We start from the raw sequence: 72,089 nt of genomic DNA on the forward strand, positions 1-72,089 counted from the left end.
TCCCCCGCACCCTGCCCCCGATGGGTGCAGCTCCCGGCTTCACGCGAGTAATCGCGCAGAGCCAGGAAAAGCCACAGAAATGGGCTTCACGCTCGCGGTCTCAGGCTCAGCCTGAGACCGCGGGGAAAGGAGGGGCCAAAGGCTAGGGCTATATCCCGGGGCCAGGGAGGGTTGATCCCTGCCTGAGCCCGGGATCCCCTGTGCGTCATCTGGACACACAGGGACGATCCCGGGTATCACCCTGGGATATAGCCTGGTCTAGCAAAGGCTAAGTGTGACTAAATATGGATTCAATGCAGATTCTTTTAGACTGACTGGCAGGAACATTCCAGGGTTTCTTGACAGAGGTCATTCCTAGCCCTATCTGGAGATGCTAGTAATTGAACCTGAAACCTTCAGCTTGCAAATCTTGTGCCCTGAGCTATACCCTTTCTTTCATAAGCTTTGGTTTAGTTGCAGTAGTTTTTGTTTGTTTATTTGTTTTTTGCAACCCACAAATAGGGGGAAAAAAGAGTTGTACCCACTTGGAAAAGCTCCTTTGTCATGCAGCTGGCTTCTTCCTGTATTTGGGTCTACGTTAGTGCACATAATTTGCTGATAAATAAAACAGAATTTAGCATCCTATCCCACTGACACCAGGAGCTGGCAGTAAGCTATGAAAGTGTCTTTTCTACTTGGGGCACATGTCATAAATCGATGGGCTGCAGGAGAGTGGTAGCTTCTATATTTAGAAGAAGGAAATGATTATTGGCAAAATACAGTGCAACGAGAGGTTCTTCCAACACAGACTAGAGCAGTGGACTTTAAGTAGTCTCCTGGGATCTGATGCAACTAACACACACACATTCTGGGATAAGTTCCAGTATATAAGGAACAGTGTGGTGTAGTGGTTAGAGTGTTGGATCAGGGCGTGGGAGATCTGGGTTCTAGTCCCAGGCCATGAAGCTCACTTGGTGACTTTGGGCCAGTCACTGACTCTCAGCCTAGCTTACTTCACAGGGCTCTTGTGAGGATAAAATGGAGAAGACGAGGACCGTGTCAGCTGCTTTGGATTCCTTGCAAGAGGAAAAAAAGGTGGGGTATAAATTCAATAAGGTGGGAAGGGAGGGGTGAGTGGGAGGGGAGTCCTATGGATTCCCAATCAGCTGGGAAATCATAACAACAAATCAAAGGCCAGATCTACACCAAGCAGGATATAACACTTTGAAAACAGTATATATAATGTGTCCTGGGCAAGAACAGTTGTCAAATCCATTATAAACTGTTATAAAGCAGTAGTATAGATCTTGTCTTAGTCAAATCAGTGCGGATTTAAAAGTTCCGAATCAGTCTCAGAGGCGAATTGGGCTATGAGTGCACAGCCCTACTAATAGCAACATGCTATCTTTCAAAACTGGCTCTCTTAGATGAATCTTGCAGCAAAATGCCATCCAGAGCTTAACTCAGCAGTGACCCCGCCCCTGTGATTATAAGCAGGGATGCCCCAGTAGGCAGAAGTACTGCCACCCTCTGTAGTAGGCCCCTGCACATGGCCTGCCATCTTGATATTCTTCCTAGGGTTCACTGTAGCATAACACCGGAGCTAGGGTGACCATATGAAAAGGAGGACAGGGCTCCTGTATCTTTAACAGTTGCATAGAAAAGGGAATTTCAGCAGGTGTCATTTGTATATATGGGGAACCTGGAGAAATTTCCTCTTCACCACAACAGTTAAAGCTGCAGGAGCTATACTAGAGTGACCAGATTTAAAAGAGGGCAGCTTTAACTGTTGTGATGAAGAGGGAATTTCACCAGGTTCTCCATATATACAAAAGACACCTGATGAAATTTCCTTTTCAATACAACTGTTAAAGATACAGGAGCCTTGTCCTCCTTTTCATATGGTCACCCTAACCGGATCATTGTGGGAAAGTCAAAATGGCAGCTTCTTAGCTGCTCTTTGGTAATCCTGAGCCAGAGAAGATGGGTGGGTGGAGAGACCTATTCAAGCACTGCTACTCTCCACTGGGGTGGGAGATTCATCCCTCAGCAGCTGTTGCTGGCCCTGCTGGGGTCATAATAATCCCTCTTTTACATATGTCTGTTTGTAACTTCCTTTGCATTACCAACGTCTAATATTTCACAAAGCAAGGCTTGAGAAGCACAAGTCAGCAGGACTGGGGGTGGGGGGGGGATGGAGGAGCTTCTCATATAAATAGCAGCTTCCTTTTATGAATCCAATCCATTGTTGAAAGAGTCTTCCAACTGCTAGTAGATAAATATTTTCCTGGAGTCAAGAACAGAGGGGGACGCTTGTGCAGCTTCAATTACCAGTGTACACATTTACATGTAAATAAGCAGTGTCTTTGCTCTATAATTCAACAAACCTTATAATTATGATCTTATTACGATATTTTCATAGCACTCGCAACAACATATGGTACATCAAGAAGCAAACAAGGGAAGACATAAAATTAAGGAGTTTCTGTGATGTTGGGGTTTCTTCCCCGCCTCCTCCTCCTTCTTTCGTGTGTTTGCGGCTACATCATAACCTCTTTTTGTGTGTGTGCGCTTTAAATAGCCCGTTTCTTAATTTGCCAGTTGATATAATTGGAACGAATCTGCATAGTTGAGGACTTCATACCCAGTGGCAAATATTTTTGTATTTATATTACCTCTGTGTAAAGGTTGGTTTTAATTTGGTGTGGTTTTCCAGCCCCCACCCACCCACTCCCGCCTTGTAGTGTGCAGTGAAAAGAAAAGGGGAAAAAACAGTGGTTTTTTTTTTTTACCAAAGTTAAACTCCCACTGAGGTCTCTGAGGGTCATATATTGCAAAATTACATTTTAGCTCCTCCACCACCACAGGAGCCAGTTATGTGGATTAGGATGGTTATGTGGTTTTGGACCTTTTATTTTTATTTTATTTTTTTGCTGATGCCATAAAATATGAACTTACTTTTTGGAGATAGCTTTAAAACCATGACTGCTAACTATAAATTCAATTCATTGGGGCAGCGAAGCCCTAAGGGGTTTGATGTCCCAACAGTGGAACACTTTTCTGGTCTGAAGTTAATGAATGTCCACAGTTAAATGCCAATGCTCCAGTTGTCTTTATTTACCAGGGACAGCCACATTTTCTGTTACTTCTCCATGGTAAATCTTCATCCTTCCCTCTAATAGCGAACTCAGGTGGTGAGTGCCAACAGAAATAGAGCCAAATGTGGCCACTGAGAAACCAGAGGAGATATAATTGTGCTCAGGGAACCTTGAGGTTTGGAAGACTACCAGAAAAATTGTGGCTGTACCTCACAAATAAGGACAACTTTAGTTGAACATATATATTATCTTCAAACTAGCAGAGTCTGGGGGATTGTGTCCCCTATTGCTGGGTCTATCAGCCTCTGCTGACCAGGAGTCAGCAAGGCGTTGTAACCAATCTCTGTGGGGGGAAATGCAGAGATACAATGGGGCTGTTCATACAATATGCTAACCTAAGCTCAGTGGTTGACTATGGGTTGTTGAACCATGGGTTGTTTGTTGAACCATGGGTTAGCATGTTGTCTGAACCCAGGTCATTTCCCACAGGATCACTTGTTAACTATGCAGTGTGGCTTGTTAGCCACCCTGAACAATCCAACAACAAACCATGGGTTTTCAAGGTGGCTTGTTTGAGACAGAATAAGCCATGCTTCATGGTTAGCAAGCATGTAGAAAATGTCTTGGGTTCAGATGAGACACTAACCCATGGTTCAACAAACAACCCATGGTTCAACAACAACCCACACTCAACCGCTGCATTTTGTCCGGATCCAGTCATAGCATCTCCCCAGGATCCATATGATATATGAGGTTTCCCAAGAATAACAGCTGTGGCGTATGCGATTGCACCCATTTGTGGTAGCTCCCTTCATGGTAGCTGTCCTTCACATCAAAGCATTTGTTCTACACAACATATAAAGTCCATCATTTCAACTACTGTGGCCGTTGCTAGACGAGGAGTTAGCCCGGTGTGAGGCCCAGGCTCCCTGCTGTGCATCCAGATGATGCACAGGGGATCCCGGGCTTAGGCCGGGCTAAGTCCTCCCTTGACCCGGGATAACCGGATCCGCTTATGGCCTGGCTTTTCCGCAGCCCTGGGCTGAGGCCGGGGCTGCGGAAGGTCTAGCTACTTCCATGGCTTTTCCGTGGCTTTTCCCAGGAGAAGCCACGCACTGGGCACAGCATTCCATAGGAGCGCTGTGCCTATCGGGCCAGGGGCAGGAAATCACGGGGGGGGGAGATGGGGGCTGGGGGAAAGAGCGGACCCGGCAGGAGAGGTGTGGGGGAAGAGCGGAGCCAGGGTGGGGAGATCACAGACGGGGGGGGGGGGGCGTAGAGGGGGCATCGGACATGGCAGGCGGGTGAACAGGTGGGCATGGCGAGTGGGCTGGCGAGCGAGCAGGGGGGGCATAGACATGGCGGACGGGGGGGGGAAGAAGAATGGAGCCAGGGCATGGCAAGCGGGGATGGGCATAGTGAGCAGGGGACCGGCATGGCAAGCGGGGGGGAGGACGGGCGACCAAGTGGGCAGGGGGGGCATCAGACATTGTGGGGGGAAAATCAGGGGCAGGGGGAGCGGGGAACACTTTATTTTTTAAAAAAAAAAACTTGCTTTTTCGTTGGTGCGCTCTTGCGCACATGGCCCTTTAAGTAAAAAAAAAATGGAGGACACGACAGGGCTTTCCCTTACCCCGTCATGTGTTACATGTAGAAAAGGGTGACAGTCTGCACTAGCTGTAGTGTGGCATCGCCCCTACTCCCCACCGGATTATCAGGTAGGTCTAGCAAGGCCCTGTGGCTAGATAGAGCTCTAACTGACAGCCCCAGTCCACCTTCATGCTACCAACTGCCAACTACTAAGGCCATCACAGAAAAAGGAACAAACAATCCTTCCATTGTGTTTAGTTCCAACTCCCTGCAGAACTTTGCAACTAAGAATGTAGTGTCTGAATTTTCATTTCCTTCCTATTTTTTCCCCCCTTTTGTGTCATGTCTCTTACATTTTGGGCCGGCAGACATCTTCGTAAGCCATTCTTGGAGGCTTTTGGCCAAAGAACTGGGGGGGGGGGATGTATGCTTTGAATAAATAAATGGATAAATAAATAAGCTAGCTCTTGAAGATAAAGAGCGCACTTTGCAAATCATAACAAGTTTCAATCCCCCATGGAAAGCATTGCATTGATGTGCTCACTGGTTAAACAGACTAATTTTGTTTCTCAACTGGAGTTGAACTAAATGCATCCATGTTCAGGAGAGAATGGGATAGTGAAAGAATGCAAATTGGTGAATGTTATTGTCTGCAGCTGTTTCAGATTTCATGCTGATGAGAGGTCCAATCAGTATGGGTTGCAGGAGAGAAAATGGGATGGATGACCCTATTGTGAGGAGCTAACCCTATTGTAAGAAAGCTTACCAGTGGTTCTGCATTCTTATGGTATTTAACAAGAATCTGTAGCTTGTTAATTTTCGCAGTCTGTTGATGTTAACCTAATTTGAAACTCACTTCTCAAAAGGCGCAAAGCCACATTCTTAGCTGATATAGACAGGAGAGAGTGTTCTCCTGTTGCCAACCATTGTGGTCAGCCAATTGCTTCTGGAGGAAGTGGTGGGACTGACATTGTATCAAAAAAAGTAGTAGCATGAGCCAGTCATAGTCTGCTAAGTTGGACACCCTAAGTGCATTTGTAGAAAATATCCATGCAGTCGAAAGTGTGTTTAAGTTTCATTGAGCTCAGTGGGGTTTACTTCTGAGTAGACATGTATATGATCACACTTTTAGGGTGCAATGCAGAAAGAAGGCCTACAGCTTCCAGTATTCCCTAGCCACCATGGGCTTTTCTTCTTTCTGTCTAAGCGTGCAAAGAATTGTGTCCTTTTTTTAAAAAAAAAAAATTAAAATAATATCACTTAACATAACATACAAACTAAAACAAATACAACCAAATACATAACAATTACTTGAATATAAAAATGTTTACTTGTTATCCATAAACAATCAACATAATACTAGTGCCGCCCTTCCCTTCGGGATCACTCCTGTTTCCAGAATCTTAACACCTCTTCTGGTGGTGTGTTTCCACTTCCCTTAGAAAACACAAAATTTAGGAACTGTTCCCATATCACATCAGATTCATTCGTCTTTGCTATACCTCTTCTTACCTTAATATTACATGTCAATTTATCATTAATAGCAATATCCCAAACTTCTTTATACCATTCTTCGATATGATAATCCCCTTGAATCTTCCAGTTCCTAGATATAATTAACCTAGCAGCAGTCAGCAAATTTGTTATCAGCTCCTTAATTTCTTTTTTACACTTTAAATTTTCAAATAGTGAGAGTAATGCCACTCTTGGTGTCGCTTCAATCTTCATTCCAACTATTTCTTCAATCTCATTGGACACCATCTTCCACAACTTCTGCACAAATTTACATTCCCACCACATATGCAAATACGTTCCCTTTCCCCCCACAACCTCTCCAACAATTTGCTGAGTGCTGGTTACTCATCTTGTTTAATCTAACCGGAGTTAAATACCACCTCCAGATAATTTTATAATAATTCTCTTTTATTCTCACTGACATATTTTTCAAAAGAATTGTGCCCCTAGTCCTGTGATGTCCAATGGGATTTAATTCTGAATAAACATGCATAGGACTGTGCTTTACATTAAGTTCCAATGGTACACGCCCCTCAGTTCAGGACCCCAATACACCCCCTTGGGGATCCCATGGCAGACTCATTTGAAGATGTTGACATATGTCTCCTAAGGCATAATTACTGGCAGTAAAAGCTTTAAGCAAAAATATGCTGGCACTCTGGCTCCTCCCATTTTGCTTGGCCCCACCCACCACTGGAAGTCCAACACCCCTTCACGACTGCTTGTGTTTCTGATTGGGTGATTTGTATCTTAATTAGCAGCTCCTGAATAATCTCTCTTGCAGTGTCCTTTTGCTCTCATGTGCAAACTTCCCTACATGCAGCATTTTTAAAAAAAGATCTTGGATCAGAATCAATATATACATTAAATCTTGATTCCCCCTCTCAAAAAAGGCCCTGTACTGCAACCTTATCATGTTTACTCAGAAACAAGTCCCAAATGTATTCAGTGGGGGCTTACTCCCAAGGAAGCACATTTAGGATTACAGCCTTAGGCATACAATTGCCCAGATGATTCCGGTATATGTTCATAGAGCGTATAAGTAAGGCAAATTTACCATTGAAACCATCAATAAAACATAGCTGTATTTCTGTCTGTTAAATTAGTAATTGATGGTGGAGGAAGGGAAAATATAAAAGTTCTGTGCAAGCGCGCGCGCATGCACACACACACACACACACAGTTACTTTTAAAACCTTGCCTTGGGTTGAAAGGTATCCTCTAAAGCTGATCTGTATTTAAGCATCTTGGAAGAACCCTAGGGCCTCATTGCCAGAGTGAACTATCAAGGGAGACCTAAACCAAAATCTAATAATGGTTAAGATAAATGCCTTCTAGTACCATTTGGGGCTTGCTCAATCAGGGAGTCTCTTCTAGGGGGGTATGTTTTATGAATAAACCACTGGGAAAGGTGTGTGTGTGTGTGTGTGTGTGTGTGTGTGTGTGTGTAAGGAGGTGTTGTTAATTCACATGTTTGCTGTCAGTTTTATTGAGTACAGAACCCTTGGCTGGCTCTGCAGTCAAAGCAGACTTACCTTTTGGAATCCCATTTTGATTCAACGTGGCATGGCATTCTGTGGCATCCACCCAGCACTCCCCAATGCCAGCACGCAGACATCGCCAGAGGTGCAGGTTGGATTTGGGTTGAGCTCTGGGTACCCAAGGCAACAGAGCTGGGGAAGAAAGGCAGAACAAGGTAATGTACAGCAGCACACCAGAACCACAATGTTCTGAGCAGTGTGTGTGTGTGGTATTCTTAAAGGAGGTCCAGGGGCATATTGGTCATGACCCCATTATAGACTGGTTACTCTGATTTTGATGGGGCTGTGAATCCATTCTGGGTTTCAGCTAGAACTCCAAAGGAGCTTTCCAAGGTGCTGAACCTAAATTGGGGAGGTAGCACCTTGGATAGATCCTTTAGAGTTCTGATTGGTCCTGACTAAAACCCAGAATGGATTCATAACCCCATTGGAATCGGAGCCACCAGCCTCCATTCCTGTAAGGACAGTGGGGCCATGATCATCATCCTAAAGAAGGTGAGTGGTGATGCTGAGCCTGTGTGGGGCAAAAGCAAAAATGCATTCCTAGTTCTCACAAGCTGCAGATATGGGGTAGCTGGATTTGCTGATCTGGTGGAAGTAACCTTCCCTACTCTCCTCCTCCTCCTCCTCCTCATCATCATCATCATCACATCAGACCCTCCAGACCCCTGAAAATGCCACATAGAGAGTCAGGAGACCTGATGAATGGTGTGTGGGGAGGGGGAATCCCCCAAAATTGGATGGATGGACCTTCCTGAAAAGGAACCCTTCTTCTTGCAGAAGGCAGATCCAGGATGCAACCCAAGGTAGGGAACCTGTTTCTGCTCTATACCACTACATACTGTGGTATGTACACTACATCACCATGGCCAGATGCTTCCCTGTTCAAAAGGATCCCATGCCTATGGAAAACCAGCACAGCGAGGAGAAAGCTAGGAAATAGACCCTTTCTACCTGACAATCCATTTTTCTAGGTGCAGTGGTATGTATTGATGTGGAGAACAAGCAGTCCAAAGTGGTACAGCCCAAACACAAGTTGACCTCCTCACCTGCTGTTTGTGGGAAAGAAGGCCTCATACGAACTAGGGTGTTTGGGGGCTCAGCAGCCTCTGTTTATATTGGCCAATCTACCCCGCCCAGGCTGGAGATCAAGGGATCAGCACTTAATTTTCATTCCTTGATATATATCCACATGGAAATAACAGAACATGAAAGGTTAAACCAATATGGAGTTTTACATTGCTGAAAGGGCATTTGCATTGCAGCTGCCGTGAATGCAATTCGCTTGTTTAATGAATTTTTTATGCTTATTTAATGAATTTCGCAAAGGTTTGGCATGATTTTTTCCCCCTTCTTCTTCATCATCTTCATAAAACGCATAAGGGCTTTCCAGGTTTTTTTTTTTAATATTATTATTATGAAATAATAAAAAAATGGAACCAAAGTTATGAAATGAACAATCTCATTAGTTTGGCAGGATACAGTCAGATGAAAGTGGTCCTGTTTCTCAATTATTACGGGTGATCCATTGCTGAAATTGTAAACTTCTCATAATAGTATTGCAAATACATCTTTAGTTAAGACATCAAGGAAGACCTGATGAAAAGAAAATGCTTTTTAAATAATAATAATAATGTGATAATATAATTAATATTTACTGTATGATGTGTGATTACAGGATATAGATAGATAGATAGGTGTGTGTGTGTGTGTGTGTGTGTGTGCAAACTGGGATTTGCACAGCAGATTTTCAAAGAAATAAGAGATGCATTCATTCCCCACCCCCTCACACCCAGTCTCTAACATTCCACGTCCATTTTGGAAAAGCTCCAAAAGTGTCTTGGTGATAGGAATATGGCCCTCTTCAGAAGACACGCTAAACCACAGCTTTAACAATGGTGAATAAGGCAAAAAGGCATATTCACTGTGGTCAAAGCCATGGTTTAAGCTTAAAAGGGCCTGTGATTAGCAGTATCTCCTCCTACAGTGTTATCATCTTAGTAAAGTGTGTGTGTGTCACATTAATAAAGCTTAAGTCTTCAGAGAAGTGGGAAACAGAAAAGGTATTATTTCACCTTGTCTCCTTTTGCAACCTCCCCACCCCTGAAAGCCCTGAAAAGGCCCTGTCAAGCTGGTTGGTACAGTGAAGCAGGTACCTCAGGATACCTAGTAAATAATAAAATAATAGTACCACTTATTTATATAGCACTTTATTAGAAAGTGCTGCAGATAAAACTGCACATAAAACAGCGCAATACAAAAAATCCACAACAGAAATCCGCTTGGGGGTGAAGTTTGACAAGCTTTCCTGGGTTCAGCCCCTGGACTTCTTTGGTGTCTGCTGTGACACTCAACTTCGTCTGCAATGTGTCAAGATACTTTGTGGATTTTTGGGGCATTTTAAGCTTTTTTGTTCACCGGCAAGTTTTGTGTTTTGTGCCAATTCAGCCTTAAATTTCTGAGCATTCTGCAGAAATTTCTGAGCAGTTTTCAGAAATTGCAGAACCTGCGAGGGTAGCGGAGAATGCACAAAAAAATCCTGGAGTTTGGGGAAAAGCCAGCAGCTCAGCTCACAAATACAAACTCCAGGCAAAATAACCAGATTGCATTGCGTCATTGATATTAGAATAATAGAATCATAGAATAGCAGAGTTGGAAGGGCCCCCTCCACCCAAGGGACCCCTCCACCCTAGGGATATAGAATCATAGAATAGCAGAGTTGGAAGGGGCCTACAAGGCCATCGAGTCCAACCCCCTGCTCAATGCAGGAATCCACCCTAAAGCATCCCCGATAGATGCTTGTCCAGCTGCCTCTTGAAGGCCTCTAGTGTGGGAGAGCCCACAACCTCCCTAGGTAGGTTGTGGGCTCTCCCACAACCTCCCTAGGTAGGATATGAGTCCATCTGCTGAAGTTTGGGGTGAGGCTTTTATGCTGCCATACTGAAACTTGCCTCTAGCCCTGTTCAGGTGTTCAGTATAGTTCTGAATACATGAAGGGATTTGCGGGGATGCACAAAGCTGTCTCCATCGCCCTTGATCCAGATTCATGCATTGGCCATTCCCTCTGGCTGAGGCATGGTCACCATCTATCTGAAGGATTACTGTCCTCGTAGAGCAAGTGTGTTGAACCTGAGGCCATGAACCAAATCCATCCCTCCTGGTTGGGGGTCCCAGTCTGGCTCTGCAGGACTTTCCAGATCTATCTTGCCCCGTTCTCCTGACTGTTGATCCTTTGGCGTTCTTGTGGCTTTTGCACATTTATTCTAACAGGCTGAAATGCCTCCTTAAGGCTTAGTTGCTGGCAGTAAGCTAAAAGATGGTTACATTTTTGGTATTTTGCCCCCACCCAATTACATTTGGACCAACCCTCTTTCCTTTGAACCCACCCGCCCACCAGTGGAATGTGGGCTGTGAGTGTGTCTATGAAATTGAATTTGGCCATTGGGCTCAACAAGGTCTGACACCCCTGCTGTAGAAGAAACCATAAGCATGTAAAAGTGATTGACGCCATGCATGGCTGGGATGTGTGGCTGACACGTGCATCAGTGCAGAGGAGATGGGGCTAGACCTCCACATTCTCACTGCCCCCTTTCACGTGTCTGGTGCCACCATGTGCAAACTGTCGCATAGGGCTTTGTAACAGGAATATTCTAAATACCCCAACATACTGAGCCTGTGGTTTGACGATCAGTGTGTGCTGTGCCAAAGCAGTGGGTGATGCTACTTCAGCAATGAAAGATAAAGTGAGACTTTCAAAATTAATGATCTTGCCTCATTAAAGATCCACCGTGCTGGACTCTCCTAACTAATCTTGTTAAGTATACACATTAAAGACACAACAAGGCATGGAGGATGGCAGCATAATGGGCCATTGTCAATGGTTATTAGTGGGAAAGGACAGCTGAAGGCTTTTTATTTCTACCTAGGAAATGTCTTTCTCCCCCCTCCCCCCCCCAACTCCTCGGCAGGCATCAAGGCTTCCTCTGCAGTGATGTCATTGCTCAAATAAAATCTGTCCGTTTTGAAACAACCAGACTTGCAAATGCATTTCTTTTGTTATTAGTTCAGTCTCTATCATGTCCTTGTATCAGTGTTATTTTATTTTTATTTTTTGGTGGTGCTGGTGGTGGTGGTGAATCGACCTAGCTATGGTGCAGTTAGGTTATTTTAGACTCTGCACTTAATGAGCATAAGAAGAGCTTATGCTCATTAATGTCCAACATTCTTTTCACACCATGGCCAACCAGATGTCAACAGGAAACCTTCAAGCAGGACATGAGCGCAAGAGCACTCTCCCATCCGTTATCTCCAGAGACTAGTGTACAGAGTTGCTGGGGAACATGGGTGGGAGGGTGCTGTTGCACCATGTCCTGCTTGTTCATCCCTGAACCTTCCTTCACACATTCCAATAATATATTTAGGGGGCTGTAAGGGCCCCTGCTGGCCACTAGTTCAGTGAGTGTGACAAGGGACCATATACATCCCTGGCCGATGGTTGGTTGGCCACTGTGTGAGCAGAGTGCTAGACTAGATGGACCCTTGGTCTGATCCAGCATCAGGGGACTTCTTACGTTCTTATGTTCTTATTGCCTCTGATACTGGGGTTTTTTTTGGGGGGGGGGGGGCTTTTGGAGGGAAATGGATGGGGTGAAGGTTTAATAGATGGGATGAATTGTGGAACCAGTTACTTAGGGAGGTTGTGGCCTCTCCCACACTAGAGGCATTCAAGAGGCAGCTGGACAAGCATCTGTCAGGGATGCTTTAGGGTGGATTCCTGCATTGAACAGGGGATTGGACTTGATGGCCTTGTAGGCCCCTTCCAGCTCTGCTATTCTATGATTCTATGATCAGCCTTTTGCAAGCCTCCTCCCATCATCGTTCCCCTATAAATCTCCTAGGGATCAGTTACCTAGGGAGGTTGTGGGCTCTCCCACACTAGAGGCCTTCAAGAGGCAGCTTGACAACCATCTGTCAGGGATGCTTTAGGGTGGATTCCTGCATTGAGCAGGGGTTTGGACTTGATGACCTTGTAGGCCCCTTCCAACTCTGCTATGCTATGATTATATGACAAAACACAATCCACTACTGCACAACTAGCATATCTCAGGGGTAGGCAGTGTAGAGCCCACAGACCCCCAAGTGCCCCTGGACAACTTTCTGGGAACTTACCAAGGTTATGCACACACACACACACACACACACACACACACACACACACACACACACTCATTTATTTATTACTGGCAGCCAGGATTGCTGTGAAATAGTTTTCTGCTGGTGTTGAAAACTTTGATTTCAATGGAGTTATTTGGTGCTGGGGTTCAGACCTCCATTCTGCCTTGTACTCAGTCTTTGGGGGAGGTTAATTCTCCTTTGCCCCACCTCTCACGGCAGCCATTTTGTGCTAGTGCCCAGGGCACCTTCTCAAATAGCTAAATGTGCCCATGGCCCCCAAAGGTTTGAGGGCCATGGCATGACATGTCGTTTGGCTCTTAGGTTCAGTTCAAGAATTTGAAAGACCTGCGTCTCAAAATTTGTGGAAGCGCAAATTTCAAAGGCTAATTGTTTTTTGGTTATAATACAGGTTCCAAAGTGTGAACTTAGTTCATGTTAAATGCAGCATGGACAAATTTCTCCCCCTTCCCTAGATCTCACTAGTCTAGACTTGTTAACCGATTTGATATAGCTGTTAAATGCCCAAACGTGTTTGCCTAACATACCAGGGTTTCAAATTGCAGCATGGAGTAAATGCCTTTACTGACCTAATGTAAATATTTATCTGATAGTACATGTGGAAGGTGGGGATTATTTAGCCTCCTTTGAATTTCTGGCCACAAAGAGAAGTTTTCGAGGACTGAAGTGAATTTCTGAGACTCGCAATTGCCCTTTTCAACACTGAGGCTAGTTTGAAGGCAAACGCCCTCTCCTTTTCCCGACTGACTGCTCTTGACAGCACTGCTCTGCTCCAGGTGAGTGCTGGGAAAATGGCGAGTCATTAAAACAAAACACGAAGAACATAAAATGAAAAGCACTGGAAAGAAAAACAGTGAAAGTAGGAAATTAGAACCGTTAACTCATTGAGGTTAATGAGTGCATGGAAAGAAAACAGCTCTTAGGTTTGCTTAGTTGGGGTGTTACTGAAGGAAGCAACACTTTTCTCTCTCCACCCCATTTTACAAGGAAATAAGTTATAACCTTGACACATGGGACATATTTAGTTTCCAAACGTCTCTGGAGAGTCCAGTGTTTTTTGCTTCTTCTTCCACCATGCCACAATCTGTTGAGTTTTCCTTTCAAGTGCACTTTTGCTCTGCAACAGCAACATATATATTGAATCATTATGGATTTGTGAAGACTGTTTTCAGAAAGTGCCAACCGGAGGGGCTTCTCCATCAAATGTCTGCCAGTAGCTCCTTCCCTTCCTTCTCCCCCCAAGCCCTGGAACTACCTCCATCAATGTTCAGCAGTCATTGCACCTGGCTGCATCACACAGAGAAGCCAGTGAGACAGCTTGGTCCTCTTCAATGGCCTGACTTGGACTTCTTAGTTCTCTCCTCCCTGAACTGTCTTCACTAACAGCCATCCTACCCAGTCACAGCAGCTCAGGGGTGAGGAACCTCTTTTAGCTTAGGGACCAAATGCAAATTTGGATAATTTCTTGGGCCCCACATCCTTGTGGTGGGTGGAACCAAAAGCCAAACTGGTGGGGCCAAAATAGAACAGATACCAGGGTATGGTAATGTAAAGTGCCTACTCCCAGGAGGCCTTAGGAGAGAAAATCCTACTCAATGCAGGAAACATGTGGCTACAGCATCTCTGACAAATGGCCCTCCAGTTTCTGCTCCAGCTCCTACAGAGAAGGAAAGCCCCACCACATCTCAAGGTAGCTAGTTCCATTGTCAAACAACTCTTAACATTAGAAATCCTTGCCTAAAGTTTAGCCAAAATCTGTTTCCCTGAAATTTCTACCTGCTGGTTCTGGTCTTGCCCTCTGGACCAACAGAAAACAAGTCTGCTCCATCTTCACATGACATCCCATCATCTATTTTGAAACAGCCACCATGTCCCTCCTTAATCTTCTCTTCCCCAGATTAAACATTCCCAACTCTATCAATGGGTTTTGATTCTTCTCCTTCTGATTTTTACCAAATGATTTTTCATTTGGGATTTATTTGTAGTATTCGAAGAGTTTTTATGTTTAGGATCGGTTTAGCATAAGCCAACTTGAGGCTCCACCTGGATGGAAAGGTAGGGTGAAAATACTGAATTAATAAGAGATTGTGAAGTGTTAGGCTTCTTAACTATGGATGTACGCTATTCATACAAATGGCCTTATTTCCCTCTTGAAAGAGAAGAAAAATGCTCTTCTTTATCATCCAATGGAAAGGGCCGTCCCACCTCCTCATGCAAATGCACCTTCATTGTGGTTTTATGAGCTAAAGGGAAAGGAACATGATGCCAGATCATCATGGTGGATTTGTACAAAATGACTAGGCAAGGGAGAGTGTAAATCCCTAGACAAGTTTTAAGTCTAGCTTATTCAAGATACAATAACCATGTGTTTCTCTCTGTGTATGTGTGTGTGTATTTAAGACAGACTCCTCCTTTTTGCTAGGCACAGTGGAAATCTCATATTTTATCGGAAACTTTGATTTATGTTTAATAGATCTGCTACCTACTAAAAAAGACCTTGTATTAGCAAATGGGTACAGATCCAGTCCATTACCTTAGGACAACTGAAAAACTCAAGGGTTTTGTGAACTAATGCAATAAAACATCATTAAACACCAGAGCGTGACAAGGGAGACAGAAGGTTTGAGTTCAGAGCCAGGAGAAGTGTTTGGAATGGAGCAAAACGGTCCATCGATAGGCAGGGATAACATCTGGCTTCCATTTGGAGGAGGTCGTCAGAGGACCTCGATGTCTGTGATGTAAATGAAGAACAGAGCCCTCAACAATTTAACTGTCATCAGCGTGAATGCTTTAACTGGCATTGTAAAAGCAAAGCTGTGGGCCCCTTTGGAAATCTCCGTAAGCTCCTGGTCTGAATTATAAGCAAGGCTGTATTACCTGAAGATGAAAGCGGGCAGGTCAATTCACTTAAAACCAGAGAATTACCACTGCTAAGAAATGATGAGTAGCAATTGTATGGCGTTTTCTCCCTCCCTCTTCCTCTCCCTCTCCCTCTCTTTTAAGGGTATAGTTGCATGATCTAAAGTCAAGAAAGGAACAACTTTGGAAGACACGGCCATTTGCAATCCAGAACGATTTCCTTTCTATAAAGAATATTGAAAAGAATGTGGCATGTTTTGGAGGGGTGGGGATAATGATGATTTTAACCCCTCTTCTTGAAACCCCTCTTCTTGAAACTTGGGGGTGCTTCAAGAACTCGGTCTTTGCCAATTCAGATGCAAACCAACCTGATCGAAACTCCTGGACAAGTGTGCAGATCAGAATGTAGTTATTCTTCCGATTGCACACTTCTCCAAATTTCACAACGCAGCTCAAAAAAGAGCAACAAAACTCTCTCTCTCTCTCTCTCTAGATATAGATATAGATATAGATATAGATATAGATATAGATATAGATATAGATGTAGGCTAAAAATATATTTCGAAGTGCAGACTGCAAGAGAAACTACATTTATACATGCAAATTTTGGGATAAAAGGCATTCAGAAATGTGCACATGTACAAACAAATGCACAAACTCGTGTGTGTGTGTGTGTGTGTGTGTGTGTGTGTGTGTGTGTGTGTAAGGCAGCCACCTCCCCTTGGCCTGAACCCTGGAGCTCCTCCTGGTCTGTCCAGAATGGGGGCCCCTCCCTGATAACCCTAAAACAGTGCCACTGGTCTCTGGCACCATGGATGAATGAATTAAATCCTCACTGCAGGTGAAGACTTCTTCTTCTTTTTTAAGGATAAACGCTCAAACTTTTTTGAGTTTTGTTGATCTGTTTTATTTTTGGATGCTGCTCATACATTGTTTCCCCTTTTAGCTTTCATTTCATTTCATTTCATTTCGGTTTAATTTGGGTTTGTTTCATGGCTACTTTGAATACTGTACTCTAGCATGATAATGTATCTCAGAGAGGGGATGTTACTTAAATTAAGTAATAAATACATAAATAAAGTGGTTGATTAACTAAAATGATTGGTTCACAGATCTGCCATTTTCTAAAAAAAATAATCTTCAAAAACATATCACCATGGTGGTGTGTGTATATGTCTCTGTGTGTGTGTGCGTTACAGCACACATCATATTTCTATTCCCTTCTGTCTTCCACACAGCTGCCCCCCCCTCAAGTAATCCCAAAAATTCGTTGTGAAGCTTTCAAAACAATTTATGCAAACAAACATTGAGCGTAGCTATTTGTATTGGCAGCACATTCAACTTAACAACCTACAACAAGGAACAGATGGTCTGGCTCTGGAACCAGCTACAAAGAAAACAGTAGGCGCGAGCCCATCACAAGGGTTCCCCCCTCCACCCACCCATCCAATTTTGTGAAGATTACAGCAACACTCTTGTTTATTTCTTTGATTAAGCTGTTATTTTACATACTCATGGATCTTTACTTTCCCATTTCACAGAACAAATTCACTCAAAGTTAACATCCTCCGACTGAGTATGGTTTACAGAAGCACCGTTTCATGAGCTGTGCTCCCTGTGTCTCGCTGATCCAGCTTTCTGAATGCAAGCAAGGGAAGGGGGGGGGAACCCCGAGAATACAGATGTCGTACAAGGGATTGAACAAAATTAAAGACAAACGCTTCCTCAACTCACAACATCCCTAATCCCTGTTAAGAACCGCATTGGTCTTGGAGCATCGGTTCATACAGCCCGATTAGAGGTCAAAATATGAACACTCAAAGCCCAATTAGATTAACACAGAAACAGGACATGGCCAGGCGGTGACTGGTCTTGATGAAAACATCAACCCAGTGTCCAGCTGCTGAGAAAATGGCAGACACCTTGTTAGGGATCTTTAGGAAAGGAATCCTAAATAAATAAATAAATAAATAAATAAGGCCAATATCATAATGGCCCTGTATTGATCTATGGTGGGACCCCACAGTTGGAATACTGTGTATGGTTCTGGTCACCACACCTCAAAAAGGATATTGAAGACCTGGAAGAAAATGGAAACCAAAATGATGAAGGGGCTGAAGCAACTCCCCTATGAGAAAGGGGCTCTTGATCTTAGAAGAAAAGAGAGTAAAGGGGGCATTATAGAGGTGTATACAATTATGCAGGGTGTGGAGGAACTGGATAGGAAGACGTTTCCTTCTCTTGTCATGACATTAGAAGCTTGGGTCATCCCATGAAGGAGAGATAAAAGGAAGTGTATAGTTAAACACAGCACATAGTGTTAAACTATAGAAATTACTACCTCAAGATGTAGTGATGGCTTTAAAAATGGATTAGACATCTGCATGAAGGGTAAGGCTATCTACACGAAGCAGGATATCCAACTATGAAAGTGGTATGAAAGAGGTATATAAAAGGCAGGAGCCACACGACTGCTTTATAGCGGTATTGAAGTGCACTGACAACTGTTGGGGCCCATTGACACATACTCATACCGCTTTCATGGTGCAATATCCTACTTGGTGTAGATGTGTCATGGGCCCCAACAGTTGTCAATGTACTTCAGTACCACTATAAAGCAGTAGATCCTGCAGTGCACTTCAATACCGTTATAAAGCTTCTGCCTTTTATATACCACTTTCATACCACTTTCATAGAGGAATATCCTGCTTGGTGTAGATGAGCCCAGTGGCTGCCCCTGGATACTAGGTGCTGGGGAACACTAGTGGAACAGTGTTATGCCATTCCTATTTTGCTTGTCCGCTTTCTCTAGAAATCTGTTTGGCCACTGTGGGAACAGAATACTGGACTAGATAGGTGTATTGCCAATCCAGCATGGCTCGCTTATGCTTGAATGCTTTATGGAAGGGACCATCACTCAATGGTGGAGCACATGCTTTGCATCCAGAAGTTCATAGGTCTAATCCCTGGCATCAGATGTGTGTGTGTCCAAAAATGGAAGAGTCAGGTATGAGGTGGTCTGAACGATGATCTCCACTTGAAATATAGAAGAGATACTGGTTTTATGACAAGACGTTACTGGGCCAGAATGATGACTATGCTGAACTAGAGTAAGGGAGCTTCCTGCCTCGGCTGTATAGCCTCATTTTGGGAGCTGTTCCTCGGTTACTGTAAAGCAGAGATGGTGACTGTGTGGCTCTCCAGACTGAATAGATGGTGGCTTGATAAGATGAGATTTTAGAAAAAAAAAGAGTAGATCATGGACATTTTATTACAATGCGTTTTGTTGTTGCAGATGCTTGCAGGGTTTTGGACTGCAATGCCATTTATTCCTCAGCTTTGGCTATGTTGACTAGGGCTGCTGGGAATTGAAACCTGATGTCATTGGGAGGGCCACTCATTCCCCATCCCTACTCTAAAGTGTGTGTGAGAGATGTGTGTGTGGAGAGAGAGAGAGAGAGAGAGAGAGAGAGAGATGGCCTTTATTTATTACATTCCTATGGAACTCAAAGCAGCATCTATAGCAGGGTTGGGGAGCCACTTTCAGCCCAAGGGACAAATTCCATTTCAGATAATCTCTCGGGGGCTGCATTCCAGTGGTGGGAGGGGCCAAAGGCAAAATGGGTGGGACCCAAATACCAGGATACATTATCTGAAAGCTCTTACTACCAGTAATGAAGCCTTAGGAGAGGCATTTTCACCTTTCAGAATGGAGGGGGAGAAACTGCACAAATGTTAGGAAGTCACCAAAGGGTTGGAGGAAAGGAGCATGGCCATCTGGGGAATGCTGGAGGGCCAGATTGGGACCCTGAGAGGGCTAGATTGGGACCCTGTGTCTAAGGCTCTCTACCCCTGATCTACAGAGGCCTTAGCTAGACCTACCTGAAGTCCGGGGGAGAGGAGGGGAGACCTTGCATTGTGAATAACTCTTGATCTCACCCCCGTTTACACGTTAAGGTGCGATGACCACAGGAAGAGAGGCATCGCACCTGCCATTTTTTATTTTTAAAGAGACAGGAGTGCTCGAGCGACTAACAGTGAGTGTTGTTGTTGTTGTTGTTGTTGTTGTTTAAAAAAATGATTTCTCCTGCTCCCTGCACCCTACCCCTGATGGGCACAGCGCTCCTGAAAAGCGCTGTGCCCCATGCAAATAATCGCACGGGAGCCAGGTAAATCCGCAGAAACGGGCCACACGCTCCACTGTCGTATCTCTCAGGCACTTGTGCTTTCAATGGGAGACAAATGATGAGGCTTGCTAAGTAATCCATAAAGCTTTTATTAAGCAACAAATGTCTCTTCTACCTCTTGGAAACGTCCCCCGAGGCAAAACTATGCAAACTAAGCAAGACAATTGTCCATTCAAGAAGAGAGAGAAGTTACTTCTCAAATGCCCGTAACTTCAGAGTGCCTGTTGCGGTTGTAGGTTCTGGCCTATTCTCTCTGACTTTCTCAAGGCTTCTTTACGCGCCCTGCGTTTCAGCTTCTGGCGGATCCTAGTTAGTGTTTCGGAACACTCGCCCCCAGAAGAAACTTCACTTCCCAGTGAGTGTGTAGGATTTGGCTTTGAGGAGATAAGCTCTGGAAGGGGCTGACTCCCAGCTGGAGAATCGCCCGTGAGAGCTTCCTCCCCCACTGGTACAGGCTGGCTGGTGTCCGGCGCTGCATCTTCTAGTTCTGAATCTGATTCTGATTGATTACCTGAAACACCTTCTCCTGAAACAGGGGCAGTAGGGTTAAACATGACACTCGCGGTCTCAGGCTCAGCCCAAGAGCATGGAAAAAGCAGGGCCAAAGGGTAGGGCTGCATCCCAGGACAAGGGAGGGATGATCCCTTCCTGATCCTGGGATCCCCTGTGCATCATGTGGACGCACAGGAATGATCCCAGGATGTAGCTAAGGCCAGAGTTCCTAGGTAGTCTCCCATTTAGGATGGGAGGATAACACCTGCTTAGAATCATAGAATCATAGAATCTTAGAATAGCAGAGTTGGAAGGGGCCTATAAGGCCATTGAGTCCAACCCCCTGCTCAATGCAGGAATCCACCCTAAAGCATCCCTGACAGAGGGCTGTCCAGCTGCCTCTTGAAGGCCTCTAGTGTGGGAGAGCCCACAACCTCCCTAGGTAACTGATTCCATTGCCGCACTGCTCTAACAGTCAGGAAGTTTTTCCTGATGTCCAGCTGGATCGGCAACACCTGCTGTAGTATGTGCCTTCAGGCTATTTATTTATTAATTTATTTCATGTCCATTCTGGTCACTAGCCAAAGCTCTCTGGGCAGGTCACAAACATGTTCTTCTCTCTGTCCTAGAGATTCAGATGTTATCCTTTATAGCAGCAGCCACCACTGGATAGCATTAAGCCTGAATAATTCCTAAAATTCAGTGAATAGATTCTGGGCTGGTGGGATCAGATTTCTAAAAAAGAAAGGGGGAAAAAAAAGAGAATGGCATGGGCATTTTCTTGCAATGTGGTTTGTGTTTTGTTGTTGCAGATGCTTGTAGATTATCACAGAGGAAGTTAATGTGCACTTCGGAACGGTTCCTGGAGCCATAATACAGCGATATCAGTTTCCCTTGTGCTTTAGCGATGACAAAACAGAGCCACAGAAAACAAGGTTTTTCCAACAAAAACAATGTTAATTGTCAAGTGTCTTGGTTTACTGTAGATTATCATGTGAAATTTAATGCTATCCAAACACGTGGGACATGTCATCCCGGATCACTGAAGAAAGAGAAACCAAAGAGGATATATTTGTTAATCAGTGGTTACAAGTGGTATGCATTTCAACATGTCCTAGGCTATAAAGAAAAACACATCTAGGCTTAACTAGGAAACCACTCGATGTAACGTCGCTGGGAATGCGATCAGGCGACAGACAAAGCAACTCGCTATCCCACACTTACATTAACACTGGGTTGATGCCACATATTTTGCTTGGCTATTGTTGGGATAGCCAAACAGACAGCAAAAAATTTGTAATAATGAGAAGTGTACATGGTTTTAAAGTAATAATGGACACCCTCATTTTTGGAATGTAAAATTTAACATTTATTATTGCCAAAGCTCACATGCACTTTTGTCTAGATTTCTGTGGTAATACTGGAAACTAGGGGTGTGCACGGACCCCCCGCTCCGCTTCACTTGCAGATCCGCCATTTTTCGGATCGGGCCGCTCCGCCCCGCCCCCGCTCCGCCCACTTCCGCTCCGCTCCGCCCGGAGCTCCGGATCCGGATCCGGAGCTCCGTTTCCCCCCCCCCATAGGCTTGCATTGAAAGCTAAAAAATTATACAACTTTTTTTCTCTTCAAGTTAGAAACCTCATGTTTGGCACCATGACACCTCATGGGGATATACACATGCACGCCAAGTTTCAAAGCAATCCCATCATCCCCTGATTTTTGGTGAATTTTTGAAAATTGGGCACCCCACACACAACATCCCTGCGAGGTGTGTTAAAAAACACGGGGAAAAGCCCGTTCAGATGAAGAAAGAGAAGTTTCCCAGAATCCCAAGTTACCTGTTTCGCCTATGCCCTCCTCCAACTTTGGGATCATCATGACCGGGAGCTGACTCTGCCCCTCAGCCCTTTGAAAAAGGTATTTTTCCCGCCGATTTTTTAAAAACTTCTAGCCCGCGACCCGTACGATGCAGAAAGTTGAGAGTGGTCTCAAAATGACCCCCATCCACGACTCTCTGTGCACAAGAATTTTCAGAATGATAGCTTAAACCCCCCCCCCAGTAATCCCCGATTCTTTCCCTCAATGCAATCCTATGGGCGAAAAGCCGAAAACGCAGTTTGAGCCGCGCGGTTGACCCGATTTTCACAAAAATATAGCCCGCGACCCGTACGATGCAGAAAGTTGAGAGTGGTCTCAAAATGACCCCCATCCACGACTCTCTGTGCACAAGAATTTTCAGAATGATAGCTTAACCCCCCCCCCCAGTTATCCCCGATTCTTTCCCTCAATGCAATCCTATGGGCGAAAAGCCGAAAACGCAGTTTGAGCCGTGCGGTTGACCCGATTTTCACAAAAATATAGCCCGCGACCCGTACGATGCAGAAAGTTGAGAGTGGTCTCAAAATGACCCCCATCCACGACTCTCTGTGCACAAGAATTTTCAGAATGATAGCTTAAACCCCCCCCCAGTTATCCCCGATTCTTTCCCTCAATGCAATCCTATGGGCGAAAAGCCGGAAACGCAGTTTGAGCCGCGCGGTTGACCCGATTTTCACAAAAATATAGCCCGCGACCCGTACGATGCAGAGAGGTGAGAGTGGTCTCAAAATGACCCCCATCCACGACTCTCTGTGCACAAGAATTTTCAGAATGATAGCTTAACCCCCCCCCCAGTTATCCCCGATTCTTTCCCTCAATGCAATCCTATGGGCGAAAAGCCGGAAACGCAGTTTGAGCCGCGCGGTTGACCCGATTTTCACAAAAATATAGCCCGCGACCCGTACGATGCAGAGAGGTGAGAGTGGTCTCAAAATGACCCCCATCCACGACTCTCTGTGCACAAGAATTTTCAGAATGATAGCTTCAAAAACAACGTAGTTATGCGCGATTATTTGCCGCAATGCAATCCTATGGCGAAATGTTTTCAAGATGGCGACCGGAGCGCTCCGCCTGAACTCGGAGCTCCGAAAAATGGGCGCTTCTCTTCGCCTTGCTTCTAGGGGGTCCGCGGTCCGCTCCTACTCCGCCTCTGGGTAAGGCGGAGCAGGCCAATCCGCTACTGCTTCTACGCTCCTAATCAGAGCGGAGCACATCCCTACTGGAAACACTGTTGTTTCAAACTGGTAGAACGCTTAAAAAGTCAAAGTCAGTACTAGCTTCAGTGCGTTTGAACATCCAATTTGCATGAGCTGAATTTGCATAGGGATTAAAAAACAAAGAAATAAAATATTCTAGGCATCAGTGTACAACCAAACCCCACCCCAAGAACTTAGAACCAAAGAGTTGGTCTCCAGTGTTATCTTGTAGCTCAGTGGAAGAGCACATGATTTGGGGTCAACTTTGGCTGATCTGCCAGCTACGGCCTTTCCTGGACAGGGACAACCTAGCCACAGTAGTGCATGCTCTGGTAACTTCTCGATTAGACTACTGCAATGCACTCTACATGGGGCTGCCCTTGAAGACAACACGGAAGTTGCAGCTAGTGCAAAATGCAGCAGCTAGACTGCTGGCGGGCACATCTTATAAAGACCACATAACACCGGTCTTAAAGGAACTGCACTGGCTGCCTATACACTTCCTGTCAAAATTCAAGGTGTTGGTAATGACATTTTAAGCCCTAAATGACTTGAGACCTCGATACTTGAGAGAGCGCCTCTCCTTATATATGCCTGCCCGAGACCTCAGATCTGTTGGAGGACCCCTTCTCCGCATCCCACCAATGCAACATATTCGCTATGATGGGACAAGGGAGAGGGCTTTCTCTGTTGTGGCACCCCGACTGTGGAATGCCCTCCCCTTGGAGGCCCGATTGGCGCCAACATTGATTGCATTTCGACGCCAAGTAAAAACATGGCTTTTTAACAAAGCCTTTGATGGTTAAACTCGCTGGCACATTGTTTTCACTGTTTTCACTGCTTTTATTGCTTTTAAATTATATATTGTTTTAACTTGGATCGTGGTTTAATTTGTTTTTAACTGTGTATATTTATTGTTTTATACTGTATGTTTTTATCTGTATGCTGCTCTGAGATCTTAATGATATAGGGCGGGATATAAATGTTTTAAATAAATAAATAAATAAATAAATAAATAAATAAATAAATAAAATACAGAAGATTTCAGTAGCAGAGGCAGTAAGCCTATGTAAACCAGTTTCTGGGGAACATTGGTGGGAAGGTGCTGCTGTACTCATAAGCCTAGTCAACAGCTGGTTGGCCACTGTGTGAACAGAATGCTGGACTGGATGGACCCTTGGTCTGATCTAGAATCGTAGAATCATAGAATAGCAGAGTTGGAAGGGGCCTACAACGCCATCGAGTCCAACCCCCTGCTCAATGCAGGAATCCACCCTAAAGCATCCCTGACAGATGGTTGTCCAGCTGCCTCTTGAAGGCCTCTAGTGTGGGAGAGGCCACAACCTTACCAGGCAACTGATTCCATTGTCATACTGCTCTAACAGTCAGGAAGTTTTTCCTGATGTCTAGCTTGGCTCCTCTTATGTTCTTATGTCCAAGGTTCAATCCCTGTCCATTTGTATGTGCTAGATTTGCATAGGGATTAAAGAAATACAAATAGAAATTCTAGGCATCGGTATAACAAAACACAAACGTTTAGAACCACAGAACTGGAAACAATCTCAAATGTTATCTTGTCCAGTCTTCTTCTGGGAAGGTCTGTAGCTCAGTGGGAGAGCGCATGATTTGCATGCAGAAAGTCCCAGGTTCGATTCTTAATGCCTCCAGGTAGGGCTGGGAAAATGCCTGCCTGAAACTCTTGGGTGTAAACTCCCTCTCCCCCACACCCCAGCTCCTGAAACTAAGATCTCTGTGTTCAGAGGTGGTATACCTCCAAACACCAGATTCTGGGAATCCACCAAAGAAGAGAGTTAACAATCAAACCTTCTTTGTGAACTTATGGAGACATCTGGTTGGTCAGCCTTGGAAATAGAAGATTGGCCTAGATCAGGCATGGTGAACTTGAGGTCTTCCACGATGTGCTGGATTATCATCTCTGATCATTCACTATGCTGGTTGAGGCTAATGGGTGTTGGTGGGTCATGAATTCTTCACCCCTGGCTAGATGGGTCTTTGGTTGATGCATATATAAATGAAATAAATAAATAAATGAAAGGTGTGATGGTTTGATCCCTCCTCCCTGTTAAAACACATTTGGGTAACCATCCACTCGAACAAATCCCAAATTTCCACTGGATGTCAGTATTCCACAGAAATGCATTTGGTGGATCATTTATCTGGCAGTTAAAAATTGCTCCTCTTAAGTAAAGCTGTTCAGAAATGACAGTTCTCTCACTGTTCAAATCCACCTTAATTATAATGCAAACCCTGGCAGGAAGATTATGTTTACAGTGAAAGACATCTAAAATGACTTCCATCCTGGCATGCCAAAAAAAGAAAAGAAAAAAGAAGTTGGATTTAGTTTCAGAGAAAACAAATGAACATTTTCCACTCATCTCCCCACAGTTTTGATATTTTGATATGCTGTTAAAGGGAGGAAAAGGGGAGGGGGGACTTGGGTGTTGTTGTTTTTTCCTTTCTTTCTGGTACTCCTTTTTTCCAACTTTTTTTTTGTACAAAAGGCACACACAATTTCACCTCCCCAAAAAACAGCAAAAACATGAACATGTCACAAAATGATTGATTGCTCCGTGTGTTTCAGCCTTTGATAATTAAGCCTAACACAATGTCTCCTCTTCGCCACTGAATAGGATTGTGCCGGATCCAAAAACCTCTCATGGAAAAAAAAATAACACCCCAAATTGGAAAATAAAGAACCCTTTTAATAACCAAAGGCATCCATCTGTTGCGTGGGGCGAAAGGTAGAGTAAATGTCCAAAACCAGAAATTCAGTGGCAGGGCAGACTGAGATTGATGCTCTGAAAGGTTCCATTGTGGCAACGTATGATTTAATCCTGACCCAGAGATCTGAACATGTTCAGATGTGGGCAACCTGGTCAGACATTCATTCAGAGGGTTACCTTGGTTGTCTGCAAGAGTGCATGCATGACCAATGGGATGATTTACTTCCCTCCCCACATAACGGTGAGCCGTCAAGTATTAGGACACTGCTGTAGTTCCAAGAAAATGTTCGCCATGACTGTTGTTCAGTCATATCCAAAATCCCAGTGGGCAGGCATAAGCCCAAGGCAGCCCTCTGCATGGATTTCAGACCATGTTGCCCACATCTGATCATGCATGGAACAGAAAAGACCGGAATGGCTAGGATATGTTTTATCCTCAGCCTCCTCCTCCAAAGTGTCCTCGAAAATTGCTGAAGATGGACGACGGGGAGGTGCTGAACCCATGCTGATCGCAGCCCAAGAGGGTGCAGGAATTGAAGAAGCCTCTATGTCTGGGGGCTTCTGAGCAGAGAGAGCTCATTCAATAGGATTGCACCCTAAAGAAATATATAACCCAACTTTTCCCTTTCCCAAAAGGCCCCACGGTCTGGATTGGGACCCTAGGGTAGAGAATATGGGGCATTTTAACCTTATCCACATACTATGGCCCCAGTCTGGAAAGGGCCCTGCAACTACTAGTGCCAACTAAACAGCTTGGGGCCAGGTTATTTGAAGGAATGCCTCCTCCCATATGTGCCTGCCCGGACCTTAAGATCATCCACAGGGGCCCTTCTCCGTGAGCCCCTGCCAAAGGAAGTAAGGCAGGTGGCTACTAGGAGCAGGGCCTTCTCTGCTGTGGCACCCCGGCTGTGGAACGAGCTCCCCAGAGAGGTTCACTTGGCGCCTACATTGTTTTCTGTTTGTCGCCAGCTGAAGACCTTTTTTATTTTCTCAGTATTTTAACACCTAATTTAACTTAAATTTAAACTCTGCTGTTTTAATCTCATATTTTAACCTATATCAATTTTTGCTGTGTGGTTTTATCCTGGTCATGCTTTTTATATTGTATTTTGTATTTGTGTTTTCAAATTGTTGGTTGTTTTATTATGCTCTTCATGGTTTTAATTTTTGTGAATTGCCCAGAGAGCTTCGGCTATTGGGCAGTATAGAAATGAAATAAATAAATGAAATAAAATAAAAAATAAACTAGTGATCATTAAAAGCCCTGTAAACTGCAGCATGGGGACCCTGGTCTCAATCAGGACCACAGTACTGGGGAAAAGGCTTTTTTAAAAATAATAATAATAATAATAATCCACTCTAAGGTCCCAATCCAGATTGATTCCTCTGCGCTTACACAAAGGTAAAAAGAACAAAAGTGGTAGCTGCTTGCTACTTCTGTAATGCAGTGTCTTCTTCATCCTGAGTCCTCATACCTTAAAACTATTTCTGGGCTCCACATGAACTGTGACTCAACTGTGAAGTTGGATATGCAGCCACAATGATCCTTGGGTCTGTAGCTCCCCAAGAAAAGTCTCCCACATGGAGATCAAACAATGTCACACAGTCCCACCTATCAGTAGCCCAAAATCAATCACATAGTGTCCCTTGAGTGTCTGAGTTCCACCCCGGGTCCATTCCAGCCCCCCCCTATTTCTACATTCCTGCAATATGGTATTCATCATACCTATGTAGGGATCTCTTCCTTTCCTCCTACCTTGATGAGAAAATGCACAAATGCCTCCTTGAGCATTTCATCCATTTGATGACATCAGGGCGCATAAAATATTGACTGGTTTCCCTCTCCTCTTGGTTGAATTTCTTTGACATGATTTTCAAGAGTCACATGTCATCTGAACTCCCCAAGGGTTTAATCTAAAGTGTTGGATGCTCATCACTGCTACACATCAGCCTGTCAATCTTTAGGTTGCTAGCACTTTTTGTTTATTAAACCAGCCGCCATTTGTGTCCAACTTTTCTTTTCTTCTTTTAAAGTTTGATGTCTTAGGAGTTCTCCCTGTATAAGGAACTAACTGAAACCATGACTGCCTCCTGTTCTAGATAACCTTTTAATTTTAGTCCCCCTTGGCTGAGCTTTGAGGACCCTTGGAAATTGAGATATATAAGAACAAGTGCCCTGCTGGATCAGACCAAGGGTCCACCTAGTCCAGCACTCTGTTCACACAGTGGCCAACCAGCCATTGGCCAGGACTGAATAGGCAAGACATGGTGCAACAGCACCCTCCCACCCATGTTCCCCAGCAACTGGTGCACACAGGCTTATCGCCTCGACTACTGGAGGTAGCTCACAACCATCAGGGCTAGTAGCCATTGATAGCCTTAGCCTCCAGGAATTTATCCAACCCCCTTTTAAAGCCATCCAGATTGGTGGCCATCACTACATCTTGTGGTAGTGAGTTCCATGTGTTAAGTGAGGATGCTGCTGAAACTCTCCTCTGAATTTCTCCCCGTATTTTGGAATTTATGTATTGCTTGGTCTTGTTAGGGAACTGGAACTACTGCATAATCCACCCACCCCAAAAGCCACCTCATTCCCACCCTTTATTATCTACCTGTGCATGAGTAAAACAGTGCACAATGTTCTTGATCCCACCCTATGTATGATAACATGGATCGTATTGTTCGAACCAAGGAGGAAAATATGGTTAATTAGAAACTTCACTGTTTAATTGTGGCTTCACGAAGGGAGGAGAAGTGAAGAGGATGAGACGTGCTCATTAATATCTTGGCTTATTGAGCTAATTATCCTAACTTGCTTGCCTTCCTTTTCACTTGCAGTTCCTTTTTGTATTGGGTCTATTAGATTGTGAGGCTGTTGGCTCATCTACACCAAGCAGGATATTCCACTATTAAAGCGGTGTATAAAAGGCACATGACTGCTATATAATGGTATTGAAATGCACTGCAGGATCTACACTACTGCTTTATAGCGGTACTGAAGTGCACTGACAACTGTTGGGGCCCATGACACATCTACACCAAGCAGGATATAACACTATGAAAGTGGTATGAAAGTGGTATATGGCATGTGTCAATGGGCCCCAACAGTTGTCAATGCACTTCAATACAGCTATGAAGAAGTTGAGTGGCTCCTGCCTTTTATATTCTGCTTTTATACTGCTTTCATAGTGCAATATCCTGCTTGGTATAGCTGAGCCCTGTGTTGCAGAGATTAATTTCAAAAATTCTGCTAGTTAAATAGGAATTCAGCAGCAACTCAGGGATAAATCCAATCCTTTCTTTAAGGCTATCACTCTTCTCCTGCAATGTAGTTTAAAGTAAAAGGGGAGATCTTCCAAGCCGATGTGATATATGGGTGGACAAAGAAGCCACATCTAAGTCTGCCTCTGCTCCCCTCTCCTTTCACAGGTGGTGAGTTTTTATTATTATAAGTAATATTATTATTCATTGCAATTTTATACCACCCCATAGCCAAAGCTTTCTGGGCGGTTTACAAGGGATTGCCATTTCAGGAGCTACAATTCACTTTTCCAAATGTATAGTTTTTTGTTTTGTTTGGGATATTTGTGTGTGTGTGTGGGGGAGGTGTTTCAGCTATCAGAAACTTTGGAATGGCTGATCTAGAGGGACGTTTTAGAAACATCATACACACCATGTGTGTGTGTGTGTGTGTGTGTGTGTGTGTGTGTGTAGACCATTGTGTGGTTTGTTTCCCTCCACTGACCCCAGGTTAAAGCCTTGTAAGATAGCCCTGGTCTGCTTTCTGTCAGCATTTCCTTTCTACAGGAACTCCTGGAGATGACTTGGTGGGAATCCAGTGATAAAAAAGTGAAGCTTGTTTCTCACTCGCCAAAAGGAAAACAAAACCAAAGGAAAAAGCACTTCCTGCAAGACTTCAGTTAGTCGATAACCTTAATTGGCTGGGTCTGTCTCCTGTACATTGATTGCACCTACTAATAAAAGAGCTATTGATTGGCACGTTATAGAACAGTAGCTTGTATGGGCTACAGTTCCTCCTAATGTTATTACTACATCAACCTTTTTCCTGTTTCTGGCTCTTTGGCGTTATAAATTATGTCAAATGCCAACAGACTTCCCCGGCTCCCCCACTGCTCCCGGACTTCGGAATAGTTTCCTCTTATTCATTCGTTTGACCTCCTTATCGCCTGGCGAGTTCTCCTGAGAGTTGCAAAAGATCCCAAAAGAGGGAGAGCCGCCACATTGCTATTCAAAAGTAGTAACGTTATGAGGGCTATATTTCATGTTTTAATTGGGCCTCAAAAATCAAATAAATTGATATGCCCTGACATCGCTTTAATGTGGCGGTGATTAGTGGGCCACAGCAGCAGGCCCGCTAAAAACCCTTTTTTAGGAAGCTTACGACATCCCTGGTAACCTTGCTAATGCCAGTAGAGGTCAATGCAAAAATTGTCATCTGGTCTGTGTATACGCCATGCAAGTAAGCTCAAAATCAGGCATCAGCTCCTCTTAATGGGCTTTCTGGTAGTATCAGGCTGGCCTCAGAGATGGACAAATCTGTCAATTGCAGCTTCTTTTGCTGTCTCGTTTTTCCATTCTTAAATCCAGTTTGTCCTGAACGTTGAGATTTTTGTGCCTTTTTGGTCTGCATTTCTACAAAGGAATACCTTTTTGTACTCTCTTGCTCTCTCTCTCTGTCCATAGCTAGATGGGGCTTTATCCCAGGGCAATCCCCGGGATCATTTCTGTGCATTTACATGATGCACAGGGGATCCCGGGATCAGGAAAGATGATCCCTCCCTTGCCCCAGGATGTGGCCTACACTTTAGGCCTACTTTTTCTGCCATCTCGGGCTAATCCCGAAACTGCCAAATGTATGGGCAGGCATCGTCGTTTGTCCCAGCTCCTCGCAGGTAAAAAACACTTACCTTTTGCGCATGAGCACTCGTGCGCTCCTTCCTCTTTAAAAAAACAAAAACAAAATGGCAGGCGAAATGTCCACTCCCTCTGAGGTCATCGCACACCAGTGGAAACAGAGGGGGAGGTCTCGTGATAAAAATATTGTGAGATCTTCACCCCTCTGTCACGCTAGACCAGTAGGTCTAGCTGAGGCCTCTCTCTCTCTCTCTCCCTCTCTCCCCACTCTCTCTCTTTGCCTAACACAGATGTTAAGCAATTTCCCCACTATAATGCATGTTAAAATATTTGCACTAAGGGCTCATCTACACCAAGCAGGATATTCCACTATGGAAGCGGTATATAAAAGGCAGGAGCCACACCAAGCCGCATATAGCAGTATGTGTCAATCGCTCCCAACAGTTGTCAGTGCACTTCAATACCTCTCTAAAGCAGTTGTGTGGCTCCTGCCTAAGATTCATTTCCTTGATAAAGTTTCATTTCTCTACTTAACTTTCATTTTTCTCAGGGTTGAAACAGTACCTTCCATTATGGGGTAAGAGGGTATAGAGAGGAGAGAGGCAGCCTGAGAAAGAGAGATTCAGAAAAGATCAGAGTATGAGGAAAGAGCAGGAAGAAGCAGCCTGAAGAAGTAGATTCAGCTAGGGTAAAGGATTTGCATTTTTGCAACTTTTTAGTTTTCTTTTAATGCCTGTGTACCACCCAGCTCTATTGATTAAATACCTTTATTGTAACTTGGTTACTTCAATTTACTAGTGATGTGTTGTGTTAAACCACATGTGTCTGGAGTGTCCGTCTGTCACCCCATGTCTACAGCCTGACAGAGGGAAGGAGGGAAAGGAAGGGGGGCTCTAAAGGAGGCAAGAGAGCTTTTAGAAGTTGTTCAGGGGGTCTTGGACATGGAAGGAACCTTGGCAGTCTAATTTAGCTGGATTCTTATGGTCATAGGAACATACAAATATGCTTTATACTGAATCAGACACTTTCTCCATCTCTCCCAGTATTTTTGACACCGGGCACAGCCCAATTAAAGTTGCTGCTTCAAGTGAGCCACTGCTGCTCCCACCCCACTTCTTCTCCCCACACCTCCCCCCCCCCGCTCTCATATAGCACTGGTGGCTCCCAGCTCCTGGCTTCCCCCCTCCCCCTGCTCCTGGATTCCCCCTTCCTAAGAGCTTTATCACACCAGCGTTATACTGTGCAATCACTGCGAATTGCATGCAAAGGACTCCGAAATTTTCCAGCTTATAATCTGCTTTTATTGTGAAGTACTCCCATGCATCCTGCTTTAATTGTGCTATAAAAGTAAAAGACGCACCGTATTTTGATACAAGTTTTCGAGCGTATCATCTGAGCGGCCACTGGGGCGCAAGAGCAGGATTTGGAGAAAACTTAAACAAATGCTTACATCTGCGTAAGCTTTAAAGATAAAGACATCAAAATTGGCACAGTAATAGATATTAAGGAGAGCTTTAAGAATACCCAATTTGAATCAGTTTGGGCCATCCGTTGATTTTTTAATGATTTTTTTTTTTTACATTTCCCCCCTTAAACTTATTTTCTGGTATTCAAAGGATCTTAGGAGCGCTGCCGCCCAAGGTGTGATTTAGCTAACAACAACAACAACTTTATGCTATGGGGATAATTCGAGGGAAACAGGTACGTGAGATGAAGCCCTTTATTCCATGGACTTGCAGCCACCCAAAAATGTGCTCCTTTTGATGATGAGAGATTGCCACTTGCCAGTTACGTAGGCATGTGTAGAAAAGGTGAACCAATTGCCATCCAGTAGCAACAACAATAACAATGCCAACAGCTTAGCGCTGTAGCAATAATTTGAGGGAAACAGGTACGTGGGATGAAGCTCTAAATGTTGCCTCCTTCCTAAATTCTCCCCATCTCCACCCACGGCATCCCCCTACACACAAACTCAGTTGTGGCATGAATAAAGAAATATCAAGCCAGAATTAAGTAAGCAAGCAAAACATTTCAGAAGCATCATTAGAATAGGCTGGTTAAGAGACTTCCAGCAGCAAGAGCTGTTAGGAATTAAAGGGTGTCAGAAGCCTTGAGAGCCCTACTAAATGCAGGGAGAAGGGACCAATGCATCTTGCCAGGGAGGGAGTTCTACAATGGTGGGACCACCACTAGAAAGGCCCTGTCTTCGTGAAAGATGGGTGCAGTATGAAGGTAATGAGTAAACAAATAATATGTTTATAAATATTATTGGGCCAGAAAAGAAGGTGGAAGAGTTAGGTCTTATTTCATTGGCCTTTCTTTAGATTGAGTCTGTATCTTCCTTCCTTTAATGCTCTACATTGTTCAACCCCCTTTTCATTATAAGCACATCACTATATTTAGTTTCACTGCATGCTCTACATAAAATCCTATCATAATTACTCACCTAACAACATTTCTCTATAAATCTTTAAATGCCTGGCATCTGATGATAATGCAGTAAAAGGCTGTAATGTAAATGTATGTACTTTATTGCACTTATTGTTTAAATGAAAGAAGAGAGGGTGGGCAGGGGGGAGGGGGAGGAAGATTAATTAAAGATTTAAATATTCTCTCTCTACCCATGACATTTGAATAGAACTTCTTAGAATATGGTGACGGTTTACCCCCCTCCCTCCCTATCTTTCAAGGGTTTTACTAATCCGAGGGATTGTACAACACTCTGGAATTGCTCGTAGTGCTATTTCACATTATTTGCAAATTCCAAGTGGTGTACATTGTGCTGCTTGATCCTATGCATGCTTAGGAAAGGAAAGGAACCTCTTGTGCAAGCACTGAGTCATTGCTGACTCCTGGAGGGACGCCAGCTTTTGCTGACATTTTCTTGGCAGGCCTTATAGTGGGGTGGTTTGCCGTTGCCTTCCCTGGCCATTATTACTTTTCCCCCAGCTAACTGGGTACTCATTTTACTGACCTCGGGAGGATGGAAGGCTGAGTCGACCCAATCCGGCTGCCTGAAACCAGCTTCCACTGCTTTAGAAGTGCTGCTTTACCGCTCTGCGCCACACGAGGCATGCTTACTTAGAAGCAAATCCCATTGACATCAATGGGGCTTACTCCACCAGTGAGTGTTGACAGAATCACAACTTTGCAGCCTAATCCTTCACATGCTTACTTAGAAGTAAGTCCCAGAGTGTTTGAAAAATATTAAGTTAGTTGTTTTCACCTCTAATTCTGGAGCTGGAACTTTCTTCCATATCTTTCCATTTGTAGACCCTAAGAGCTCCATCAGATGAGTGTTTTATTCCTGGCTCTCCCACACTAGAGGCCTTCAAGAGGCAGCTGGACAACCATATGTCAGGGATGCTTTAGGGTGGATTCCTGCATTGAGCACGAGGTTGGACTCGATGGCCTTGTAGGCCCCTTCCAACTCTGCTATTCTATGATTCTATGATTCTATTCAAGGCAGTAAGCCTGTGTGCACCAGTTGCTGGGGAACATGGGTGGGAGGGTTCTGTTTCACCATGATCTGCTTAGTCATCCCTGGCTGATGGCTGGTTGGCCACTGTGTGAACAGAGTGCTGGGCTAGATGGACCCTTGGTCTGATCCAGCATCAGGGCACTTCTTACGTTCTTATGTTCTTAACACTCCATAATTCCGACTTATTTTTAAAGGCGGAAGTTGCCGCTATCTCCTGCTGTGTGCAGGAGAAGCAGCAGGATCAAAACGGCCCACTGCATGGGCTACGTGCACGTTGTTTACTTCCTATTTCAAAGGAGGAAGTAATGAGGGACAAACTCGTGGCAGAGAAGCGAAAGTAAGCAAATTCAGTTTTCCTTCAGTTTTCCTGACACTCTAAGTGCTGGGGTGGGATTGGGTGGGGTGACTGTCATTACCTGCCCTGCATGTCTAATGAAAAGGTCCATGGTGATTTCCTAGAATCAACTAAAGGAATGCACGTTACTCTCCATGTAAATGATCCACCAGGAAATCCAATGTTTTGATTTACCAGTTCTCCTCTTGCCTGGCTTGAAGGCTAATGCATCCGAGAGCTACAGTGCATAACCTAGTCAACTAAATCAAAGGGAAACAAGGAAGTTTGCCAAAAATGGATTAAATAATATGTTTAGAAAGGAAGGGCAAAGAAAACCACCTTGCGCCTGGAGTCCCATTGATTCCCCGTAGTGCTATACCTTCCTTAATTAATTGATTCATTCATTTAAAAGTGTGACTCAGAATGGGCTGCGCATCTTAATAGCAATGAGGAAATTAGTGTGAAATCAAATGGCTATGCATTGGAAATATTATATTTATTGCATGCACCTCCCACCTTCTTCCGAGGAACTCTGGGCAGCATGCAAAGTTCTTCCCTCCTCCCCTTTATTTTATCCTCACAACAACCTTGTAAGGCAGGTTAGGCCAACTATTGTTTATTTGCTTATTCTCTGGGCTGTTCACAAGCAAACACAACATTAGCATTCAGTATAAAACAACATGAGCTAAAAGAAAAAAACACCCTACAATTTAAAACATGACATGTTAAATGGAGGGCTCCAGTAAAAAGCATAAATTATTTGGAAGAATCAGACAAAGAAAAAGGTCTTATTCTGGTACATAAAAATCATGAAGAAGGAGCCAGGAAATCCTCTTTAGTTGTTTAGGGTTAGGGTGCCAATACTTTTCCCTAGTGGTCACCCACCTCACCTCATTTGGGGAAAGTGGGCAATCACAGCAGGGCCAGGTCTACACCAAGCAGGATGTGACACTTTGAAAACATGTTGAAAACTGTCTATGGAGTGTGTCCTGGGCCCCAACAGTTGTCACTACTGTTAAAAACCATTTTAAAGCAGTAGTGTAGATCCTGCCCAGGTCCTCTGAACATCTTAGGAACATATGAGATAAGGTGGTGTTTCAGGTCACCTGGTCCCAAACCATTTAGGGACCAGGAGATGCAGAACCTCAGGCTCAGGATCATATCTGGCCCTCTGGGGTTCCTCAAAAGGCTATGGGTAATTTCTCTTGTCCCACCACCATCCTTAAACTTTGAAATGCCTCTCTTAAGGATTAGTTACTAGCAGTAAGTGCTTTAAGCTTCAATAGGCTTTTATTTTGTGTGTGTGTGTGTGATGTTGGCTCCAGCCCTAGGGCTGTAGAGACTTAGGTGCAAATCCCGACTCAACCATGAAGGGAAAAGAGAAGGGTGGGCAAATTCCAGCACCTTCTTCTACAGAATTACCTCCTCAATCTTCAGAGCGATACTGTGTGGATGTTAATGAGCAAAATGAAAGAATGAAAGATTGATTAATCACGGGTGGTCCATGCTATTTATGTAGTTTGGCCCTATGTTAGGGTGACCATATTTTGGAAACCAAAAAGGAGAACAACATGGTCGCCCCCAAGGGGGCATGTCCAGTACCAAGGGGGCGTGCCCACCCGAACATAGTCTTGGTCACATGTCTGATTTTACAGCACACATTTAAGACAAATCTGTTCTACATAACATCTTAATGTTAAAATCACTGAAATAACGAACAAGTGAGAGATTCAATGTATCTGAAATTAACTTCACTCACTCCTACTTTTGTAGGTTTTGCTGTACTTTGAAGCCTTTGCTATACTCTGTGTGTTACATTCTCCCCTTCCCTCAAATATCTTTTCTGACAGTATCTTCACTCATTGCAAGCTGCTGTTGTTGTTAACAAGGTTTGCTACTGCCCCTAGATCTGTTTAAAATTTGGTACGGCTAAAGCTCTACCTAAAAGCTATCATGGTGCCAACTTTCAGCTCTTTATCTTTAAAAATGTCAGTTTAAAAAATAATAATTTTAAAACCTCATTTTTTAAAAAATCCCTAAAAAATCAATGGATGAAAAGATCTGTTTCAAATTTGGTGTGGCTAAAGCTCTACCTAAATCATTTCATGGTACAAAGTTTCATCTCTTTATCTTTAAAAATGATGATTTAAAAAATAATAATTTTAAAACCTCAATTTTAAAAAAATTCCTAAAAAATCAATGAATGAACAGATTTGTTTCAAATTTGGTATGACTAAAGCCCTTCCTAAGAGCTACCATTATGCCAAGTTTCATGTCTTTATCTTTAAAATGATGGAGTTATAAGCATTTTTGTCAATTCCCATTAAAGCTTCTCTTTGCAAAGAAATCCGGATTTCTCCCCCCCCCCCCCCGGATTTGCCATCAAAAATCCGGGCAAATCCGGTCATATGGTCACCCTACTATGTAAGATCCCTCAATCCAACAATCTTGTCCTAGCTGGCTCTGAATGCCTGTAGAAGAGAGACATTTTGCTTCTGCAGGATTCCAAGAACAAGGGAGATGGCTTCTCTCCTCCTATGGGCTCCCTGGGTGCTCCCTTAACAGAAGTGCAGCTTTTGTGGAAGCTTGATTTGCTTCAGTTAGAGAAAATGGCAAAGTGAAAGGGAACAGGGCAGAGAAAGAACAAGAAAGAAGACCACCCTAACATTTGGGTTTTTTTTTTTAAATGGTTTTGAAGGGTCAGGGAGTAGGAAACTTTGGGGTGTTATGGGTCTACCCAATTACCTTAAATGCATTTCCCCCCTTTAAAAGGCAGCCAGCCTTTCTGTTCAGAGCTGGAATGATTTTCCAGTCCCCGGTTCATCGTTTAAGGAAAGGGGAAGCATAACTCAACGAAAGACAGAAACATTAAGCGTGCAGTAAACCCGTCACGAGGCGATGATGAATGCATCTATTGACCAATGCGATCAGGGATATATTTCCCCTAATCAATATTAAAAGATCATGACAGTGATTGAAATGTTGGGATGTCCTGACAATTGCCTCCATTTAGTTAGAAGAAGCTTCCCATCCAGCAGACGTTCCATGGCTAAACTACTAACTTGAGACAGCTCTTAAAGCCGGTGGGTATAGCCAGGTGGGCAGCAGCTATCTACAAGTCAGGAGTCAACAACCTTTTTGGGTGAGCACATTGGGGGGGGGCATTCAAGAAACTTCTGTGGGCACCAGAAGTTTTTTTTTTACCTCTGAGCGTTGTTTTTTTAAATTTATTTACCTCTGTTTCGTAAGCGCTGCAAGGGCTCCCTCGCACATGCTCCCCTTCACATGAGTTTTTGCTCATTTATTCTTCCATTCCAACCTTCTCCTTCCTCCTCCATTCATTCGTTGTGGTACTCTGATGGGCGTGGACTCCCCCTTCCCCCATTCTGACTTTGTTATCTAGCAATTAAAAGTTTCATCTGGGCTCTGTTTCTGCATGTAATGAGGGGTGAAGAAGCAGTTGGAGCAATGAAAAGTCCATTCAACCGACTTAAAACTGTGCTGCAGGAGGAGAACTGCCCCACCCTCCCCTTTCATCATCAAGACTCCATTAGCACATGCCCCCAACAAAGAAAAAACCAGAGGGGGAAATAATCCAGACTTTCCCTGCACCAAAATTAAATGCAACGGGGGTGGGGGGAGGGAGAGATAAGTGCAAAGGACAGGGATGGCGTCGTGTGAGTACCATGCTGCAAATCCACATACCAGGAATGGCGATAAATTGCTGGTGTGATGGAGCTCTCAGTTACTTGTAATAAGAGCGTTAAGCTAAAATAGGCTGGTATTTTGCCCCTGTCCTTTTGCCTTCGGACATACCCTCTTTCCGTTCATCCCTATGTGCCTCCCAACAGCTTCTTCCAAACAGAATTCAGAAATAGGTTCAGCATCCCTGCTATAGATGAGTAGATCTATAGATCTGTTTTCATTTTTTTGTTCACAGTGAAACACACCCTAATGCAGGCAAATTTTGAGATTGTTGTTGGCCGTTATGCTACGTACCCAGATACCAAATTGAAAACCTGAAATGTCGAGGTTGACTTTCTGTGGTGTTGACCCAAGCTGCAAAAGTTTGTGAAATTTGTGCAATGATATTCTGGTAAATGGTCAGGTCCATCGCTTCCCCCACCTTCAGTGTCTTTCCAACCTTTATTTATTAGCCCTGAGAGAGTAACAGTTGAAAACAGACGTGTGGAAAAACAAAATCAAAGCGATCCTCTAAAGGTCAATAAGTAAGTCAATAGTATAATCAATTAGGAAACTAAAATGTTATGCTTAATGTTAATTAAGAAGCTGCCGTATCTAGATGTCCGTCAAGTTTTAAGGAGAGCATTCAAAATTTAAGTAACTTGAGAACTGCAAATCAAAAGTACACTTATGGCACCCTTCAACATGGTAATTTATTTATTACATTTAGATACAGCTAATGTGGTGTTGTGGCTGAAGTGTTGGACTGGGAGTCTGGCAATCCAGGTTCTTCTCCTCACTCAGCCATGCTTACTATCAGCTTTAGCTAATATGCCAGCTGTGCCCCTTCCTGGAGTCTGAAGACCTAAAGATGGTGGTACACACACTGGTAACTTCAAGGCTCGACTTCTGCAATGCGATCTACATAGGGCTACCTTTGTGCCTAATCCGGAAATTTCAGCTAGTGCAAAATATCACAGCCAGGTTGGTCATTGGTGTATCTAGGGGTGACCATGGGCCTTGCTAGACTATGCCAGATAAGCCGGCAGGGAGGTGGGGCGATGGCGCGCTAACTTTAGCGTGCGCCGCCCCGCCTCCTAGACTCACAACGCGCAGGGACTCTGGAAGCCCTGCAGCGTCGGCCATTTTTTTTAGTGTTAAAGGGGCCACGTGCGCCCCAAAGACTCCGGACAAGGTAAGTGGTTTTTTTAAAAAAATTAGCCACCCACCTGCTCCTGATCCCTCCCCATGGCCCCCTGCCTGCTCACTCATCCTCCCCCCATCCGCCATCCCCGATCCCATCCCCGATCTTCCCCCCCCCTTTGCCAGGCCGATCCCCGGCCTTCCCCCTGCCCCAGGATCCCCCAGCTGGGGTGATGGGCACAGCGCTGTGCCCAGTCCGTGGCTTTTCCCGGCTACTCGTGAGTAAGCGAGTAGCCGCAAAAAGCCACAGACCCTGCTAGACGTTCCGCAGCCCCGGCCTGAGGCCGGGGCTGCGGAAAAGCCACGCCATAAGCGACTTCGCTTATGGCGGTTCAAATGAGGTCTCAGCACGGCCTGACCCCGGATTCCCCTGTGCGTCATCTGGACGCACAGCAGGGAAACCGGGCCTCACAGCGCGCTAAGACCTCATCTAGCAAGGCCCCATATTACACAAGTTTTAAAATCACTACATTGGCTGGCAATTAGTTTCCAGGTGAAGTATAAAGTGTTGGTTATTAAAGCCCTACATGGTTTGGGTCCAGGTTACCTGCAGGATTGCCTTCTCCCATACAATCCACCGCACACACTCAGGTCCTCTGGGAAGAATTTACTTCAGCCAGCAAAGACTAGGCTGACAACCATTATCCAGAGGACCCTGTCTGTTGCTGCTCCCAGACTGTGGAATGGCCTGCAGGGAGAGATCCACCAACTCAATTGTCTTTCTGAATATAAAGAAGCAATAAAGACTGATCTCTTCCAGCAGGCTGACCCAGTCAAATTTTAAGACATCTGGCTGTTATTTTAATAATGTATTAGTTTTTATGTGTTTAAATCAGTTTTATGTATTTTATAATATTTTGTATTTTATGTTGTTCCCTGCCTCAATTCAGAGGGAGAGGCGTGTTGTTGTTGTTGTTGTTGTTGTTGTTGTTGTTGTTGTTATTATTATTATTATTATTATTATTATTATTATTATTATTTTCCACTGGGTGACTTTGGGCCAGTCACAGTCTCTCAGCCAAGCCTATCTCACAGGGTTGTTGTTGTGAGGATAAAATGGGCCTCCTCACTCAGTGAGTCTACATCCTCACCACCATGGTCATCAGCTGCTATAGCGCCTCATCTTCATTCTCATCATTGCTGCCCCTTGCTTGCTGGACAGGCAGACAACCACTAAGCAAATAGGCCATGGTGACTCCTGCTTCTCCTGCTCAACACCACTATTGTTTTGGCCATAGCAAGAGGCAGCTGAAAAATCAGTTTTCAATGGTGAAGATGAAGAACAAGTTGAAGAAGTTCTTGTCAGTGAACTCCTGATAGGATGTAGGCCCTGGGCTTGTGCCAAATCATGCCTATCTTGGATGCTGGCATGTATTCTAAACTATAAGACTTGAGGGTGGGAGGTTGCCTCTGAATTATACGTGGTTGGCTTTACATGTAATGAGGTGTTGATAATTTTCCAGTTTAGCCTATTTCTTCTTTATTGTGGAGAGCAATGGGAGCAGCCTTGATTTCCCACGGGGTCTCTCTCGCAGGGTGGTACTTTCCATCCTGAACTTTTAACGGAGCTCTCGGTGTGTTCATTTGCTTTGGGCGGATTTTAAGTAGAAATATAAATATGCATCTTCTCCTTAATTCACAAATGCATTTTAGCCTATAAAGAATTCATGTTTGCATATGAAAACAGGGGCCTCTTGTTCATGCTAAGTTCCATTCTCTCTCTCTTTCCTCTTCCCCCTCGGTTCCTCTGCACAACGATCACCCAAGAATAGTGTGTGTGTGTGTGTGTGTGTGTGTGTGTGTGTATGTATGTGTATGTGTGTGTGTGTATCCAGAAGAGAATATTTGCTTGCAATTGTGAATTCAAAACCATTCTCTAAGCCCTAGAGTCATATTTTCAGGCCTGGATGGCACTTAAAGGCCCATAATCTTTTGGCGAATGGGTTTTGCAATACGCAAGCTGAGGCAAATGATTCAGTTTAAGGAGCCAAGGTGCTCGGGGAATTGCGGGCACAGAATGCAATGCTTGCCATTGTTTTAATTATTTATTTATACGATGCTTGAGCGGGCGAACCAGAGGGGACGAGTCATTTTTCACATATTGTTAGTTCTTGGCAATCTGTGTTGGGATGACTGTGGGAGGGTGGGAAAAAAAGAGAAAACAATAAGATAGAATTACCCTGCTTTTCTTTTTCATTGCTAAAACTAGTCACCTTGTTTCTTTTGTTCAGAAGACCATTCGGATGGTGGTGGTGGTGGTGGTGGAGAAGAAGAAGAAGAAGAAGAAGAAGAAGAAGAAGAAGAAGAAGAAGAAGAAGAAGATGATGATCATCACTTTTTTGGGCATGGAGGATTGTTAAATCACATCTTGTGGAGCCAAACCATCCAATTTTGAACCATCTTCACATTTTAATTAGCTTCATTTTAACTGAAGTGGAACCCTCCATTTATGCCAGCCCTTGCTCATACACACTGTGCAATTGGAAGAAAATCCATTTCCAAATAATAAGTGTTCAGAAATTTGAAGAAAAATGAGGGGTCTTGTAACACCTTAAACATAAACAGATTATTTAGGATGGCCTAAAGTGGCCATGATACATTTGTCAGTCATTCAGGTCACAGAACCCTGTCCCTTGCTTTTGCTGCAACAGACTAAAACACCGACCTTGTTGGAAGTTGTCACCATGAAATCTGGAAGCAGTGCTTGCTTCAGAGTTAATGTCTAAGTAGATGAACTATCCAGATACTACATTTTGGTCTTCCCAGTTTGTGTGGAAGATAGTTTAAAAAAACATAGGCATCATCATCATGTATAATAAAAAGCAGGCTATGATACTTTTGAATATGCAGAAAGGTCCTACTGTCCTCAATTTCCAGAGATATTTATTATTTGTGTCTTTGTTACAGTCTGAGGGTTTATCCGCCCCATTAAATTTACATTGTTTTTATACCAATTTAACTATAATTAAATTCTCTCTCTCTCTCTCTCTCTCTCTCTCTCTCTCTCTCTCTCTCTCTCTCTCTCTCTGGATGTGGCTAGACAAGGGGGGTGGAGGAGGAGGATCTCGTGATATGCTGATCATGAGATCTTCCCCCTCAGTCCACATGCAGTGCGCGACACCCCAGGAGGATGGAGGACATTGCGGCTGCTGTTTTGTTTTTTAGTGAAGATGAGCGCACAAATGCTCCATCGAGAAGGTATGGTGTGTGTGTGTGTGTTTTAAAAACAACAACAACCTCGTGCTCCCCTCACCCCACCCCCGATGGGCATGGAGCTCCTGAAGAGCTCCGTGCCCCATGCCCGGTTCCTCACATTTAATCGTGAGGAGCTGGGATGAAACTGGGACAGCTACCCACACCTCCCACGGTCTAAGGATGATCCCGAGACCATGGAAAAAATTGGGCTAAAAGCCATCCTGGTTATTCTGGGGAAATGGGGGGATCATCCCTCCCTGTACCCAGAATCCCCTGTGCATCAGGTGGATACACAGAGTTGATCCCAGGGTGATCCCTGAGATAAACACTCATCTAGCCATACCCCCCCCCTCTCTCTCTCTCTCACACACACACACACACACACATACACACCTCACATTGAACTTTGGTGGCAGAGCTGGTGTCAAAGGTAGAGTTTGGCAGCAGCTACCCAGTGCCCACACCCAAGAAGGGGTCTACTGACAAGCAGGTAATTGCCTCTGCCTCCTGTGGCATGGTTTTGGACTTGGCTCCAGTGGATGGACCTCAGCATTCTAATAAAAATACAGAGTCAATCCTGCAAGCTTGACAGCTGGTCTTTCCTGAACTAAAACCTAAATTATCCTGGTAAAATCATTTCTTCTAAATCTGGATTGTTGTTCTGTTTTGTGGTGTGTGTGTTTTAATTTCTTCTGGGCATGGGGTTGGCCATACTTCTTTGTACTTTGTTTGTTTTACTTGGCACTATATTCTAGTGGTTGTCTTAACTTTGAATTATTACTCCTGGTCCCCGAGTATTTATATGATGGACAAATGTCCCATTTGTAGATGGCGTTCTCTACCACCAAAGTACCCAAAGGCAGGATTCCTGGCATGAACCAGAGTTCTCTTTTGGCAATGCCAATGTAGCTTAACTTCAGCAAGTTGAAGAAACACTGTTGCCAACAGCTGGGGGCATCTCTTTCAGCAAAATACTTAAATGGTGGTGTCTTTTTCACCCTCTGGTAAGAAAAAATTGGCAGCAACTTACTGAAGGCCTACTCATTTTTCATAACTTCTGCGATGCGTTCAACCATGGAAAACAAAACTGAGTTTCCTGTGGAAGATGTCAAACACTTCTTAAGTGGCCAGTTAATCGTCTGCTACACAAAGGGAAAAAGAAGTACTAACAAAATCTGGCATTGAGGCACCCCCGCCCTCATTTGAATCTCCATAGGACCACAGCATGAAATCAAAAATTTGGATACCCTGGGAGTGTTGTAAGTCTTCTCTAAATAAAGCAAGTCCAATGTCACTACAGGTTCCTGGGCTGGACAGCTAAGTCTTTACAGCTGCTTTTTTAAAAAAAATTCCCACAATGCCCTCAGAGAGCTTAACATGATTGGGAGCTGTGTGTGTGTGTGTGTGGGCAGCTGTACACCAACAGGACACAACACTTGGAAAACAGGCTTTGAAAATGGTATATGGAACGTGTCCTGGCCCCCAACGGTTGTCAGAGCACTTCAATACCATTATAAAGCAGTAGTGTAGTTGGTTGAAAGCTATGGAGCCTTAACGTTGTTTTCTGAACTGTAGTTTTTGTTTGCTTGTTTGTTTAATGAAGATAAGCACACTTTGCCACTGGCAGTAAAATTCGGAGGTCGTAGAATGTACTGCACCACATGCTGTTTTGGGAGCATCACATTTTTAATGCTTCCTCTTTGTGTGTGTACTTTTTAAACTCCCTGCAGTTGAAAATTTAGCAGCAGAGGGAAAAGATTGAGCAAGATCCTTAATTCAGGATGATCTATTTTTCTCTGGTTGAGCTTTTATATTGTATTTTATATTATGGTTTTATACTGTTGTTTTATACCTTGAATGGTTTTAATTTTTGTGAACCACCCAGAGAGCTTCGGCTATTGGGCGGTATAGAAATGTAATAAATAAATAAATAAATAAATACTTACAGATATATATATATATATATATATATATATATATATATATATTAGGGGTGTGCACAGACCCCCCGCTCCGCTTCACTTGCAGATCCGCCATTTTCCGGATCGGGCCACTCCGCCCCGCCCCCGCTCCACCCACTTCCGCTCCGCTCCGCCCGGAGCTCCGGATCCGGATCCGGAGCTCCGTTTCCCCCCCCCATAGGCTTGCATTGAAAGCTAAAAAATTATACAACTTTTTTTTCTGTTCAAGTTAGAAACCTCATGTTTGGCACCATGACACCTCATGGGGATATACACACGCATGCCAAGTTTCAAAGCAATCCCATCATCCCCTGATTTTTGGCGAATTTTTGAAAATCGGGCACCCCACACACACCATCCCTGCGAGGTGGGCAGGGGAGGAGGGAGGGAAGGCAGGCAGGCATGCAGCTGGCATTTCTGGGGGCATAAGGAAGTGAGCCAAGGATAAGCCAGTAATGCATATAAAATGGAATAAATCAATCAATAAACAAAGGAGGGGTGGAATTAAAAGCAGCAGTGTTGCTCAATAAACAACAAGAAGAACTTTTTTTAAAAGGCTATATCTGTCTTTTACCAGCAATAGGGGGACGTGCCCGGGGGAGGGGGAAGTAGCTGCCAGTTCAAGACACTGACAGCCACAGCTCTGAGAAGAAGTAAAACGCTCACTTCGACTCAGAACAGGCATTGCTCCACCACTGAAAAGTGACCATTCACTTCAACTCATGATAGGCATTGCTCCACCGTTTTACTCTCTTTGGAAGGCTCTAATGGCCTTCCAGTGCAGGAGAGAGTGGGGGCACGTCCACGATGAGATGCCCTAGGGGAGCTCATCCCCTTGCACCACATCGATTCAGTTGTTCCCCAAGGTTAGGGTGGGGAGCAGTGCTGTGTTTCTATCTCTTATTCTTGGCTTAGTATATGATTTCAGGTTGTGTTTGTGCATTTGGTGGGGCTACTGTGTTAAAAAACACGGGGAAAAGCCCGTTCAGATGAAGAAAGAGAAGTTTCCCAGAATCCCAAGTTACCTGTTTTGCCTATGCCCTCCTCCAACTTTGGGATCATCATGACCGGGAGCTGACTCTGCCCCTCAGCCCTTTGAAAAAGGTATTTTTCCCGCCGATTTTTTAAAAACGTCTAGCCCGCGACCCGTACGATGCAGAAAGTTGAGAGTGGTCTCAAAATGACCCCCATCCACGACTCTCTGTGCACAAGAATTTTCAGAACGATAGCTTAAACCCCCCCCCAGTTATCCCCGATTCTTTCCCTCAATGCAATCCTATGGGCGAAAAGCCGAAAACGCAGTTTGAGCCGCGCGGTTGACCCGATTTTCACAAAAATATAGCCCGCGACCCGTACGATGCAGAAAGTTGAGAGTGGTCTCAAAATGACCCCCATCCACGACTCTCTGTGCACAAGAATTTCCAGAACGATAGCTTAAACCCCCCCCCAGTTATCCCCGATTCTTTCCCTCAATGCAATCCTATGGCGAAATGTTTTCAAGATGGCGACCGGAGCGCTCCGCCTGAACTCGGAGCTCCGAAAAATGGGCGCTTCTCTTCGCCTTGCTTCTAGGGGGTCCGCGGTCCGCTCCTACTCCGCCTCTGGGTAAGGCGGAGCAGGCCAATCCGCTACTGCTTCTACGCTTCTAATCGGAGCGGAGCACATCCCTAATATATATATATATATATATATATATATATATAATATTATGTACATTGTCCTGAGATCCTAGTGATATAGGGTGGAATATATTTTATACACAGTATCCCCCAACATCAGTCTGACTGACTCTATTTATTTATTAGTATTTATTATTATTATTAGTATTTATTTATTTAATTGTTTTGTTTTGTTTTGGGCAGCAGATTGCAGTCATAAAGAGATGAACATGCAGTATCTGTGAATATGCCCAAGGTCAGAACCTCTGATACAGTATTTGCTTTGATGATACCCTTGAACACCCTTAGTATGGAGGATATTAATTCAGGGCAGATAAGCTGAATTCTCTCCACCCCTTCTTTGAATGTCTAAGGCCTAATCTACACCAAGCAGGATATTCCACTATGAAAGTGGTATGAAAGCAGTATAGAAAAGGCAGGAGCCACACGGCTGCTTTATAGTGGTATTGAAGTGCACTGACAACTGTTGGGGCCCATTGACACAGACCATCTACCGCTTTTATACTGCTATATCCCGCTTGGTGTGGCTCCTGCCTTTTATATATCACTTTCATACCACTTTCATAGTGCAATATCCTGCTTGGTGTAGATGAGGCCTGACTCTGGAGTAAATTTGAACACTGAAACTAGAGATGGGAGAGAATTTGGTTTTTTTTTTTTTTCCGTTCCACCTCATTTTGAATGTTCCAAACCACACATGGACTGAAACTCAGTTTTCCTTCTAAATTCACACTTCTCTGCATTTTGCAATGGAGTACTGGAATCAAACAATGCCTACCAAAAATTAGGTCAAAGTGCAAACAACAAATGCATATGTTGGTGAAAATAGTGTTCCAAAATATTAGGAAAACTGCTTGCAAAAAAATATGCATAATAGGCAAAATAGTTTACAAACATCACATCTTGGGAGGAAAAAAAAACATGCAAAAAAGGGTAACTATTTCCAGGCAAACAATTAAAAGAAGAAAAGAAAAAAAATGGGGACAAGTTGAATTTAAGATTGCAAAAGTAAGTTCAGCATGCACTGAACGGAATTTTTTTTTTTTGGGGGGGGGGAATAAGGAAATTGAGAGATCCATCCCATTCCCAAACCTCATACTTCAGAGTAGTCTCATTAAGATCATGTTCGAGATTTGCAATATTTTGCATCTATGCTCTTGTTAGAACTGCAGTTATTAAAGGCACAATGCTATGCATTTTTTACATAGAAAAATGCCTACAACTCCCAGCTGTTTATTTCTGCCCTAAAGATGTTGAGCATTATACCATATTTGCTATAGCATATATACACTTCCTCATGAAGGTTGCTGCTCATGTCTCTTACACTATTAAAGAGTATTCATAAACCATCTTACATTTTAATGCAGAATCGTTCCACCTCCCCCCACCTTTAAAGACAAGATGTAGAAATTATCTTTAAAGGTATAGGGGACATGGCCAGCTATCTTCTTCCCTGTGCCTGTTTGCATTCTCTTTCCCTCCTTATTGTTTACTACAACTTTATTAGATTGTAAACCTATGCAGCAGGGTCTTGCTATTTACTGTGTAATCTGTACATTGATGGTGCTATATAAATAAATAATAATAATAATAATAATAATAATAATAATAATAATAATAATAAGTAATTAGTTGTGTCTATGGTGTACATTGTTTTCTTCTGCTTTCTGCTCGCATTGGCATTTGAGTTTTAAAGTCAGTGGCTCTTTTTAAAATTCATGCTTTACAATTATATGAGCAATTTCTTTTGGTAAGAAAACTTGGACAGTTGAGATTGAGAACTCAGTGTTCACTGCAAAATTAATTCTGCCTAAGACTGTATCCTTCTATCTTGCATGATTTTATCAGTGCCAGGAGAACTTCAAGTAGTGTTATGACTTAATAATCCTACTCTCTATGAAGGAGTGTGTTGAGCATGCATTTTTTCTTCCTTTTTCTTTTTTTCTTTTAATTGATAAGCTGGGTTAAAATGCTTTGAATAACAAAGAGTCATCAATGCAATCAAAGAAGTACATCATCAGGTTATCTATGGCTATACCAAAATACACACACACTTAGGCCACAGCTAGACCTAAGGTTTATCCTGGGATCATCCAGAGTTCGCCCCTGCCTGAGCACTGGATCCCCTGTGTGTCACCTAGATGAACAGGTTTGATCCCTGGACGATCCAGGGGTAAACCTTAGGTCTAGCTATGGCCAGAGAGAGAGAGAGAGAGGAGATTTTAGATATAGGTAACCTATCTGTCCTCCAATGGGTTCAAGGTGGCATACAAGTGTGTTTTCAGGAGGTGTTTAAAAAACTCCATATTTTCTCCAGTTTCAGAGGCAGTGGCTGAGGAACATGGGTGAGAAGGTGCTGTTGTGCCCATATCCTGCTTGTGAGTTCCTGGTTGACGGTTGGCCACTGTGTGAACAGATTGCTAGACTAGACGGACCCTCAGTCTGAACCAGTGGGGCTCTTCTTATGTTCTTATGTTCTGCTTCCCAAACTGCATGAGGGAAGGTTTTTCCAGATGGTGGGTGCCACTACAGAGAAGGCCTACCATCAGCGTACTTCACGGTGACATTCTGTTTAATAATAATAATAATAATAATAATAATAATAATAATAATAATAATAATAATTTCTTACCCACCTCTCCATTTGGATCGAGGCGGGGAACAACAATAAGTGATAAAATACATACAACTGAATCAAAACATAATATATATTATTAAAAACATCCTAAAAAAATTTCCTAAAACATCTTAAAATTCCACTGGATAAGCCTGCCAGAAGAGATCAGTCTTTTGGAATGACCAGCAAGGCCTCCTCTGTAGATGTTAAAGGTTGCCTGGGTGTGTAAGGGAAGGTGGTTTGCTAGGTATACTGGTCCCAAGTTGTTTAGGGCTTGATAGGACTATAGCATAACCGTGTACATGGCCCAGTAGTTAAGGTGCAGCCAATGCAATTCTTTTAACACAGGTATAATGTGAGCATAGCTAGGCATCCCACTTTGTATAACAAAATAAGGCACATATCTAACTACCATATTTCTTCGATTGTAAGACGCCATCGATTGTAAGACGCACACTAATTTCAGTACCACCAACAGAAAAAGAAAAGCTTTGATTCTAAGAATAATAATCGCACCCGCGATTCTAAGATGCACCCCATTTTTAGAAATGTTTATATGGGAAAAAGTGTGTCTTAGAGTCAAAGAAATATGGTCTATCTATCTATCTATCTATCTATCTATCTATCTATCTGTTGTACACATAGCCACACATATGCACAACCATCAAAGACGGAGGCAGGCTACATTATGAGTTATATTCCCTTTCAAAGAATCATTACTTGAATATGTGTATTTCTACAAATAATAATAATAATAATAATAATAATAATAATAATAATAACAACAACAACCCATTTTATTATTATTATTATTATTATTATTTATTTATATAGCACCATCAATGTACACGGTGCTGTACAGAGTAAAACAGTAAATAGCAAGACCCTGCCACATAGGCTTACATTCTAATAAAACCAGAATAAAACAATAAGGAGGGGAAGAGAAAGCAAACAGGCACAGGGTAGGGTAAACAGGCACTGGGTAGGGTAAAACTAACAGTATAAAGTCAGAACAAAATATGGTCTGGATTCTTTACCTGATCTGGATTCTTTACCTCTCAACCAAGTGGTTAAATTGGCTGGGAGTATTTTAAGGGTGTGTTGTGTGCATGTGGTGGGTATAGGCAGGCCTACTGAGTTCCGCTTTGCATACAAGATAAAGATCATATGAAAATTTACATGTTAATAGAACATTTTAAGGGGAAAATTGCCCTTTGTCAATTGATTGTATAAATATTTTATCAAGTGTAATATTAGGAGAAGGCAAGCGTGAAGGCATTCAGCAGCGAGACTTTATTTTCCTTTCCTTTCCTTTTTTTGTGGGGGAGGAAGAAATTAGGACATTATTGTTGAAGAAATAATATAAAATGGGGAGTTACAAGCGCTTGATCTAAACTGTAAAAACCTTTCATGCACTCTGGCAGAGAGAACAGATTAAATCCATAATGAAATGGGTAACTTTAAGTCTGCATAAATTTCCCAAGCAGGCTCACTTTCCCGGGAATCTCTCTCGGCTAGATTAATGGCCGGCAGCCCGCCACATAATGAACTAGCTTGCCTTGGCTGTGTGCTCATGAATTTATTATGGTGTCCACCAGTGTGCTATACGGCCTAGACATCTTTATAAATCCTGGATTTAGAAGTGCCGCGATGAGCTATTTCAGTCCTAATGGTAAGGCTGATTTATATCGCCCACAGTTTGCTCACTCCACCTCCCTGCTTCCCTCCTTGACAGTTATAAAAAGGAAAATACAGGTCATATCACTGATGGAAATGCAATGTGAAGGTAATTAGATAATGCCAAATGGATATGAGAAAGGGTGCACTGTTGAAATGTTAAATATGTTGGTAATTTTTTTCCTTGGAGCAATTATATCGGGTTGATTTATTTTTACAGTTTATAATCACTTAACTACCTGTGGCTGATTTTTACCAGATCTTGTGCCTATGGAGATAGAGAAGAGGGGCTTTTCACCCAGTAATTGTTTATTGTAAATTCATTTATCGCCAAATACCTAATTTATTATGCAATTTACACACGTCACAGCTCATTGCTGATGGGGAATAATGATTACCCATTTGATTTCCTTGTAAACTCTTTCTCTCGGGCGGCTTTAGAAAAGAATTGACTGCTAGAGCTGCAAAGATTTAAACAATCTATACATTTTAATGTTTTAAAAGAAAGAGGGAGAGAGGGAGAGAGAGAGAGAGAGAGAGATTTTTAAAATAGTCCAGAGGATAATTGCATGTGAGAACCTAACAATCAATTTATCTGACATTTATTACAGAAAGCCAACACCACAGTAAAAAACAAAACAAAACAGCAAGCTAATATATATTTGATTATTATAATCCAACTCAAAGGCATTTAGATACTGAATCCATTTTAAGAAAGTTATTGGAGTGGAGCCAAAGCTATCCACTATTTTGGAAGAACTGTCAAACTCCTCCTCCTTGAGTGATTTTTGGCCCTCCCTTGGAAAATGTTCATCTATTCATTTGTATCGCCCTCCCTTTCCCTGTGTCAATTGCCCTTAGCAGTCTTCACCAGCTGCCAGGGGATTGAAAATACTATTAAGGGCACAATTCCAGTCCGTGCCCCTGCGTACAACAATGTAACATTGCCTATCACTCGCTCTCTACACAGGAAGAGGAGAAAATAAGTTACATTCAAAGCTGTAGCTATCCCTTAAGTGTTCTTCTGGAAAAGATTTCCACTCTATATTAACGTTCTTATTTTAATATAGCAATATCTCTGACAAAAGATCTATAAGTTACAGGACTGGAATTTCAAAGGAGGGTCTGATTTTAGTGTCTTATTTTATTATTTCAACTGTTTTTCATTTTGCAAGATGCTGTGATCTTCCTCGTTTGGTATGAAAGTTTGCTTTCCATTTTGGCTTGAGTTTTCTGGGGAGTTGATGGCGAAAGTCACTTTCAGTCCTATCGCAAGGAAAACTTTCTTCGCCGGTTTGCATATTTGACGGGCAGTTAACAACCACGCTGCATATGCTATAGATGTACTGGCTCAATTTGCTTTATTACCCACATCAGCATGGATTAACGTGTTGTCTGAACCCAGTGAAGGTGGGTTGTTGCTGTGGTTAACACATCCTTGCCAGGTTCAAATGACGTGGTAAGCTATGCCAGTGAGGGTAATTAAGCAAATTGGGCCAGTATTCAACCAGCGTGTGCAGCATTGGTTACAAGCCAATGTGGTGATCGTGTGTCTAACACTTTTTTTCAAATTATTTGTGAATATGCACATCTCATATCTGAGAAGAAGCTAATTCTAAATAAAATAACAAGCCCTAAAATGGTGGCTGTAACCTATAATCTCCTCTTCAAATGTGTTCTTTTTTATCGAAGTCAACAAGACTTCCATAAATGTTATTTTGGGAAACCTTGGGCACAAATTGTATTTCACATTCCATTTACTTAGGATAGAAAGTGCAATCTTGCAGAAGAGAACTTGCTTAAAAGTTAAATATATTGGCCCCAAGACAATTGTAGAATAAGAGAGTCTTTTATGAATAACACAGGGCATGTCTAGGAAATGCCTTATCCCTGGAACCGCCCTGGGATCATCCCTGTGTGTCCGCATGAAACACAGGGGATCCCGGGGGCCAGGGAGGCATGATGCCTCCATTTCCCTGGGATAACCGGGATGGCTTTTACCCTGGTTTTCCCCGCGGTCTCGGGATCATCCCAAGACCATGGGACATGTGGGAGGCCATCCCAGTTTTGTCCCAGCTCCTCTCAAATAAATGCAAGGAGCTGGGAACCAGGCACAGGGCATGGACCTCTTCAAGTGCTCGCAGGGGAGTGGGATTGGGGCTGTTTTTAACACTCGCTTTTGTGCTGAAGTTGAAGTTCACTCCAGGTCCTTTTATTTTTACAAAATGGCCAGCGCGACATCCTCCTTCCTCCCGGGATGTCGCGCACCACATATGGACTGAGGGGGAGGATCTCGCAATCAGCATATTGCGAGTTCCCCCTCCCCCTCCCCTCCCCTGGTGTAGACATGCCCACAGTGGGCCAGTTCACATGATCACTGCAGTCCACCATGACTTATTTAAGTTTAAGTTTGGACGTCACATCAAGCATCCCAGTGACAGATGTGTTCCTGATTGGTCGATCAAAGTGACAAGTGTTTGGGAGGCAGTGCATATACTCCTTTGCTTGCATCACTGCCAATTCCTGGGTTACCTGTAAACCAGATCATTGTGTTAAGTATCTTCTTTAGCAGGGATGCAAAACATGTGGCCTGCAAGCAGCGGGAAGAGACAGGAAGGTGGCAGAAGTCAAGTGAGTAGTCAAGTGAGTTTGAGCATCACCACACAGGAGAAAATCACATTTGCTTACCGTCACTTCTCCACCCACACGTTTATCCCTCATTACTTCCTCTTTTGAAACAGGAAGTAAACAACATGCGCGTGTCCCATTCAGTGGGCCGTTTTGATCCCGCTGCTTCTCCTGCACACAGCAGGAGACAGCGGCAACTTCCATCTTTAAAAATAAGTCAGACTTGGGGTGTTTTTTGTCACATAAAGAAGGCTAGAAGGGGCAGGATGTGCACAGGAGGAAGACAACCTCTTGAGAGGGACCCACAAAAATCCATGAGTGCCCAGTAACAAGCGTGCGATAAAATGCTCATCTGATGGAGCTCTTCGTCCATCTGTTATATCTATACATATTTGGTCAGCAACACTTTTAATTGTTTTTTAACCCATAATTCCATTCCATTCTGTTTCTGGCATTAATTAGATGCTGTTTTAAATAAGTGCAAAGAAGTGCAAAATACAGTGGATAGCTCAGCTCAAATCTGTGTATCAGCCTGAACGTTGCAGATCTGGCCATTTCAAATAGGGATTTACAAAAACAGCAGGTTCCTCGGTCATTCTAACTCTGTGCCATTTTAACTGGTCTTCATAAATGTATTACACTTCTGTTACTTCTGATTCCACCTGCTAATGGACTACCTATGCTTTGTTGACTCCCTTTCCTTACATTCTAATATGAAAAACAGATCCATGCTAGAACAGGATTTTTTTAAAAAAGAGACAGAGGAAACTTTGGATATCTGTTTCTGCATATTACAAAATAACTTTTATGCAGGGGCTTCTTTTCTTTTTGGGAGGTTTTTTTTTTTTAATGCTTTCGGGCTCAAGTTAAGTTATTGTTATTTCTGCTCCCAAAGGAGCGTGGAACCTGACTGAAATCATATTTCCAAAGCACAGGTGGCAGTGTTTCTAAAAAAATGAGATTATTAGAAATGTAACGTGGTGGGGTTTTTTTTTTGGGGGGGGGTCTTCTACTTCTTCTTCTGAGAGTGGCAATGGGGATTAGATTCTGAACTATGTCATCTTACACACAAAAAAGCCAAAACTTTTGAAGTGTTTAAAATAAGTTTTAAAATGCTTGTTTTCAGACAACATTGGGCGGTGGAGGGGGGGGGGCGGGCAAATGAATATGAGAGCTGTTATCAAGCTACCTTTCCCTACTTTTTTTCCCTTTTAAAAAGAAGAATAATTCTCCATGTTTTGTTGTGTAAATTAGACACTCTCCAATTCTTGGCATCAAATAGTCAGAGCCGGGAGTGGAATTTCTGAGCATTCCTGGTGAAAACTTGATAATGATGCATATTTGATCAAATATTTGTTTCATAACTTTCCAAAGAAGACTCCTCATACGTCCCTTTGAGTGTGATTGCGGTTGGCATCATTCCATGCTTTGCTTGAGGTAAGTTTGATGAAAATGCGTTGTTTTCAGCCCATAAACTTATTTCTCACCTTCTTGGTGAGGCATTTATTTGTTTTGAACAATATGGTCTTGATATTTGTGATGAAACTACCCAGGATTCCGGACTTTCAGTTGGAAACAACATGCCCTGATGCTGGCCTTGCAGTAGTGAACTACTGTGGACTAGTGATGGCTGAATAAGCCACGTTCAAGATTACAAGGATTCTCCAAACATGGTCTCACCACCCATCTCATGCCTGGTTCCCATTTGCAGCTGCTGCTTGCTTTGCACCAATAGAGAAACGAGCAGCATTCAAATGGGAGACTTGTGCGAATTTCCCAAAATTTGTGCAAATTTCCAAATTTGCATAACTTTCACCATAGAGAAAAAAAAATCTCTTTTCTTTTTTTTACAGCTGCCTCATACTTGGTTGACAATTTCATCAAACTGCCCACCAAAACCACAAGATCTCTTTCTTGGTGAGTCACTACTAGCTCAGATCCCATCAGCTTATACTAGAAGTTGGGATTTTGGGCCCTGACGTGCATGACTTTATACTTGCTTACAATTATTTATTTATTTATTTATTACATTTCTATACCGCCCAATAGCCGGAGCTCTCTGGGCGGTTCACAAAAATTAAAACCATTCGAAGTATAAAACAACAGTATACAACAGTATAAAACCATAATATAAAATACAATATAAAAGCTCAACCAGATAAAAACAGCAGCAATGCAAAATTACAAATTTAAAACCATGTTATTTAAAATTTATAGATTGTTAAAATGTTGGGAGAATAAAGGTCTTCACCTGGCGTCTAAAAGCATATAATGGAGGTGCCAAGTGAACCTCCTTAGGGAGCTCATTCCACAGCCGGGGTGCCACAGCAGAGAAGGCCCTCCTCCTGGTAGCCACCTGCCTCACTTCCTTTGGCAGGGGCTCACGGAGAAGGACCCCTGAGGATGACTTTAGGGTCCGGGCAGGTACATATGGGAGGAGGCGTTCCTTCAGATAACCTGGCCCCAAGCCGTTTAGGGCTTTAAATGTTAATACCAGCACTTTGAATCGGGTCCGGACCTGGACTGGCAGCCAATGAAGCTGGAAAAGGACTGGTGTAATGTGGTCTCGTCGGCCAGTCCCTGTTAGTAAATGTGCTGCCCTGTTTTGCACCAGTTGAAGTTTCCGGACCGTTTTCAAAGGCAGCCCCACGTATAACACATTGCAGTAATCCAAACGAGAGGTTATCAGAGCATGGAGAATGTAGCTAAGCTGTTATCAATGAAACACGTTTGCCTGTTTGGATGCCCATTCTCTAAGTTTTGCACAACTTTTATCCATGGGCTAATGCAGAGCTGATTTGCTCTACAGAGGAAATTTGTACAACTTAGGAAACTTTACAAAATTGAACTGAGACTTGGGAATGAGAAGAACATGAGCAATTTGGACAATTTGCAGTGAAAGCCTGGGAAATTGGGGAAATAAACATTTTTTAAAAAATCCCCACCAAAATAGTTTCCCTGTTTCCCAAGACAATATAAATAAATATATGGAGGTCCCCCCTCTCTCTTTCTGTGGTTCATTAGTTCTGTTTTTTTTCCCCCTTCACATCTCTACTCTCAATTTAACCTGATGATGATGATGATGATGATGATGATGATGATGATGATGATGATAGAATCAGGCAGCAGCAACTGCACTTTGATGGTGTTGGGCATCTGAAAGCCACCATTTAAATTCCCCAGCAATGCTAGTGGTGAATGGGGTTGCCACCTTGTGCTTTTTTTCTGACAGACTCCTCACCTATAACATCTATATGACAATCAGGTAAATCATGCTCCTCTCCATACAGCGCATAAATGTATCTTTTGAATTTCACCAGTGCAGGTGAGTGAGAATTTCACTGAAGTTCATTGTTTTATATAATATTTTACCAACTTTCAAAGATTCAGGCCTTACAACCATGCTGGGCTTGCCTGGGCATGGTGAGGCAATTGCAGAGAACGGGGAGAGAGATGACTGGAGGCTCGCCATAGGCTGCGTCCGTTTGGCACCACCGATGCAGGGAAGGGATTGGAAAACTTATTTAAAGAGCTGTGCCCCTCCCCAGCATTCTTTTTGACTTTTTGCAGCTCCCTCCCTCCCTGTAGATAGTGTGGGTTCTCCGGTTGCAACTAGGGGGACCAACTACATTTTTAAAAAACTTTTGGGAGTTTTTTCACCTACTTCACACTGTAAGACAGCAGGGGAATATTAACTAAGCTAGTTGGTTGAACTTTGTCACATTTTGGTTGGGTAGGCGTGCAGGCATCAGGAGCAAGGATAAGGTTGGTGAGCATTCTTAGGCACCATTGTGGTGATTGGTAACACCTGAGGCCCTCAGCTGGGAGTCCTGCAGCACCAGAAGATAGGATAAGGGTTACCTCTTAGGCCAACCTTATTCACTCAGAGTTTTGCAACCTGAGGGGGAGTGACATCAGAAGGCCTACCTACCCCAAAAAGGGAATCCTGATGGGTGGCGATAGACATGCGTCACCAGTCAGGATATGAATGGATCACCCAATCCCACTTATGGCCAAGACGTTGGCCAAGATAGGATGCCCGCCTAGGCCTCCATATTCCTTTGCAGTGATATAAATAAATGTGGCCCTATTTAAATCCCACTTCTTGTCTCGTCTCATTATTTCACCTTCCATCCTCAATTCAGATTCAGGGTGGAAAGAAGTTGAGATTTTTTTTTATTTTTTTTAATGAATGCATGGGAAAGCCAAATGGACAGATTTGCTGAGCCCTTATATAATGTTCCAGGGGATTGCTTCCACTCTAGGGCTATCCCACTATCCAGTTCTGCTGCAACCACAGCATTTACACATTGTTATTGTTAAATCCTTGTAATGCCTAAGATAGTTGAGACAAATCAGAGGTCCAGGTTTTTGAAAACCAAGTTACAGTACATTCTATGTATTTCTTTTATTTATTACGTTTTCATACTGCCCAACAGCTGAAGCTTTCTGGGTGGTTCACAACAGTTAAATAAGATGACGTAAACATGAGAGCCAGTATGGTGTAGTGGCTAAAGTGTTGGACTAGGAGTCGGTAGATCTGGGTTCTAGTCCTCACTCGGCCATGAAAATCCCCTGGGTGACTTTGGGACAATCACAAACTCTCAAACCAATCCACCTCATAGGGTTGTTGTTGTTGTGAGGACTGAGGATAAAACGGAGAGGAGGAGGATTATGTACACTGCCTTGCGTTCCTTGTAAGAAAAAAAGGTGGGATATAAATGCAATAATAAATAAATAAAATAAATAATGGTTAGATTTCTCTAAGTACTTTCCAAGGAAGCCACTGATCTTCCCATTTGTACCTAAATCAAGTTTTTATTAAAAAGAGTCCAGCTTCATTCAACACACACACACACACACACACACACGCATGTCAATATCCATATCTACGTCTTATGCGCATGTACTGTTTTCTTTTTCACACACACCGATTCTGGCCCGCTTGCATTGGCTGCCTATATGTTTCCGAGCCCAATTCAAGGTGCTGGTCTTAACCTATAAAGCCCTACATGGCTTGGGACCACCATACCTGATGGAACGCCTCTCCCGACATGAACCTACCCGGACACTGCGCTCAACATCTAAGGTCCTCCTCCGAGTGCCTACTCCAAGGGAAGCTCGGAGGATGGCAACAAGGGAGAGGGCCTTTTTGGTGGTGCCCCCCCCGACTGTGGAATGATCTCCCTGATGAGGATCGCCTGGCACCAACATTGTTATCTTTTTGGCGCCAGGTCAAGACTTTTCTCTTCTCCCAGGCATTTTACCAGCATTTAACAATGTTAAGTTTGTTTTTAATGGACCCCAGAATTGTTGTTTTTAAATGGATACTGTTGTTTTTATACTGTTTTTTAAAATGTTTTTGATGGTTTTTAAATTTTGTATACTTTTAATATTTACCCTTTTTAATTGTTGTAAACTGCCCAGGGAGCTTCAGCTATGGGGGAGTATATAAATGTAATAAATAAATAAATAAATAAATAAATACATTTCTTCCCACAAAGTCATACATTTGCTAGGGTTACCACCTCCCCCCCTTGCAACTCCCCTAAGCATTTAAATAATCATCCTGTCTAATTCTTCTTCATTAAGCAACAACATCCTTTATTTCTTAAGAAGAAATAAAGAGGATGAGTTACTAACTTATTGTTACTGTTCCTTTAAAAAGGAATGTAAAGGTGTTACAGATGTAACATTATGTTGTTGGTGGTGAGAGGACAAATTTCCATGTTGTCCTCTCATGTGGCTTGCAGACCCCTCCACATAGTCATTCAACCCCTGGAGGGGGTTGCATGTACTGCACCTTAGGCAACACTGAAATAGAAGTTATAGAATTCTTTTGAGTGGGCAACACATCATTGCTTGTGATTCTTTATATTCTCCTCCATTGGTCCATTCTCGTTCATGACTTCTAACACCTGACTTTTCTGCCTGGGCAATGACCCCATGGGCAATCTGTTGCCAGTATCTCAGTTTCCCAGTGACAAGCATAATGGCATGCCGAAAATTACATTTAGCCGAAGTTTAAGATTTAAAAGATAAGCACTGTTCAGTTGACTAATCAAATAGTCATAAAAGCTCTTTTCTGAGCCATAATTACGTTTATTCAGTTCTGGTCTTGATTTATTTTTTATTTTAATTGTCAGCCCTGCTTTGCCATGATGCTAATAGAAATGTTATTGCAGCCAATATGGACTAAAATGATGTCTGATGATTATTAATGAGAGCAATAAGGAGGTATCTTCATATAAAGTCAGCATTAAAGGAGTAATTCATTTCACCTGATATAATTGGATTGTAGCATTTAAATAGCCTGGGACTTCCTCTTAATTGTGATTAGTTGCCGTTTCCTCCTTTTAGTATAGCATTGAACTCTTCCTCCACTACTTTTCCCACCTCTGTTTCTTTTATGAAGTAATTAAACATGAATTGCCCAGTGTCTCTTAATAAATACTTCTGAGGATTTAGTAGCTATTAAATACAATAGTTCTCTGTTAGAAATATTTATGGAAAGCACCCATAGTTAGCAGTGGGAAGCTACTTTGAGGTTTTAGGGATATGCTAGGCTGAGTGTAATTATACAAATCCATCAGTCATTGTTGGGGAGATTCACCTTCTATAAAGACAATAATGACTTATGCTAAATAAAAGGTATCTTGGCTCCCAAAGGGACTTGCTGCTAACCAGAATTTTAAAAGTCTCGTTTATTGCCTTACTTGGCAGGGAGGGGGTTCTCTCTCTCTCTCTCTCTCTCTCAGACATGCACACACAGAGAGAGAGAGAGAGAGAGAGAGAGGGCTCAACTACACCAAGCTGAATATTCCACTATGAATGCGGTATATAAAAGGCAGGAGCCACACGACTGCTTTATAATGGTATTGAAATGCACTGCTGGATCTACACTACTGCTTTATAGTGGCACTGAAGTGCACTGACAACTGTTGGGGCCCATTGACACATCTACACCAAGCAGGATATAACACTATGAAAATGGTATGAAAGTGGTAGATGGTCTGTGTCAATGGGCCCCAACAGTTGCCAGTACACTTCAAAGCAGTCGTGTGGCTCCTGCCTTTTTTATACCACTTTCATGCTGCTTTCATAGTGGAATATCCTGCTTGGTGAAGATGAGCCCAGAGACAGAGACAGAGGCCTTAGCAAGATGGGGCTTTATCCCGGGGCGAACCCCGAGACATTGATGGTGCTATATAAATAAATAATAATAATAATAATAATCGTCCCGATGTGTCCACATGACACACAGGGGATCCCAGGATCAAGGAGGGATCATCCCTCCCTTGCCCTGAGATCTTGCCCTCCCCTTTGGGCCCACCTTCTGTGGTCTCTGGCTTAGCCTGAGACAGTGGAACGTGTGGCCCATTTCTGATTAAGGATTTTTTTTTCAATATTAAGAGTGCCCCAGCCCTTGCAAAGTAAGACAGAGAACCATGGAGTGGTGGCAATGAACCATTCAGCTGAAACTGACCATATTCCCACTTCATTACAGCACTGATCACTTGCAATCTTGGAAGTGGTGAGCCTCAACCACTTCTGCTTTTCCAGTGTTTAGGCAGATTTTGTATTGGGCTCTACCCATGACCCATCAGAACCAGCTGGGCAATTGCAGGTTCTAGAACTGTTGATTGCAAGAGTTGGCAACTCTAGTTCAGCCTTTCCAACCTGGTGCCCTCCAGATGTGTGGGACATGCTGGGAGAGACCTGGTATGAGTTGTAGCCCAACGTATCTGGAGGACACCAGGTTGGAGAAGGCTTCCCTAGGTAAAGATGTCACTGGATGAGTTGTTCAGATTGTAGAGATGCAGCAGATCCTGGTTCAATTCTGAGAATGCTTCCATTCCAGGTGGTTATCCCAGGTTCTGGCCCAGATGTGAATTGGCCCATGTTCACATAGCCAAAGATTGGGGGAAAATAGGACACCCATCTGTACAATTACATTAAATTGTATGTTTGGAGGCAAATTTAGAAAGAATGAGTGTAATTTATATAGAAACACAATACATCCCTCCATAGTGGAGAAGACTACAACCATGTGTGTCTGCTGAACAGGGCAATTTCTTGCCTTCTCTTCTTAGGATTCTTTCTCCCTAAACCAGACTTGGACTGGGAAGCCTTTCAAATATTGACAAGTCTTCTGCAAAGTAGGACACAATGTAACCCTGAAGCTGGGTTAATGTAACAACATCTCTACAATGTAACAACATCTCTACCCCTACGAAGTCCTACTTAGTTTCAACAGTAGAAATGATGAAGGGCCTTCAGAAAATTCTCCATGATCTTCATGTAGTGATATGTTCTACTATTGCTCGAAGGAAGTAGAAAAGGCTAAAATAAATTTTCAAAAAAACATCCTGAGATATATTTTCAGTGAATGTACTAAAGATGGGGCACCAGAGTTATGGTACTAATAAAACTCTAATGAATTAGAAACTTGGCTGAAACCTGAAGATTATTAGAGTGAAAAAAGGCATATATTAATTCATCTAATATCGATTTTTTTTCTAGGAGAAAATGTGCATTAAATACGGTTGAGCCCAATTTCTGTGGACTTCTATTTTTGCAATGAAACCAGCCCTTTTGAGTGGGGGGGGAAGTAAAATATTTTTGTGGAATCAGTGGATACGTTATCTCTCCCTTAAAATCAGTGGGTTATGTTAATTGGGGGTGTGCTCCACTCCGTTATGGATCCCCGGATTGGAAGCGAAGCAGGCTGATCTGGACCTCCGAAGCCCGGTTCCAGAGCAGATCAAGGGAGGTCCGGATCGGTTCAAAGCAGTTCGGAATGGTCCAAAGTCCGTGCAGCGATGGTGGCGAAGCCAGGTAAGAGGGAGGGGAGGGGGCCTTACCTGGCTCCATCGTGGTCTGGGTGGCGGCTTCAACTGCGGCCCAGGCTTCAGGCGGAAACAGGCTGTGGCCTGAAGCCTGGGCCACAGTTGAAGCCGCCACCCAGACCACAACGGAGCCAGCTAAGTGGTGGGAGGGGGCTTACTAGGATCTGTCGTGGTCCAAGAGGCAGCTTCAACTGCGGCCCTGGCCTCAGTTGAAGCCACTGCCTGGATCACGATGGATGACAAAGCCAGGTAAGTGGGGGGGAGGGGGGCTTACCTGACTCCGCCGTCCACCACTGCCGTGGTCCATGTGGCAGTGGACGGCAGAGCCAGGTAAGGGCGGGGCTTATTCGGCCCACATTTTGTCCCCCCTTCCTCACTTATGTGCCTCCGCTGTCCACCGTGGAGGCAAGTCAGTGGAGAAAGGGGTGCAAAATGGGGGCCGAATATCGATCCAGACCTCCGGATCTAACTCCGGATCTGGTTCTGGAGTGGATAGGGGGAGGTTCAGATTGACCCTAACCGATTTGGGCCCAATCCAGAAGGTCCGGATTGGGTTCCAAAGCAGTTTGGGTAGGGGGTGGACAGCCCTAATGTACGTGGCCAATCTGTGCAGCTGTTCTCTTTTTGTGTGTGTTTTGCCATTCAGTTGCTGTGGTTGTTTAGCTTGTGAACGGATGAATCTGCTTGGGTTAAGTTATGAAGCATTTCACTAAACTGTGCTATTTTCCTGGAAGATTTAAACAAAAAATCTCTTTTCGATCCTTCCAGAGTGCAGGACACGGAATAATGGGCTGAAGTGACAGGAAGCCAGATTCTGGCTGGACATCAGGAAAAAACTTCCTGATTGTTAGAGCAGTATGACAATGGAACCAGTTACCTAAGGAGGTTGTGGGTTCTCTCACACTGGAGGCCTTCAAGAGGCAGCTGGACAACCATCTGTCAGGGATGCTTTAGGGTGGATTCCTGCATTGAGCAGGGGGTTGGACTCGATGGCCCCTTCCAACTCTAGTATTCTATGGTTCTATGATTCCCCCTGAAGTCCCCAGTGCAATCTCCCACACCATTTCGGAGGTTGCCCCAACCCCTTGAATTAGATGTTGGGGGGCACAGCAGGAGGATGGAATCAATTAAAATCATATCCTCCCCTATTCCTGCAGTAGAAGGCCTCCACTGTATCAACAGACTTCTGCATAAGGAAAGAGCTCATCATTCATGGAGATGAAGTCTGGATTCAACCTAATGAATCAACATGAGTTAGCAAAGAGATTACATCCCATTTTCGGACAAAACTTGTAGTTATGACACAAAGATTAGTTTATAAGTTAAGTGATACATTTTAAGCATGTTAAAATGTATTTTGTCAAATGAGGGATGTATGGGAATTTTATTTTGCTTCTTTTACTCAAATTTAGAGATTCTTCTATGTCTAAGTCAACTCTGGGTTTTCCAAAAGGAATAATGATGAAGGATTTAGGGTAATGCGTAACAACAGGTAATGAGTAATATCATATATGCTAATGACAGGGTTAGTTATGTTGAATATAAAGCGGAATACAGGAGTTGTTACTACATACATGGGGGACTCCCCCACAAGGCAGAACACCCCAAGGAGAAGTGAGTAAGCTTCCTGACTTCCAGGAACTACAGCATTTTGAAGGCATCAACAGAAGAGGGGAAAGGAAAACAAAATTGGATATTGGCCTACTTACTTGAAGGAGCATCGAACTAGAGTTGCACCAAAGATTTCTTCCACATTTCTTTTCTAACATTCTCATTCAATTTTGATAGAATGGGAATAGCTTACAAAAAGAAATTCAAAGGAGAAGAACATTTTGGAGAAATTCTCATGGGGTTGGATTCAGGAGTCTTGTGTTTACTTTCCTTATGAGATGTCCAGGGAGTGTGTGCACATGTCCTGTCTTTCATTGTACAATCATATCTCTGGCAGCCTGTAGCCTCTTTGGCTTTCTGCGCTCCAATTAAAACCCAGGGGAAGATGTCATGAAGTAATTCCTCCTATAGGGCTTTTTTTTCACATCGTGGAACATTCACACCTGTAATGTTGCATAAATGCCCCCTTTACGGCTGCCATTTATGCAACATGACTTTCCTGGATATCCCTCAGCTGCTATTGTAGCTCAACAGTGGCAGCTCTCTTTGAGGACAGGTACTTGCTGGCCCATCCGGAAGCTCTCTGTTGCATGCAGCAAGCAATAGCAGGTAACAGTTCAGCAATCAACTGACATAGTCAGGCAGAGGTGAGTTGGTCCATCCCTAATTAGGAGTTCAAAGCACTCAGACATTTATTTATTTATTTTATTTATTACATTTTTATACCGCCCAATAGCCGAAGCTCTCTGGGCGGTTCACAAAAATTAAAACCACAGTAAAACACCCAACAGGTTGAAACACAATTACGAAATACAGTATAAAAAGCGCAACCAGGATAAAACCACACAGCAAAGTTGATATAAGATTAAAATACAGAGTTAAAACAGTAAAATTTAAATTTAAGTTAAAATTAAGTGTTAAAATACTGAGTGAATAAAAAGGTCTTCAGCTGGCGACGAAAGCAGTACAGTGTAGGCGCCAGGCAGACCTCTCTGGGGAGCTCATTCCACAACCGGGGTGCCACAGCGGAGAAAGCCCTCCGCCTAGTAGCCACCTGCCTCACTTCCTTTGGCAGGGGCTCACGGAGAAGGGCCCCTGTAGATGATCTTAAGGTCCAGGTAGGTACATATGGGAGGAGGCGTTCCTTCAGATAACCTGGCCCCAAACCGTTTAGGGCTTTAAATGTTAATACCAGCACTTTGAATTGGGCCCGGACCTGGACTGGCAGCCAATGAAGCTGGAAAAGGACTGGCGTGATGTGATCTCGCCGGCCAGTCCCTGTTAATAACCTTGCTGCCCTGTTTTGCACCAGTTGAAGTTTCCGGACCATTTTCAAAGGCAGCCCCACGTATAACGCATTGCAGTAATCCAAACGAGAGGTTATCAGAGCATGGATAACTGTAGCTAAGCTATCTCTGTCCAGATAAGGGCGCAGCTGGTATATCCATCTTCACAATACAATACAAGATTTAAAAACAAGCTATGATTCACAATTTGATAGGAGTCAGGGATTTGGAAGGTTCTCTTCAGCACTTCTACTAAAAAGGGCCCTTTGCAGATCTTAGTTCAAGAGATACGCCTGGAATTAAACAAGACTAGAAATACACACACATGGGCAGATATCAGGTCTTGGAGTAAGTAGGGTGGGTATTGTTGCTGTTTGCTTTTATGTTGTTTTATTTTCCCTTTCCAGTGGTTCTGGAATGTGTTTGAGAGGTTCAGAGTTCAACAAGCTGACCACTTGGGAGTGATGATATGAAATTTAGCCTTTACCAGTGTAAGAAAAGTGCATGTTCAGAGTGACTGGAGATGCTGGAATATAAAGGGAGACTCTCTGAGGATGTGTTAGGACCATTTATCTTTTACTAGGAAATGTCTGCATCTCTCACTTAACACCTGTCTGGGCTGGGTCTGGGCTGGGGAAGGGTATGTGTTGGGGAAAGGGAGGCACATAGGCCTAGCCTCACAACCTGACTACTGGCTATATATTAAGCTTTTGGCTTAATATATTTGTTTTATCTTTTGCTCTAGAATAAGAAGCTATTAGACAATCCACAATTTATCCATCTGTATTTTAACCTCACACAAATATATATGGAGCCAGTAATCAACTCCTTTCCCTCCTTTTCCAGTTCTTATCAAGTGGAAGACACACACTATGCATTTACAAAGGAGAGGGTCTTCTCCATGCTAGCACCCCAACTTTGGACGGCCCTCCCAAAGGAGATATGATTGGCACTAACTTATTTTGCCCCACGGCAAATTAAAATATTCCTTTATTTATTTATTTATTTATTTATTTATTTATTTATTTATTGGGGGGAAAACTAATCAATTGCTTTTTTGTTTGGTTTGCTGGTTGAAAAATCTTTGTGGTTTTGCCTCTTAATTTGTAAATATATGAATTTGTTAGTTTATCTTTCACTGCCCCCCTCACACATGCATTGTGGAGGTCCAAAATTTGGCTACCAACAAAGCTGATGCCTGTTGCAACTTTCAGTGGCAGTGCAAAAAAAACAACTGGAGAACTTCTCCTCTCTGCTCACAAATAGGGTGAGGAATTTTGAGAGGCCACTTATGCACAGCTTATGAGATGGTTTGTTTAAAATGTTGTGTGCACCATTTAACATATTGCGTACATCACCCAGCAATCACTTTTTGAAGTGTGGCTTATTACATATATAAACAGCTCCGTTCCCCTACGCCTACCTATGTACAGTGAAAACCTCAGCAGGCAATTTTGCTATATCTGGGCTGATTGCTCAGATCTGAGGTCTTACAAGCTGCTGTCCACTTGGAATTTTGTAATTAGCTCTGCTGCCCACACACTAAGAGGGCTTCCACACACAGTCTTCGGGGTGCCCCGAAAGCGCTTCAGGGCACCCCGAAACTCCTAGTGTAGCTACTGGTCAGAAGAGATGGAGGAAGAGGCGGCGGTGGTGAAAAGTTCCCAGGGCTCGGCGGCTTCCTTGCTGCCGAGCCCAACTCCCCGCCGGCCTCCTGCTGCCAGCGAAAGAGCCACCCGGGTTGGAGAGCTCGGCGGAAGAGCCCGCCTTCTTCCGCCGAGCTCTCCAACCCGGGTGGCTCTTTTGCTGGCAGCAGGAGGCCGGCGGGGAGTTGGGCTCGGCGGCAAGGAAGCTGCTGAGCCCTGGGAACTTTTCACCGCCGCTGCCTCTTCCTCTGTCTCTTCTGACCAGTAGCTACACTAGGAGTTTCGGGGCACCCTGAAGCGCTTTCGGGGCGCCCCGAAGACTGTGTGTGGAAGCCCTCTAAATAAGAGAGTTCTAGTTTATATTTTAATTCACAGTGACAGGAGAATCTCCTTAATTTATACTCCTTGTTTTAAGAGAAGATTTAGGGTATATTCCCATACACACTTGGAGGACCATGATAGGCTTTATTTCAGAGAGAGACAGAGAAGAATTGAAAAAGCCACACTGGCACAAGGTATTATTATTATTGACCTATAAAGCCATAAACAACTTAGGACTCACTATATAGACCCGTCAGACCACTGTGATCTTCAGGGGAGCCTCATTGTCTATTATTTATTTATTTATTTATTATTTATTACATTTCTATACCGCCCAATAGCCGGAGCTCTCTGGGCGGTTCACAAAAATATCCCATTCTGCAAAACCCCATCTGATAGCAACTCTGTAATGGGCCTTTTCTGTGGTGGAACCCTCTGTCTGGAATGACTTCCTCTTTGGGAAATGTCAGGCATTGATGATCGTGTGCTTTGGACGATTATTAAAAACTTGCTTATGCACCCTAGGTTTTCCCAACCATTAACTTTTCTAAGGCAGGATCTTCACTACTGCTTTAAAAAGGTTTATAACAGTCGTGACCACTGTTGGGGCCCAGGACACACTCCACAGACAGTTTTCAACACATGTTCAAAGTGTCATATCCTGTTTGGCCTTGTATTGTTTTATAATTTATTGTAAACTACTTCAGGATTTTAAAAATGTGAAGCAGTATAGAAATATTTTAAAATAATAAAGAAATAAGGAAACAGGCATAGGTTTAAGCTGCATGGAACGAGATCATATTAAAAGATGAATGTGTCATATTCAAATAACTGCTCTACACTTCTTGTTTGTAAGTGAACAGTCCATTTATATCAGTCTGGCATATAGAGTCTTAGGACTTTTCTACATAAGGTATTTATTGTCCTCTCTTCATTACCTACCCACAGTTGTTGACGGGTCATTTAAATGACGTTGTGAGTCTCCAGTTTTGCTTCTGTGTCTAACTAGAATTCTCAGTGAGGATATTTTTGTAAGAGTAGGGAAAATGTGGCATTTAATTCTGAAAGTGAAAGAGATATACAAATGGTTTCAATATTATGTTAGAATATTGCATTTTGTAAAGTTTTTAATCTTTGTAAACTACCCAGAGAGCTTTGGCTATTAGGCCATATAGAATATTAATAAAAGAAATGAAACTATTCAAAACTGAGCAAGAGGTGAAAGCATGAGTGTTCTTGCTTCCTTGGGGGGTGGGGTGGGGGAAGACAAGCTTCCTGACAGATTTGGCCAAGTGTGTACATCAATATACACTCCATACATATTCATCCGCACTTGATTAAAATGCTTTGATCTTTTGAATATTCCGCCAAGCCTTCTGGACGAACGTATGTCTTTCCCAAATAATAGGTGGTTCCTTCTTCATTTACAAGAGTGCATGTTATCTCATTTTTGTTTTTGTCATTGTCGTTCTAGGCCACGCACACAGAGGGCTCTTGAACTGTTATTAACATTTTGTTCAACTTTGCCCTCCACCTTGCATTTTATCTCAGAGAGAGCCGGGGGGGGGGGGGGGCTTCAATTGCTCCTGCTTCCCATTCTAGATTATTTTCATCTTTAATTGTCGGTCAAGGAGGGGAGATCTTTTTTGTTTTGTTTTTGTTTGCTCTGCCTATGCAAATGAAAGCTTGCTCAGTTTGGCTGTTGGGACTTTCGCCCCTATGGGGTTACTTACACGGCAGATGTATTGCCAATCCTCTTATTGTACCAATATTGATCCCACCTCCCCAGTAATGAACTGTAACATCTACTCTATTACTCCTCACCACCTGATTGGCTGAGGATAATATGAAATTAGCTGGCATGCATCGGGCCTGTCAGTATCGATTTCACTATCCAGATTACTTGTTACAAAAGAATAGAGCTGTCTGGGCCATAATTGAACAAGTTAACTCCTTGTCTCATAAAATGTAAGCCTATATTGATTGCCTACTGTAGTATGCAGAAGGAGGAAAGTTATAATGGTATTTAATCGCCATGGCGCTGAGAGGACCCTCCCCCCTCCCCCGCTCTCGAGCCGTCATCTTCTTTGAGAGCCATGTGACAGCTGCGGTGGGGGGGCGACCCCGGAGGCTCCCTTCAAAACCACAGGACTGCATGGAGTAAATCCACCCTGAGCTGCCACCGCCAATAGAAAGCCACCTTTTGTGATGATGCCACATGCTGTACCATTATCCATTGCCCCTATAATTGCAGGAGAAATGCCCAACTCATATGTGCTTGATTTCACCCCATGCCTGAGACTTAAAAAAAATAATCCAGACAGGCAGCCATGTTAGACTGGGTAGTGACAAATACACAAAAAAGAGTGTTGTGTTGTGCTAAAGCAGGTAGCAGAACCTCACCCCCATGGCCAAATGGGACCCACCTAGAGGCACAATCCAACCCTCCAGGGCTTTGAACATGCCCATGCCCCCTTCCCCTGCCTCCATTCCAACCACCAATGGCATGGTGGTTTTTCAGACATTTGTGCAGGGTTCCCCCCATTCTCGTTCCTAAGGTTTGGTTACCAGCAATAAGAGCTGTAAGCTAAATATTTTGGTGTTTTCCTTTGCCATTGGCTAGTCTCCTTTGGTCCCACCCACCACTGGAATTTATTTATTTATTTATTGAAACATTTGTATCCCACCCTATATCACTAGCATCTCAGTTATCTACAGATAAAATTATATAACAATATAAAACAATAAAGATACACAGCTAAAAACAAATTAAACCATTCATCAAACTAAAACCAGCGTAACATTTAAAAGCAGTAAAAATAAATAAATAAAACAGTTCAAACAATGAGCAAGCTTGGTGAATTTAGCCGTCAAAGGCTTTGTTAAAAAGCCATGTCTTTGCTTGGCGCTGGAATAAAGTCAACGCTGGTGCCAGTCGGGTCTCCGATGGGGAGGGCATTCCACAGTCAGTGCCGCAACAGAATTCAGCTTCTGAGAGCATCTTCAAAATGGAATTTGGCTTTCGGGCTGAAAGAATTTCAACACGCCTTGTAAAGGCTTCCACATTTATCGTGATGTCAGATTTCATGGGGCCAGATGCCTGTGTAATGAGCTAGACTCTCTCAATCCAAAGCTCATGTCCTATTGATTTGGCCCACAAATTCACAGATGAAAATGGGAATGTTCTTATAGCATAGCCCTATTCTTAAACCAAGAATCTAAGCCACGCACATGCCACCATATGCATAAGCACAAATACCTATAGTAAACCAAGGGAGGGCAGCCTGTGGCCTTCCAGATGTTTTGACCTACAATTCCAATTATCCCTCCCTATTGGCTATGCTGGCAAGTGCTGATGGGAGCTGTAGGTAGGGATATCAGAGGAATCTGGTTTTGGAGTGGTGCTAAGTGAGTTTTCTCCAGCTCGTGGTTTCATGCCATGTGTGTGTGGGTGTGCAAATCCACATTTGTACAAATTGCATGGAAGGCTTACCGAAATTGCAATTTGCACAAATTTGTTGCCATAAATCGTGCAATTTGCACAAAAATGCAGGCGTAAGTGGTCCTTTCCACTTGCACAAATTGTGCTATTTGCAGCCTTGAATTCAGGCAAATTACTAAAGAAACAAAGGAATTCACTAATTATCATTCTCAGATTATAAATGATATGCTAGTGGAACATTTACAGTAAACTAACCTAATGAACGAGTAAAAAATACAATTTGTACAGCATATAAAGAGAGTGTGTGCTGATGTGCATTAGTGTGTGTGTGTGTGTGCGTGCGCATGTGTGCATGCACGGGTGTATGTGTGTGTGCATCGGAAACTGTACTTGGTTGGAATTTGATCAAACTTTGGAAGAGCTTCAACATAGGTAATATTGGGTCCCATAGTAGCTTTCTTAAAGTTAAGATTCTTTGCTTGCTGCAAGGAATCCTCACTTTATACATAGACATAAGCCTTTGCTAGACCAGGCTATATCCCAGGGTGATGTCCCAGGGATCAACCCTGCCTGGTCCCGGGATATTAGCTTACCCTTTGGCCCCAGTTTTCCCCACAGTTGCAAGCGAGCGCAGCGCCCATCGGGGGCAGGGTGGGGGGAGTGGGAAAATCAAGTTATTTTTTTTTAAAAAAGAACCCTTACCTGAGCGCACGAGCATTCGTGCGTATCGCCCCTTTAAGAAAATTAAAAATGGTGGACGTGACGGCTCTCTTCTTGAGGTCATCACGCTTGACGTCTGGACTACCGTGACAGCCCGCAATAGTTGCATCGCAGGCTCTCCCCTCCTCCATCACGGATTTAATGGTAGGTCTAGCAAAGGCCATAGTCTCCCAAATTTTATCTTTTATCCTTTCTCTCTTCATCTACCAAGGATCCTATACATGTATGGCTCCTTTTCTGTTGTGTTTCTTGTTAACCACCAATTGAAATAGATAATTTATAGAACAATTAGTAATGGATTCTTGGCTCCTGGGCTTTCTTCGATCACGTCAGTGTATGGTTGGGCATATCTCATAGCACCCACACTTTGTGCAGAGAAGAGGCAGTCTTAGGGTGGCCATGTGTCCTGCTTTACTGGAAGCAGTCCTCTATTTGAACAACTGTCAGAGGAGAGTCTAGTTTAAAGATAAAGAACCACGAGAAGGCAGAGTAGAGAACTCAAAGTTGCCCATCAAGATTTTCCCCAACATACACATTTCTGTACCCATTCGTTGAGTGCAGGACTTCATTTCTTTTGAAGTGTTTCTGATCACACATTGTTTTGAAAG

This window comes from Elgaria multicarinata, chromosome 14 (assembly GCF_023053635.1).
Source record: "Elgaria multicarinata webbii isolate HBS135686 ecotype San Diego chromosome 14, rElgMul1.1.pri, whole genome shotgun sequence".
In the NCBI taxonomy this organism is placed as follows: Eukaryota; Metazoa; Chordata; class Lepidosauria; order Squamata; family Anguidae; genus Elgaria; species Elgaria multicarinata.